The sequence below is a fragment of the Lolium perenne genome, chromosome 7, assembly GCF_019359855.2.
Source record: "Lolium perenne isolate Kyuss_39 chromosome 7, Kyuss_2.0, whole genome shotgun sequence".
In the NCBI taxonomy this organism is placed as follows: Eukaryota; Viridiplantae; Streptophyta; class Magnoliopsida; order Poales; family Poaceae; genus Lolium; species Lolium perenne.
This window is the reverse complement of record NC_067250.2, coordinates 63300473-63371753: the sequence shown is the minus strand read 5'-3', so window position 1 is coordinate 63371753 and position 71281 is coordinate 63300473. Positions and strand designations below refer to the sequence as shown.

At 44.7% G+C, this 71281-nt stretch overlaps 5 protein-coding genes across 8 annotated transcripts; 3 read left to right on the top strand and 2 right to left on the bottom strand.

Annotated features, from left to right (window-relative positions):
- Positions 1-19587: 19587 nt before the first annotated feature.
- On the top strand, positions 19588-24353 carry LOC127317281 (potassium transporter 24). Of its 2 annotated transcripts, XM_051347809.2 has the most exons (9): positions 19617-20395; positions 20531-21011; positions 21103-21156; positions 21346-21606; positions 21709-21761; positions 22218-22341; positions 22451-22705; positions 22874-23280; positions 23443-24353. In XM_051347809.2, exons 1-9 carry the CDS (start codon positions 20345-20347, stop codon positions 24088-24090), a joined length of 2334 nt encoding a protein of 777 aa, XP_051203769.1. In that variant the 5' UTR covers positions 19617-20344; the 3' UTR covers positions 24091-24353. The 2 variants fall into 2 exon arrangements, with proteins under 2 accessions (XP_051203770.1, XP_051203769.1); XM_051347810.2 differs by lacking the exons at positions 22874-23280; positions 23443-24353 and having other exon boundaries at positions 19588-20395; positions 22461-22623.
- A 22922-nt stretch (positions 24354-47275) lies between these two features.
- Positions 47276-48115, top strand: LOC139833164 (calcium-dependent protein kinase 12-like). The gene has a single exon (XM_071823355.1). It carries the CDS (start codon positions 47313-47315, stop codon positions 48045-48047), a length of 735 nt encoding a protein of 244 aa, XP_071679456.1. The 5' UTR covers positions 47276-47312; the 3' UTR covers positions 48048-48115.
- A 155-nt stretch (positions 48116-48270) lies between these two features.
- On the bottom strand, positions 48271-48720 carry LOC139833603 (uncharacterized). Its single transcript, XM_071823921.1, has one exon. It carries the CDS (start codon positions 48718-48720, stop codon positions 48271-48273), a length of 450 nt encoding a protein of 149 aa, XP_071680022.1.
- Positions 48721-48871: 151 nt separating this feature from the next.
- Positions 48872-59263, top strand: LOC127317283 (uncharacterized). Its single transcript, XM_071823920.1, has 8 exons — positions 48872-49007; positions 49518-49661; positions 49739-49891; positions 50009-50121; positions 50207-50365; positions 50434-50502; positions 56321-56379; positions 57997-59263. The coding sequence occupies exons 1-8, from the start codon at positions 48872-48874 to the stop codon at positions 59261-59263; spliced, it is 2100 nt and encodes a 699-aa protein (XP_071680021.1).
- On the bottom strand, positions 50785-54601 carry LOC127317282 (uncharacterized). 3 transcript variants are annotated; one of them, XR_011748370.1, is made up of 5 exons: positions 53875-54281; positions 52755-53778; positions 52303-52613; positions 52137-52212; positions 50785-51104 (listed from the first exon to the last, which is right to left on the bottom strand). XR_011748370.1 is itself a non-coding variant. In XM_051347811.2 (5 exons), the coding sequence occupies exons 2-5, from the start codon at positions 52912-52914 to the stop codon at positions 51013-51015; spliced, it is 639 nt and encodes a 212-aa protein (XP_051203771.1). In that variant the 5' UTR covers positions 52915-52916; positions 54478-54601; the 3' UTR covers positions 50785-51012. The 3 variants fall into 3 exon arrangements, 2 of the variants coding, with proteins under 2 accessions (XP_051203771.1, XP_071679455.1); XM_051347811.2 differs by lacking the exon at positions 53875-54281 and adding an exon at positions 54478-54601 and having other exon boundaries at positions 52755-52916; XM_071823354.1 differs by lacking the exon at positions 53875-54281 and having other exon boundaries at positions 52755-53063.
- Positions 59264-71281: the final 12018 nt, after the last annotated feature.

Sequence of the window (71281 nt, the reverse complement as noted above, 5' to 3'; positions counted from 1 at the left end):
ACATTGTCCTAAGAGCATCCCAGCCGTTGGGGCTCCCCAGGCCGAAATCCGGCGTTATTTAGCGCCGGATGGATGTATTTTGTGGTCTGGAGAGGCCCATTTTCCCAGTCGCGAGCCCATGGTCGTCTTCTGACGCGCACCCACCGCGTGCATAGCGACGGTGCGGTCACCGGGAAGGGCAATCGTCGGAGTGCCCTCGACGCATTGAACCGTCGCGAAGTGGTCTGGAGAGCCCAAACGACTCGTCGGGAACGGTCGAAGTGGCCTCGATGCGAGAACCGCCGTAATGGAGCACGAACTCTGCGGAAGAGCAACCGCCGCTCTCTTCGTCGAGAGACCTACATATACGGTTTCCGACGGCCGACGCCATTCATCTGTTCTCTCCTCACCATCCTCCGTCAACCATGAGCGATCTCTCTTGGCCATCGGACACCGACAGCGAGGGGAAGCCGCCTGGATGGCGCCATTGGTAGGATAAAGTTGCATCGTCCAGCAGCGACGTTTCCCCCCCCCCCCCCCCCCGCCGGCCAGCGAGGACGAATGGGATGACGACGAGGAGGAGGACGAATGGGATGACGACGAGGAGGAGGACGAAGAGGCCGAGGAGCAGGCCGAGGAAGAGGCCGAGGAAGAGGAGGAGGAGGAGCAGCAGGAAGAGGAGGACGAAGAGGCTGAGGACGCTGACGAGGAGGAGGACTCAACTTCCTCCGACGAGGAGGTGACGAGCCGGAAGCGTCGCCGCCACGACGATGAGGCGGGGCCATGTAGGAAGAAGAAGTAGTTTAAGTTTGTTTTAAAGTTTTTATATGTAATTTTTATGTTTATTCGAATTATATTCGAAATATATATAATCTGTCTATGTTGCACCACTTGAGAGTTCAAAGCTTTCGTTCGATGAGGGTATTGCCGTAGATCGGGAAGACGAGGGTATTGCCGTACAAACCCAGACCATTGTCGCCGACAAGTTGGGGCCACCAGACGTGCGGGAAGTTTCCTCGCTGTTTCGCGCGCTTTTGTTTCGTCCGGAGTCCCCGAAAGCTCCCCGGGGGGCCGGGGATGGCGTGGGATCGCCGGATGAATTTAGGCCCAAATCCGGACGAAAACGAGGAACCGGGGGCGCGACTGGGCCGAATTTCGCCGTCCGGATGGAAAAAACGTCGTTCGGGGGCCTCGTCGGGGAGACGAGTGGAGATGCTCTAAGGGCATCTACAACGCCTCCTCTATCCCCCGGCGCTAGGATAAAATTCCGAGCAGTTAGTCCCTAATCCCACTTGATCCAGGGTTTCTTACTTGCATCGGCGCTTAATGATGAGTCGGGCGCTCAAGCCTTTTTTTCCCGCGCACTGCCGTTCTGGCTAGCGCCCCTAAGGCTAGTCATAGTGCTAGTATCATAGCTAGTATCATGTACATTGGTCCCACAAAAATGCTGATGTGGCAGCTAATTAAGGAGGAGAGAGGAGATTAGAGTAACATAGGTAGATACTGTATCATAGCGCATGTCACGAGAAAAGTTAATGCCAAACAAATCTTGTGCACAAATTTGCATTGAGATTCTAAAAAGCAATAAATATAGCATGACTATGATACTACTTCATGATACTAACCACTATAGAGATAGTATCATACACAAGTATCGTATGCATGATACTACTACATGATACTTACCACTATGACCAGCCTAACAAGCAACTTGTGATGGGAGCCTGCGTACTTAGTTAATTGTCAAGAATTGTGGTATTTAAGTTTGATCGTTTAAGCCTCTATCTAAGCGCTTAGCGTTGTACATGTCCTAATGGTGACAAAGAACCTGCCCAGATGCCCATGGGAACACAACTATCATGGGTTTAGGGGTTCATCCTCACCAGTCGTTTACATGCCCAAAGAAACCAACTAACATCATGGCTTGGTGCCGAGGAGGAACTCTTTGGTGACGGTTCATGCGGAAGATGAATGCTACCGCATGTGCCATTGTCTCTGGTACCCATCGACCAATATTGAAAGAAGGATTTTACCAATAACCCTATGCCCATTCCTATTTGAGCTAACTTTATTTCAAAGAAAACAATACTTAATTGCTTTGTTATGATGAAAAAAATAACAACACGGGTTTTTTCTTGCCAATACCGATTCCACAGGTGTCTAATTTTGACACCCGTCTTGGATACCATTTGAAAAATATTTATATTTACAAGGTTTTTAATCTTTCAAATTCTCTCTTTTTGTTGGCATGTCAGTTTTTAATCTTTCAAATTCTCTCTTTTTGTTGCTACGTCCATGCATACTAGCGCCTATATGTAGATTTAACCGACAACATGACATTCTTCTAAAAGAAACTTTGTTTTTTTAAGAAGGCGGGGAACTTAGCTCCAGCATCGATCTACATCAATTAATGTACACCTTTTTTTTATTAACAAAGTTTCATAGTTTACATATTAAGGAGAACATAGGGTGTACACTAAAATCAGCTAGCAAAAAAATATAAGCACAAGTGACCTATGCATCTTGTAAATATTTAGAACGCCGGCGGCCATCCTAGTTGTTTATTGCCCGTACAACCGTCTCTAGACGGGTGCAACCAAAATCCCTATGTACTTGTTGCATACCCATACAGAATCGACAGTCCGTTCTTGTTAAAAATAAATTGTTATACAATTTCACAACAACCAAACTAAAGCACAAGTTCCGCACAAATTTGTGCTTTAGGGCTACTTGGATTCATATGATTTGTATAAGAGAATTATGTAGGATTTAGTTGCTATATGAGTTTTCCTACATTACCTACTTGATTCGTAGTAACATATCGCATAGGAACTAATTTTATAGAATTTTTGTAGTGCAAATCCTATTGAATTTTTTTTAGATCATACCTTATAGAGAATTCTTTTAGTACAATTAAATAGAACTCATCTTTTCATAGATTTAACTAGACCCAATCCTATGTTTTTCCCAATCCTATGAATCGAAAAGAGCCTTAGTTTTCTTATCTACCCAATTTAAGAAATTACTAAATATATTGGTATCATTAGTACCCAAACAGCTTGGTGGGTAGGTTGCATCATCCATTGTCTCGTTTCCCAAGTACCGACGCATGTCTGATGTTTCCGTGGCTTCCTGCTCACCAAGCTATGCTACCTGGATCAACCTCGAGCCGTACGGCGGAAGAGCTGCTACCTGGATCAAGATCGCACGTATCACACATGCTTCTGCGAATCAAACACAGAAAGAGACTCTTCTCATTTCTATATAGAGCTGTCAGCGTTGTCATTACACTAATCAGATCTATTTGCTCTCTTTTTTGGCGAAAAATTCCACTGATCTATTAACTTTTTCGATAAACAACATATATTAATATCACGGAGATACCAATTACACCCAGCCTCTGCAACAACGCATTGCCCTAGCGGCATTACGGAGGCACACAACCAAAAAAGAGAAAGAAGAATTACCAAAAAAGAAAAATCCCGCTATAGTGATCTAATCCTTTAAAACAGTAACTCTAACACCACCACCAAGACAACACCAGAAATTCAGCTTCTCAAAAAGCGATGCCTCCAAGAAGGTAACAGAGCACAATCACTGTCATCGCCCGATCATAGATGTTAGGTTTTCACCCGGAAGAAAGTCCTCACTCTCAAAATAATGGCTTTAACAAGGACATTGCCATGCACAAGCAATTAAGGCCAGACCTTAAATTTTCACCCTGAAAGGTAAGACTTTGAACTTCTCATGTACAGTCGCCCCCCACTCGCAAGCCGCTTTTCGAAGTCACAGATCACCAAGCCGATTCCTCCTTGGCACCAAGACTCGAGTCACCATTACAAGACCACAGATCTCGGCTTGAACGTCATTCTCCGCCAGCACCACGGAACGAGAACGTGCTCCATGATAATAACCACTAGCAGAGCTTCGAAGTGCTCCCTCTGGAATCAAACGGCCAGAGAAAAACATGGGTGCGCACGGCCGAATTCTACCCGATCCGGCAATCTCCAGGCTTGATTCATCCAATGGAGCGTCGGCGGAGCCTTCCGAAACACGACTCATCCGCCAGATCGATGAGGACAGGCACCGGCAAATCTACATCTTGGCGCGAGAAGACGTCTTAGAATCGCCGCTATTATTCGCAAAACTAGCAGGTCGCCACACCACAGGTCGATTCCAAAGCTAAAAAGGCAAAAGAGGAAAAGGGATTCAGTGCAGGCACCGGCCTCCCCACGATCACCGAATCGGGCCACAGCCAACCACCAGATCTCGCGGGTCAGGGTGCCGCCACGAGCGCCTCACCCCTCCTCCTCGACGCCTCCCGCCGGAGACCTCAAGCGCCGGCCAGGAGCAGCCGCGCCGCCCTACGCTCCCGAGCTGATCTCCCACCTCCTCCCGTGAGAAACCTCCAGGATGTGCCTCCCAGCCCACCATCGGGTGGGCGCCGCCACCACCGCCGGTGAGGGCAGCAGCGACGGCCAGGAGGGCGGCCTTGCAGGGTTCAGCGGTGGGGTTCCCCGGAGTCGCTCGGGAGGGGAAACCTCTCATATACCTATTAATAATCATCAACAACAACACAAAGAGACTTAAAAGTAATAAAAACTACAAATAGATCATGGAACCACCTAGCCACGACTACATACACTAGCGCGAGCCGAAGGCGCGTCGCCGTTCTCGCCCCTCCATCACCAGATCCAGACAAAACTTATCGTAGTAGAGCTTGTTGTAGTAGACAGACGAGAAGTCGTCATGCTAAGGCCCCAAAGGACTAGCGCACCAGAGCAGTAACTATCACCAATGATGAGAACCGTAGATCGGAAGAGACTGACCGGAAACCACACCAACGAACAAGAAAACCGACCAGATCCCAGTAGATCCGCCGGACACACAACTCCACGCGTCCTCCGCCGATGCTAGAGGCACCACCGGAGCGAGGATAGGGCGGGGAGAACCTTATTCTGACTTCAGGAAGTAGCCGTCGCCTCACTATCCCAAAGAAGACACTGAAAATAAACTAAACGAAAGAACGGAAAAGTTCTCATCTTCAAATCGGGACACTATTTTCGACGGGTGCCATATTGATTAACATAAAACAGTCAGATCGCCCATACTTCAGCTAGTACCATATTTTCCACAACTACAAACGCAGACTCGACACGACAAGTTGCACACAGAAGTGAATTTTTGGCAAAAAAGACCACCTCAACGAGTGAATTGTCAAAATGAACCACCTCCGAGTGAAATTGACAAAAGGACCACCTGTGCCGTGTCGGCAAGCTCGCTAAGCGACATGTGGCACCTGCCGCCACAGGTTGTGGTGGCACATACTGTTCACCGTGTGAAAGGACACGGATGTCGCCTAGAGGGGGGGGGGGGGTGAATAGGCGATTTAAAACTTTTACGAGATGGGCTTAACAAATGCGGAATAAAACTAGCGTTTACTTTGTCAAGCCCAAAGCCTATATACTATGGTTCACCTATGTGCACCAACAACTTATTCTAAGCAAGAGTTCACCTATGTGCACCAACAACTTATGCTAAGCAATACAAGCAAGTATGTGATAGCAAGATATATATAACTTCAAGCACGATGGCTATCACAAGGTAAGGTGCATAAGTAAAGAGCTCGGGTATAGAGATAACCGAGGCACGCGGGAGACGATGATTTATCCCGGAGTTCACACTCTTGCGAGTGCTAATCTCCGGTGGAGAGGTGCGGTTGCTTAGTGCTCCCGAACGCCACAAGAGGCTCACCTTGAGGTGTGGTTGCTCGATGCACACCAACGCCACAAAGGCCTCACCCCAAGATGCGGTACTCACACCACACACCGAACGCCACGAAGGCGCCTCACCTAAATCTCCGGTGACCCTCGCCACAAAGGCCTAGGTCACGGTTCCACTAAGGGATTTCCTTCGAGGCGGAAACCGGGCCTTACACAAAGATTGGGGCACACATCCACAACTTAATTGGAGGCTCCCAACAAATCGCCACAAAGGCCTAGAATCCGTCTAGGGTTCCAAGAACCCAAGAGTAACAACTTTCTTGCTTTCACCTCCACGAATCACCGTGGAGAACTCAAACCGATGCACCAAATGCAATGGCAAGAACACCACAAAGATGCTCAAGTCCTTCTCTCTCAAATTCCAACAAAGCTACAAAAGCTATTGGGGGAATAAGAGAGGAAGAACAAAGGAATTCACCAAGAACACCAAGATCAAGATCTAGAGAGTTCCACTCACAAAGAGATGGATTTGATTGGTAGAATTGTAGATCTAGATCTCCTCTTCCTTTTCCCTCAAATGGATTCAAGAATCATTGGAGGAGTAGAGGGATGTGGAAAGCTCTCAAGGTCAGCAATGGTGGAGAGCCAAAGGAGGAAGAAGAAGTGGGGAGAAAGAGGAGGAAGAAGGCCTTAAATAGGGGCCTCAGATTTCTGCCCGTTGGAGCAAAAATCGCGACAGGCCGGCAGTGCCGGCCTTGTGCCACCGGCAGTGCCGGGGTGGCCGGCAGTGCTGGCCATTTTCCACCGGCAGTGCCGGGGTGGCCGGCAGTGCAGGCCTTGCGCCACCGGCAGTGCCGGGGTGCTCCCGGCGGCAGTTCCGGCGGCAGTTCCGGCCCCCCAGTTTTTTTTGCCCAAACACCCGATACGAAAACTTTAAGAACTTTTGCATCCGGACTCCGATTTTGATGATCTTGGGCTCGTTTCGAAGCTAGTAACAAGCTCTACAAGATCATGCAGGGAACCATCATAGTCCAGTAAGGTAGGATAGAAATAATAGACGAAAGGTTTAACCTATCTAAAAAAGACATACCGGTAAAACCTCCAACCTCAAAAATGCAACAAGTTGAGTTAGGAAACTCGGATTTATGTGAAACCAATTTTGTTGTAAAGGGGATGACAAGAGCTACCCCACAAAGAGTGAAAAGCTTAAGAACAAGTGGGGTAGGTTTTTCTATGTATTTTAGAGTGAAACCTCTCAATACGAGAAACCGAGAAAAACTCCAATATCGAAAACGCAACAAGTGATTCATGCGGAATCCGTTTTCGATGAACTAGAGCTTGCTATGGAAGTAAGCACAAGCTCTAAAACATCACATGGATAAGATCCAAATAACAACCAAGAAATGTGATGCAAGGATGCAAAGGTTTGAGCTCTCTCCGAATGATACGATCGAGTTACTCACTCGAGAGCCCTCTTGATAGTACGGCAACTAAACTATAAGCCGGTCTCCAACTACACTATGAGACCGGTGAGAAAGAAACCCTATCAAGAGCAAACCTTATACTTGCGCATTCCACTTGAGCTCGATGATGACGATCTTGACCTCAACAAGATGGAACGCCTTTCTTGATTGTGCTTGCTTGACGAAGTCTTGTGGGTTGCTCCCCCATAATCCACCATGGGAGAGCTTCTTCTTCGGCGCAACTTCACATATCCATGATAACCATATGGATGGCAAGAGTCAATCAAAGGATCTCTTCGAGATGGCTCATCTTGAACTTGCACTTCATTTCTTCATTCTTCATCATGTTGATGTCTTGAAGGAACTTGAGGGCTCACTTCATCTTCATCTTCAAGACATACTTGATACTTGATATCTTTCATCAAATTCTTCTTATTGCAACCTTGAAGCCAACATATGGTTCAAGAATTGCCTATGGACAACTCCTACAAATATAACTCAATGCAAACATTAGTCCATAGGGATTGTCATTAATTACCAAAACCACACATGGGGGCTCCATGCACTTTCAATCTCCCCCATTTTGGTAATTGATGACAATCTCTTTGAGAGGGTTTATATAAGGAATTTAAGTAACAAATAAGTTGAATATATAGAGCAAACTCCCCCATAATATATGCATGTGTGAATGATCTTGACTTTCATTGCATATATTGGCATTCAAAGCCTAGTGGAGTTTCCTCTAAATATTCAACTAGGCAAAGCAACAAGATGCAATGCAATAAAGGCACATGCTTAAGCACAAAGCAAAGACATAACCAAATTCCCTTAAACCCTCCAAACTTCTCCCCCATTGGCACCAATTGCCGAAATGGGTGAAAAATTTAGAAGGCCAATATAGTGAGAGTTCCTCCATAGCGTGTGCATTTCTCATAATTTGAGTGGAATCAAATGCACATATCCAATGACGAATATTCGGAAGGAATCACACTATAGATAGGATCAAAGATTGCAAAAAGATAACAAAGTCAAGAAGCTTCAACAAATGAAGCAAGCAACCAAATGAACCCCAAAGAAGATACCAAAATAAAGATAGATATTATGATAAGATCAAGAAGATTGCTCTAAATAATATGAGGAAGCTCCCCAAGGTTTGTGCACAAAACTAGACAATTTGCATTGGAGTATAAGGTGCACAAACATGGAATCATCACTCCCATAATATCATACAAAACAAAAGATACCAAGTGAATCAAACTCTAATGATCACCACAAAATAGTGTCTTTAATAAAATGGGGAAGCTCCCCAAGGTACATGCATAAATTAAAATGTTGCATCTGAATACAATATGCATAACATGGAATCCTAACTCCCTCATTACCATTTAAGACACAAACATTTGCAATAGATCATAGATAGACAATTAAGCTTAACACTTGCATCAAACAAATGGTTGAGCAACAAGTAAGAGGCACCATAATAAAAGGCTCAACCAAGAGGATATGTGAAAGGCATGATAAAGCATATTATAAGACTATTACAAGGATGAGCAAAAAGCATCATCATAGTCTTCAATGAATTATATTGCTTAGCATGACCAATCAACATACAACAACAAAAAATAAGATATCAAATGAAGATGTATCATCTCTTATGTGTATAAGTTTCACTAAGTGGACAAAATCACTAAGATGTTTATCCATAACGAAACATGTACACGCAAAAATAGATATGAAAGAAATATAGCATGATATCCAAAATGAAGTCATGCAATATAGCAATAAGAATTTTTGCTTAATAGCATGGCCAAAGGCTCAATTTTATCTTATTGTACATTCATGAACTTCAACCACAAACACATCAAAGATATCACAAATATCAACAAGGGAAAGAAGATAGTTGAGATACTTTGAGAGGAGCAACAAGTATCACAAGAAAGGATACCACAACAAATAACTCAATTTGCACTTTCATCGATATTGCACATGTGTGAGCCTTGAGGAATTGATATGCAATAAAATTGCTAGATAGGCATAGTTGGGATGGATGAATCATGAGCATGATTTAGTATACTTCCCAACAAATGCACTCATCTCAAATTACTCACATTCACAATAAAGAGGATTCATTAAGACTTTTGCCAAAAAGCACAATATTTGCAAATCAAGAAATTCATGCCAAGATGCAACCATAAGGTTGGATACAAGAAAAGTATGCATGAGAAGATACTTGTTACCGAGATAGCATTGGTGAGGATGTAGTAGATATGTGTTCGTTGACCATCCTAGCTTGCCTCAAGTTACCATTGAGTCACCACTTATTCCCAAGAGGGAGACAAGCATCCAATGCATATCCATTGTACCTAACACAAAGGTAAGTACAAAAAGGTCCCCAAACTAATTGGGTCCGAAGTAGTTAGACACACTACAACATATAGGACAAACTCCACAATTCTATGTGCATATAGATATGAAATTGAATTTCATGCACATCTTAGCCAAATTAGGATTTGATGGAGTTTACCCTATATATTGGATCAAAGAAAGTGACACATGACATAAGATATACATATATTAAATATGCATGCACAATACTTTCAAGAGCCAAAAGGAGATACGATTTGGACAAAACACCAAATAAATCAAGAGACAATGGTTGCCCAAATTGGATCAAAGAATCAAATCAACACAAGATTGACTCCAAAGACTTATCTCATTATAAGAAGCTAATTAACCCTAAACACAAAGGAATGAGATAACCAACTCCCCAAGAGAGCAAGGTTCCAACAAGTAAACCAAACCCTCGAAACTTTTTATGATGGCACAAAGTACCATAAAGAAAATTTTATGTCTCCCAAAACCAAATTTTTGATAAGGATCAAGAGAAGTTTAAGCATTATAACAAATATAGGAGAGCTCCCCCAAGATTAGTGCATTATCTAGGATTTAGAATATGAATACAAAATGCACAAAACTAGGATCATCACGCTACCTATATCTTCTAACAATGCTAAGAAAGTTTGAATAGACAACTTAGATCCATAAGATGCAAGGAAGACACATGGGAGTCAAAGCACAACAAATTCATGGCAATAAAAAAGGCAATATAAATACAAGAGCCAATGTAGATATGATCAATAAATATCTACCTCATAATTGATTACCAATTGTCCTAGGACAAGAGGTATTAGGAAATATTTCCCGGTGGTAGTTTGTAAGTATATGTAAGATCATATTTACACCAAATAAAGCATATGGTAAAAGATAAGAGTTAACCATCATGCAAAGAGAGTTTCTTGATAGCTTCAATTAGTCATACCAACATGCAAAGCAATTAATAGTATTCATACCAACATGCAAAGCAATTAATAGTATTCATACCAACATGCAAAGCAATTAATAGTATTCATACCAACATGCAAAGCAATTAATAGTATGACTTGAAGCATATGGTTTTCCAAAAATGTATTGAGGGACACATTGTGAAAAACCATGCCAAGAAAAACTTTCACAAAAAAGATCCACAAAGATATTAGCAATGAAGCCATTTAAGCAAATTGGAACTTGTTTGAGAAAACATGCCACATATGAGAGATAATTTACAATATCAATACTATGTGACACAACCTCAAATGTTCACATTTTCTAGGCTTGTAATATGCACAAAGCTTATTACTCCCCCATAATGTGATAAGGAATTTATTTTCACAAGAGGCAAATAAGATCCAAGTAGAGATATTAATGGACATTAGAATTTGAATTTCTCATGAAGATGACATACCACATAGCGACTAGATAATCTCGCAATATCAATTCTAAGTGATATCCCTCATGTACACACATTGTTTAGGATCATGAAATTCCCAAAGGAATATCACTCCCCCAAAATGGGATTGTCCATTAATCGCTCATAAGAGCCATATAAGATACAACAAGATGCAAAGAGGCTCCAACACAAACACAAATACATGGTGTGCAACCCAACATGCATAGACTTGATTTCTCAAGAAAAGCAAGTAGGAAGCACAACATATACAAACACATGCTAGGAACAAAACTAACACATGCAAAGGGCGAGTAACTTTCAATATAAGTGAGTTGAGAACATGTTACCGCAAGGAGGAACATTGAATACATGATAGAAGCAAGATAACCAAAAGACTTGGCTTGAGATAATATAAATGATGAAGATCCCTTAATTCTTCATGATGTAGCCAAGTCTCCAATGCCCTCCAACAAGCACCTATTGATCAAATTTTGGATTGTTGGTCCCCAACTAAGTTGGGTCCTAAGAGGTTAGTCACAATAGGCTTGGCAACCCAAATGGTTCTTTTCTTGACACCACTTTGAGCACCAACATATTTGGCAAACACATTGCCACCCTCATCCTTTCGAAGAGAATAAACATCATCAATGGTGATAGAGTTGGATGAGGTACCAATAGTGCACAAGGAGGATATGTGGCCCTTCTCACGGCATATGTAGCAAGTTCTTTTCTTCTCCTTCTTCTCACTAGGTTTCTCCACAATGGGAGCATTGGCTTGTTTCTTCTTGGGAAGTGGTATTTCTTTAACTTGATGTTGAATATGAGTTTGAGCTTGAGGCCGCTTCCCTTTTTGCTTCTTCTTCAAAGGGCAAGATCTAACATGGTGCCCTTCAATATTGCACTTGAAGCAAACAATCTTGGCCGGGTCTTTGACTTGTACTTGGCCCTTCTTGTTGTTGTTGTTGTTGGACTTGTTCTTGTTGTTGGATTTGAATCCAAGTCCACTCTTGTCATTGGGGGATTGTTGCATACTCAACATCGTGTCAAGTTTGCATTTCCCTTCATGACCCTTTACCAAGTCATTCTTCAAAGAAGTGACTTGGGCCTTGAGCTCTTTGATTTCATCTACATGGTTAGTAACAACACAAGTACTAGAGGAAGTAGAATCTTCATTGTTAGAGCAACAAGGCAAGGAAGATAATTCATCACAAGATTTAGCAATATTATGAGTGGACGAATTACTAGGACTAGCACATGGCAATATAGCATTTTGAGTAGTAGTGCTAGTATCCACATGAGGCTCACAAGGTGTTGCCTTAGATATGATAGCCTCATGAGCTAACTTTAGCCTATCATGAGAGGCTAGAAGATCCTCATGGGAGCGAGAAAGCTTTCCATGATTTTCTTCCAATTTCCCATAATTGCAAGTTAGCAATTCAAGTTGAGCCCTTAGCTCAACATTCTCCTTCAAGATAGATGCTTCACAAGAAGTAGAGTTAGTAGCACAAGCATCATCACAAGACATATTAAGAAGAGTGGGTAACATAGCATGCTCTTTTAAATAAGAAGCTTGGAGTTGCTCATGTGACTTGGTGAGGATAGAGTGTTCGCTCTCCAAGGCCTTGTGGGCCTTGTCTAGATCATCTAGATCCTTAACAAGTTTATCATGACCAACGCCAACTTTGGAATTTTCCTTTTTAAGCATTTTTACTTGAGCTTTAGCATGGTCTCTTTCCTTAGTGAGTTTAGAAACTATTTCATTTTGAGACACTTCAAGGGTTTCAAGTTGCTCTTCAAGAGAGGCTACGGTCTCTTGTTCTTCTTCAAGATCATTCTTTAGGGATGCTACATCATTGGCATACTCTCGTTCAAGAGCACCCTTTTTATCAATGGTGTTCTCATGCATCCAAATAAGTTTTTGGCTCTCAATAGCGGTAGTCAAGATTTCAAAGAAGTGAGAGCTAGCAATTTTATCTTTGTAAAGAACCTTGAATACACTCTCACCTTTATCGCGTAGAGAGACAACCCAATCCTCTTCTTCATATTCATCCTCATTCTTATCACCACGAGACATATTAGGTTCCATGGTAGGAGGTACCGTGGAACCCTTGGCCATAAGGCATATATGAGGACCGTGAAATAAAGATGAGGAGTTACTTGAGGCTCCTTTCAAGATCTTGTCTTGACCAATAGAATCTTTGGTTTCCTCTACATTGTTAGACACACAACAACTAGAGGAAATAGAATCATTTTTATCATGGCCACAAGACAATGCAAGCATATCATCATTAGATTTTTTCAAGCAACTTACACATGATATGCAAGGACTATCAACACAAGCATGTAAATCATTTCTAGTGCTAGATGTGTTTAAGTCCAAAGATGAACCATTGCAATGAGATATAGATGAAGGATCATCAATAGTAAGCTCAATACCAACATTGCAATTTCCATCACCACTCACCATATCATTACCTTGTGTCTTGAAACACTTTGGTGAAGTGGATGAAGATGAGAACTCATCACGGCCGGAAGTGGAAGCAATACAATCATCCTCAATAATATTGGACACATCATATTTATCTTGAAGCTTTGTCCATAATTCATGAGCGCTCCCAAAAGGCATGATTGATGAAGTAACTACATTGCTCACAACAATGGAAAACACATGAGAAGCAAGAGCATCGAGACAAGAGTTTTTCTTCTCCTCATAAGATAAATTTTGGGGATCCTTAGGAGAAGAAAAACCCATGTCAAGAAATTGCTCCATGTTCGGGGAAATACCCCTCAAAATATTAAGCACATAAATTTTCCAAAGATCATAATTTGTGCCATCAAATATAAACAAGTTATTGTGATCTAATCCCCTAACCGACATCTTTACTCTCAAGGCGGTGAAGCCTAAGAATGAGAGACCTTGCTCTGATACCAATTGAAAGGACACGGATGTCGCCTAGAGGGGGGGTGAATAGGCGATTTAAAACTTTTACGAGATGGGCTTAACAAATGCGGAATAAAACTAGCGTTTACTTTGTCAAGCCCAAAGCCTATATACTATGGTTCACCTATGTGCACCAACAACTTATTCTAAGCAAGAGTTCACCTATGTGCACCAACAACTTATGCTAAGCAATACAAGCAAGTATGTGATAGCAAGATATATATAACTTCAAGAACGATGGCTATCACAAGGTAAGGTGCATAAGTAAAGAGCTCGGGTATAGAGATAACCGAGGCACGCGGGAGACGATGATTTATCCCGGAGTTCACACTCTTGCGAGTGCTAATCTCCGGTGGAGAGGTGCGGTTGCTTAGTGCTCCCGAACGCCACAAGAGGCTCACCTTGAGGTGTGGTTGCTCGATGCACACCAACGCCACAAAGGCCTCACCCCAAGATGCGGTACTCACACCACACACCGAACGCCACGAAGGCGCCTCACCTAAATCTCCGGTGACCCTCGCCACAAAGGCCTAGGTCACGGTTCCACTAAGGGATTTCCTTCGAGGCGGAAACCGGGCCTTACACAAAGATTGGGGCACACATCCACAACTTAATTGGAGGCTCCCAACAAATCGCCACAAAGGCCTAGAATCCGTCTAGGGTTCCAAGAACCCAAGAGTAACAACTTTCTTGCTTTCACCTCCACGAATCACCGTGGAGAACTCAAACCGATGCACCAAATGCAATGGCAAGAACACCACAAAGATGCTCAAGTCCTTCTCTCTCAAATTCCAACAAAGCTACAAAAGCTATTGGGGGAATAAGAGAGGAAGAACAAAGGAATTCACCAAGAACACCAAGATCAAGATCTAGAGAGTTCCACTCACAAAGAGATGGATTTGATTGGTAGAATTGTAGATCTAGATCTCCTCTTCCTTTTCCCTCAAATGGATTCAAGAATCATTGGAGGAGTAGAGGGATGTGGAAAGCTCTCAAGGTCAGCAATGGTGGAGAGCCAAAGGAGGAAGAAGAAGTGGGGAGAAAGAGGAGGAAGAAGGCCTTAAATAGGGGCCTCAGATTTCTGCCCGTTGGAGCAAAAATCGCGACAGGCCGGCAGTGCCGGCCTTGTGCCACCGGCAGTGCCGGGGTGGCCGGCAGTGCTGGCCATTTTCCACCGGCAGTGCCGGGGTGGCCGGCAGTGCAGGCCTTGCGCCACCGGCAGTGCCGGGGTGCTCCCGGCGGCAGTTCCGGCGGCAGTTCCGGCCCCCCAGTTTTTTTTGCCCAAACACCCGATACGAAAACTTTAAGAACTTTTGCATCCGGACTCCGATTTTGATGATCTTGGGCTCGTTTCGAAGCTAGTAACAAGCTCTACAAGATCATGCAGGGAACCATCATAGTCCAGTAAGGTAGGATAGAAATAATAGACGAAAGGTTTAACCTATCTAAAAAAGACATACCGGTAAAACCTCCAACCTCAAAAATGCAACAAGTTGAGTTAGGAAACTCGGATTTATGTGAAACCAATTTTGTTGTAAAGGGGATGACAAGAGCTACCCCACAAAGAGTGAAAAGCTTAAGAACAAGTGGGGTAGGTTTTTCTATGTATTTTAGAGTGAAACCTCTCAATACGAGAAACCGAGAAAAACTCCAATATCGAAAACGCAACAAGTGATTCATGCGGAATCCGTTTTCGATGAACTAGAGCTTGCTATGGAAGTAAGCACAAGCTCTAAAACATCACATGGATAAGATCCAAATAACAACCAAGAAATGTGATGCAAGGATGCAAAGGTTTGAGCTCTCTCCGAATGATACGATCGAGTTACTCACTCGAGAGCCCTCTTGATAGTACGGCAACTAAACTATAAGCCGGTCTCCAACTACACTATGAGACCGGTGAGAAAGAAACCCTATCAAGAGCAAACCTTATACTTGCGCATTCCACTTGAGCTCGATGATGACGATCTTGACCTCAACAAGATGGAACGCCTTTCTTGATTGTGCTTGCTTGACGAAGTCTTGTGGGTTGCTCCCCCATAATCCACCATGGGAGAGCTTCTTCTTCGGCGCAACTTCACATATCCATGATAACCATATGGATGGCAAGAGTCAATCAAAGGATCTCTTCGAGATGGCTCATCTTGAACTTGCACTTCATTTCTTCATTCTTCATCATGTTGATGTCTTGAAGGAACTTGAGGGCTCACTTCATCTTCATCTTCAAGACATACTTGATACTTGATATCTTTCATCAAATTCTTCTTATTGCAACCTTGAAGCCAACATATGGTTCAAGAATTGCCTATGGACAACTCCTACAAATATAACTCAATGCAAACATTAGTCCATAGGGATTGTCATTAATTACCAAAACCACACATGGGGGCTCCATGCACTTTCACCGTGCCACCACAGCCTTTGGCGGCAGGTGCCAGGTGTCGCTTGGCGAGCTTGCCGCCATGGCATAGGTGATCATTTTTATCAATTTCACTTGAAGGTGGTCCTTTTTGACAATTCACTTGTGCAGGTGGTCTGTTTTGCCAAACATTCCAAAGAAGTAACATTTTACTTTTGAGTATTAGGTCACAAGAGAAGAAGCCGATATCGAAACGGCGGGAGAAATGTGGTGTGGAAAAGCAAGCATATTAGAGCATCTCTAACGGTTGTAAAAGTGCGAACTTAAAACACAAGTTCGGGCTACTAAATTCGTGTTTACAGGTCGAAAAATTGCTGACACGGGTTTTGTGCCAGCAGCATCCGAAACCGTAAACCAGGTTTTTTCACAGATTTCATCTGCAAAATGATAATACACAAACATAAAATACATACAACAGCCGAGCATAAATAAAAAAATGTTTTCCGAACGGTTCCGCTGAATGTAGTTGTGGCCCAACACCGAGCTATGACTCCAATTCAGCAGGCTCTCGTGGTCCTCCAACTCCTTGACAGTGAGGATGAGGATGGTGATCTCGTTGTTGTCCTCCTGGAGCAGATCCTCGACATCGGAATCGTCTGAGGAGGACAAATCGGACAAAGATCAACATCGTCGAGAACTCCTCCGTCGAGTTCATCCTCGAATCGGGCGGCGCGACGGCGTGCAGGCTGCGGAGGTGAGAGAGCAGACGCGGGCGGGATGCGAGGCAACCGAGGGGAGCTCGGCGTCGGCAGACGCGGCCAAATCGGGCTGCGGGTGATGGTGGTGACATAGTCTGGTGGCAGCTCGCAGAACGGGTGAGAGGGCGAGCGGGTGGGGGGTGACACTTTAGCGCGGGATCTCGTTCAGTTCGGTCTCCGAGCCCGTGTATTCACAGACCTACGAGCATTTTTTTGCGCGTCCCTTAAATTTTTTTATGGATCGCCTAACTAATTTGTGCTGTTTTTCGAACCAAACCCGCAAATTAGTGGCTATTTTACAGTTTTTGCACTTTTGAGATGCTCTTACTACTATCTGGTAGTGATAGTCACGGCCAGCGATCTCGACCAATTCCCACCCATGGCGGCAAGGACCTAAAATGAGCAACCACATATCAACTTGCCTCCGCTATACCATCACCTTCCCGATACCTACTCACTCACTCACAATCTGGGCTTGTCCCCTGACCTCTACACACACAAGTAGATAAGGAAAACCCTAACCTCCCTCCGTGGCGCTCCCCAGGGCGCCGCCGGGGGGCCAAGCCCAATCACCGCAACCCCTCCCTCGAGCAGACTCTCACCCACCGCTGCCGCCGGCATCTGCCGCGGTGGCGGTGGCCCCTGGCGCCGAAGGTGCTGGGGTGGAGGAGCGACGGCGTTTCTCCGGTGTGGCTGGGGCGACATCGGTGACTTTTGGCGTTGGCAAAGGCTGGGGCGGCTTCCCCAGCCTGGCGGCAGTGGCACTACTCGCTGGATGGCGGTGGCTTTGCTGCAGGTCTAGGTCCCCCACCTAGGCCCGTCGTCCTGTGGCGGCGCGGAGGGGCGTAGGGTGGTGGATCGATCGGTGGAGGGTTGCGGAGAAGGCGCTACGGCTGGGGCGGTCCTCGGTGGTTGCTGCCGGCGGCGGCCTCAGTGCAGCCGGTGGCGGTGCGACCAAGGCCTGATCGCGGCTATGTAGCCTGCTGGTTCCCGCACCCCAGGGTCGTTCGTCTTGCCGGATCTTCGGTGTGACAGGCGGCGAGGATGGCCGTTTTCTGGTGTAAGTGTGGTGGTCCTAGGGTTCCTCACGCGCCAAGACGAAGACCTTCTGGATGTTGATCTTCTTCATCGAGCCAGAGTGATGAGTTACGGAAGGCCCCGTCGGCGAATGGAACAGTGCACCTTATGTCTGGAGTTCGCTGGATCGGGTGGTATTCGGTCGTGCGCACCCATGCTTTTATTCTGACCGTTTGGTTCTGGAGGGAGCGGCGCGAAGCTCTTTTTCTGTGTTGACATCAAGTGACTATGGATCCATGATGAAAGTCGGAAGAAGAGAATTTCATGAAGGCCGGATGGGAGGACTAGCTAAGGGAGGTTCAAGTGAGGGACTTGCTTGGTGTTCCGGGCTTCACAGCAGCGGTATGAAAGTGGGGGCGACAACACAGGTGAAGTTCAGAGTCCTACCTTTCAGGGTGAAAACCCAAGGTCAGGCCTTAACTGGTTGTGCCTGGCAATGACCTTGTTGGAGGCATTGTTTTGATAGCGGGGACTATCTTCAGGATGAAAACCTAAGATCTTTGATCGGGCGACGACAGTGTTAGATCATTGTTCCCTTCTTGAAGGCGTCGTTTTTGGAGAGTCTGTATTTCAGGTGTTGTCTTGGTGGTGGATGTATTGTTGTTGTTAGGCTCGAGATACTGTAGCGGGACTTTTGTTTCTTAGTTTTCTTTTCTTTTTTTGGTGTGTGTATCCGTAGTGCCATTATGGTGGTGCGTTATTGCAGAAGCTGGGTGTAATTGATATCTTTTAATATTAATATATTTCCTTTATCGAAAATACAAGTAGATACAGATCCCCATTCAAGTAGATACAAGTCTCACTCGCGCCCGTCCTGAGAGATGACAAATGCCTTGTTATTTTATCTGCCTGGGAAAGATTCAGAATTCTGCAAACGCTGAAGCTGCGGAAGCTAGGCCTTCAGGCAGTCAAAGCAGTAGTTGGTACTTTTGTATGTTTCCACTCTACTAATTCCCAGCGAGAATGTTTGCACAAATGAAAATGAGCAGGAATGTCTGATGTCTCCGTGGCTCCTTGCTCACCCTACCGCCCTCTGCCTCAACGAGCCGTACGGCGGAAGAGTTGCTACCTGGAGATCGATCAACATAGCACGTCTCACACAGGCTGCCGCGAATCAAACCCAGAAAGAGACCCTTGTAATTTCTATATAGAGCTGTCGCGTTGTCACGACACAAATCAGATCTTCTGTGTTTGACTTTGATGAAAAGGACAAACTACCTGTAGAGAGTAGAAATTTGGCACGAGTTGTGATCTTCAAATCGGGACCCTATTTTCGACACGGGTACCATATTGTTTCACAAGCTGCCGTATTTTCCACGACTACGTACGAAGACGAAGACAATTTACTTTTGAAAGCATCAAGGAAATGGTAGGAGAAATGTGGTGCGGAAAGGCAAGCATATGTTATCTGGTACTGGTAGTGATAGCCACAGCCAGCGATCTCTCGTCCACTTCCCACCCATATACTGTATGGCTGCAAGGACCTAAAACGAGCAATCACAGATCAACTTGCCTCCGACACGGCTAGCTATACTATACCAGGCACCACCTGACCTAACCGATACCCACTCACAGAAAATTTGGCAAGTCATCAGCATGATGTGGCCTTGTTCCCTGACCTCCGCACACACAGCTACACAAGTAGAGTAGATGCAAGTCTCACTCGACTAATTCCCAGCGAGAATGTTTGCAGCAAATGAAAATGATCAGCAGGGACAATATACAATTGCAGGAATATCTGCAGCAGAATAATAGTTGGAAGGATTAAAATAGTTGTCGGAGAGATCGGTTCAGTTGATTATTGGCCTCTTCTTCGATTCTTGCTTGCTTGTTCCAAATCGTGTCATTTTCTTGTCCTAGTGCGCATCACGCATGCCCCTTCTTTAATGGGAGTTTTTGTTGGCATTTGGATTTCTTGTCCTAGCGTGCCTGCGTGTGATAAGAACGAGCTAGCAAGTACGAGAGTTGGTACTAGCTAGCTAGTTGGTAGTTCTTGCGAGAAGAAGGAAGCTACAAGAAGGGTGTGTGCGTGCGTGGCGTGGCTTGGCTTTGGCTTGCTTCCGCTGCTCGCCCTCTCAACCCAAGCCCAAACCGAGAAATGTTGTTGCCCAGATAAAATCTTCTCTTCCCCGCTCGCGCTCCCGGCTTCGGCAACGGTGCAGCACACTGCGCGTGGGCGGGCGGGCGGGCGCAACGACGAAGGTGGCCAGTTGCACGCCGGGCGGTTGGCGGCAGTTCGGCAACGTGACGCGCGCGTGACCCACCAACGGACAGGAAAATGGACGCGGAGAGCGGCGGAGGCGCGGCGAGGACGCCGGCGCGGAGGAAGGTGAGTCTGGGCCGCTGCTTTATTGGATTCCGCCGTGTGCAAGATTTCGATCTCTGCTGCGGTTCTGGGCTCCACGGCGACTGACGACGGTTTCTTGGTTTCTTTGCCGGACGGCGGTTGCTCGCTCGCTCGCAGCGGCCGTGGAGCGCGGAGCTTCTGCTGGCGTACCAGAGCCTCGGGGTGGTGTACGGCGACGTGGCCACGGCGCCGCTCTACGTCTTCAAGAGCGCCTTCGCCGGCGGGGACATCGAGCATTCCGCGGGGAACGAGGAGATCTACGGCGTGCTCTCCCTCGTCTTCTGGACGTTGACCCTCATCCCGCTCATCAAGTACGTCTTCCTCGTGCTCCGCGCCGACGACCACGGCGAGGGCGGCACCTTCGCGCTCTACTCCCTCATCTGCCGCCGCGTCCGCGCCGGCCTCCTCCCCGGCGGCGGCGGCGGCGACCTTGCGGTGCAACCGCGCGAGGGCGCGGCGCCGGCGCCTGCGCTCCGCCTCTCGAGCGTGCGCGCCGCGCTGGAGCGGCACAGGGTCCTGCAGAGGCTGCTGCTCCTGCTCGCCCTCCTCGGGACCTGCATGGTCATCGGCGACGGCGTCCTCACCCCTGCCGTCTCCGGTCGGCGCCCTCCTCCCCCGCAGATTTAGTTGCCTTCCTGTTATTGCATTGGTACAGCCTGCCTGATGTCCTCTTCTTGCTCTGTTTTCAGTGATCTCGGCGGTGTCTGGGCTCGAGCTCTCGCTGGACAATAAGCAGCACGAATGTAGGTCAATTGCTTGCCCTGCTTGCGTTTGCAATTCCCCGATACCAATGTGTGGTTCCAATACTAGTGGATTCCGATTGAACACATTTTACCAATGGAGTTACCTGTTGCTCTTAGAAAAATTCTGAAACCTGAATATACGATTGTTGAGTAGTGTGTCTGAATCTGTTGTGACATGTTGGTTTTCAGATATACTGCTACCAGTAACGTGCGCTATACTGGTGGGCTTGTTCACCCTGCAGCACTACGGCACGCACAGGGTCGGCTTCATTTTCGCGCCCATCGTCTGCCTGTGGCTTCTCTGCATCAGCGCCATAGGGGTCTACAACATCATCCACTGGAATCCGCATGTGTACCGAGCTCTTTCGCCGTACTACATGTACAAGTTTCTTCAGAAGACTCAAACAGGTGGCTGGATGTCACTGGGTGGGATCCTTCTATGCGTAACCGGTATGGGCAGAATACAGGCTATTGTGCCGCATTTGACTCCACCACTTTGTTGTATGATGATGATAAGTCGACCACATTTAAAACCTTTATTCGAATTCGCAGGCTCTGAAGCTATGTATGCGGACCTTGGACATTTTTCACAGTCTTCGATTAAGGTAAGAGATGAGTGTCTTAGCTTGAAGTTTCATTTCATAGTCCTTTGCCACTAGGCCTGAATTATCATCCCTTTGCCTTTGAGTTAGCGAATTTTAGTTTCTGTACTACTAAGAGGGTGCATATGCATTAAATTCTGCAATGTTCAATAGGAGTACCATTGCACGCATCGTTTAAGTAATCGAAGTCCGCACATAAAACAGTTTCTGTAATACTATATGAAAACCAAGACTTGTGTTAGGACTTGGACTTTAAAGCAGTAAAAGTGAATTATTTGAAAGGAAAAATTATTTGAGGGTGTGCACTGGACTATTGGTCTCTCATGCAAATTTGTACGTTCCTTTTCTTTTTTACCAACAAACATATCTGGTTTTAGCTCCCTTACTGCTATGCTTTACTTCACCTTAAGTTCTTATTTATGTCTAAACTCCCTTGCCGCTGTGCTTTACTTCGAACAGATAGCTTTCACATCTTTAGTTTACCCAGCTCTAATACTGGCATATATGGGACAAGCTGCTTACATTTCGAGACATCACAATTTCGAGAATATTAATCATATTGGATTCTACGTATCCGTCCCAGGTACTCTTTATATTTTCATTTTCACCCTCACGGGTAACCACTTTTGTGAGTATAACTGTATAACAGGTTCTTCCTTTTATTATTTACTTACGAAATAATCTCTTTCTAGAAAAAATCAGATGGCCTGTTCTGGTGATTGCAATTCTCGCAGCCGTTGTCGGGAGCCAAGCAGTTATTACTGGCACATTCTCAATTATCAAACAGTGCTGTTCCTTAAATTGCTTCCCTAGGGTGAAGATTGTGCATACATCCTCTACAGTACATGGCCAGATATACATACCAGAGATCAATTGGATCTTGATGATACTATGCCTTGCTGTTACTATAGGCTTCAGAGATACGAAGCACTTGACAAATGCACAAGGTAACAAGCACATTTACATAATCTTATCATTATAATAACGCATGCATATTTTCCTCTTACCATGAACCACCAAAAGATGCAAACACTTTCTGTTAATCTTGTAATTTTGTATATAAATTTTATGGTCAACTTTAGATGCCAAGCTAACGTGGTTTTTTCATTGTTCAGGTTTGGCGATCATAACTGTTATGCTCGTCACGACTTGCTTGATGTCACTGGTTATAGTCCTTTGCTGGAACAAGAACATAGTGTATTCCCTTGGGTTCCTTTTTTTCTTTGGTGCAATTGAAGTTCTTTACTTCTCAGCATCCCTTGTTAAATTTCGCGAAGGGGCTTGGGTACCCATCACCCTGTCCTTCATTTTCATGATGGTGATGTGCGTGTGGCACTATGGTACCATAAAGAAGTATGATTTTGATGTCCAAAACAAGGTCTCTATAAGTTGGTTCTTGAATCTTGGCCCTTCCTTGGGGATTGTTCGGGTCCGAGGCATTGGGCTCATACATACAGACATCATGTCTGGTATTCCAGCCATTTTCTCTCACTTTGTCACCAATCTGCCTGCATTTCATCAGGTATCTTATCATCGAACTTTTCTTTATCATTTTTCTTTTAAAATACAAAAGAACACATTTCTAATATTCAATATATATTTTATACTAAATAATTTGGCTTAGATCACAAGTGCGTTCATCTAGCTAACTTTTACTACAATGTTCGTACATATTTTTCACCAGGTTCTGGTCTTTCTGTGCATTAAATCAGTACATGTACCACATATCCGACCTGAAGAGCGATTTTGGGTTGGTCGCATTGGCCCCAAACAATATCGTATTTACAGAGTGGTTGTCCGATATGGATACCGCGATGTGCCTAAGGATGATATAGAGTTTGAGAAGGACCTAGTCGGCAGCATTGCAGAATTCATCCGTTGTGGAGACTCTGACGATCAAAATGGCTCTCTAGACGGTGCCGCAGACTACTCCTTGGAGAGACTGTCTTCCATCAGCAAAGGTCTAACATTTCAGGAGGATGGCAGTGAGATTAATGGATCAGATTCGTCGATACTATCCCCAGATAACGAGATATACCAGAACGCGATAGCGCCAAAGGCCAAGAGGGTAAGGTTTGTGCTTCCAAAGGGTGCCCAGATTGACACCGAGGTGCGCAGTGAGCTGCAGGAACTGTCAGATGCTAGAGAGGCAGGCATGTCTTTCATCATGGGACGAGCGCACATGAAGGCAAAAAGTGGGTCTGGTTTGGTAAAGCGGATCGCGATAAACTTCATCTATGAATTCCTGAGAAGGAATAGCCGAGGTTCTGTAACTGCAGCTAACATACCTCATGCTTCGAGTTTAGAAGTAGGGATGGTGTGCCAGGTCTGATATGAGGTCACCACCACGGTTAGTTGTTCATATATCCATGTAAATATGTATATCCTAACAAGAAGAGGTATAGAGGATTCATGAAGCAGGGCACCGTTCGCCGAAAATTGTACATCAGAAGTATGCATAGTTTTCTCTTAGATGTCTTATGTTGAGCTGATCTTTGTTTTGGCTCTTTGATAAGTTGCTGTCACTACTGTCGTTTTCATCATATAAGGGTCGCAAAGCTAAATGATGAATAAGGAAGATATCATTTTTGTGCATGGGTTTGCTGCCTGGGCTGTTTTGGCACCTGAATAAGTTACACTCTTAAATTGTTTGTTGCAGAAACTGAGAGGAAGATGAAAAGTAATAGCTGTCATGCGACAAGGATTTGGCAGAAGTTGGAGTAAGGTTTTGTAAATAGGGTGTGCCTATGTCTCAGTTGACTGAGATTTTCTTAAGTCTCAGTCAACTCAGAAAAGTGCAATTGTAGTTCAAAGAAAAGTGCAACTCGTTTCAGTTGCATATTTCTATCAGAAAAGTACAATTGCACTTTTTTAACAGAAAAGTGCAACTCAAAGCACATTTTTGTAAGTGACCTTGACTTAAGAAAATCTCAGTTGACTGAGACATAGCAAAACCGTTGTAAATATTGATAATTCGTTATGTTATCCTTCGACAATGGAGTCCGGCTCCCAGGGATACGTGTGGGAAAAACATAACCGATTGAATAATGCTACACTTTGTTATTTGCTAGTAGAGAAAGATTTTTCCCATTACTCACAATCAAAACGTATTGTTGAGCAACTTCTAGGATTTAAAGTTTTTTGGTTTGAAAATAGTTGTATACAAGGCCACAAACTCAAATTAGTCGATGGAAATCCGAGTAACCGTCTCCAGCAGCATGCACCTAGTAGCCAAATCCTCATGGTTCTCCATTAGTTGTAGGAAGGATCACATACAAATCCAATAAATTAGCTATGAAATTACCTACATGAAACAGGATGAAACAGGAGGTATACACCATTTCGAAAAAAACCCTACATGAAACAGGATGATTGTGCATTGTTCAAGATATAATCATCTGAATGTTCCAGATGCCCCCCGAAGTAAAGCACGAAACTTCAACTTGGATTTGTACTTTAACTTTTGTTGCATCCCCTGGGCTAACCAATTTTCAAATATATTTGTTATATTAGTCGGGGGGATAATATTAGAAGTCATACGAACAATGCGCCACACCAGTTTTGTGAAAGGACGTGATATGAACTAAGTATTGATTCACCTTGATTACAAAAATAATATTTCTTTACTCATTTGTCAATTTCTTTTACCAAATTATCTTTTGCGACTAATACTTTACGATGCAAGAACCACATAAAGATTCTATCTTTAGTGGTACTTTTATTTTCCAAATTTTATGTACGAAGAAACTTTGTATGATCATCCATGTAATCTCGGTATAGTGAATTTGACCGTAGAAGACCCGATGTTGTACACTTCCAAACAAATACATCGGGTTGCATAGATAAGGGGACATCCATCAAACGGCGACACAAATGGAGCCATCCATCTCCTCGTTATCCGTTAGATCTTGCCTAAAACCTATATTTAATGGTACTCGAGACATAACATTAGCCACAAAAACTTGTTTTCGTTGAACTATATTAAATAAAGATAGATATTGTTGGGATAGAGGCGTCTTCCCTACCCAGGTATCTTGAGAGAACTGAGTTCCCGCACCATTAGCTATGGTGAAAGAGCCTATTAACTAAACAATACATATTTACACTCCAATAGTTTGTCTCAAATAAAGTCAAAGCCTTAAGACTCCTCATTTTGGAAAGGTCTTATAAAGATAAAAGATGAGTTCTTTTTAAACAAGGCTCTTTCACCGCAGGTAATGGCGAGGGAATTCGGTTTTGGGAAGAAACATGGCAAGGGAACACGCCTCTTTACCAAAAATATCCATACTAGTCGATTGAAATCTTTACCGGTGATCCAGAAAGGCGACCGGTCTTCTCATCCTAGATCAAAGATTTTTTTTTACAAGAGACAAGCAATCTATTTCAAGTAGCGCATTGTTACAGCCAACTTTGAGTGGAAGTTTCATTCCTCGTAGACTGCAAATGCTTTAGCCATTTTGGTAGACTTTCAGTATTCGACCTTACCCAATGTTGAAGTAATTGTCCCACCGTCATGATTTTTGATCACCTCTCCCCATGACCCCATGTTCTGATTTGCTAGTATAGTGGCATCCACGTTAACCATGATCCATCCTTCTTCAGGCTTCATCCAACAAACTGGTTGGGTCATTGTGATTCTACTTCTTGTTGTTAAGCTTCATGCACTAGCCACTTGAACCAAAAGTCCGAACTGATGGAAAGGGCTAGGCAATCTACTTGTACACTTCACAACACCCCCACTCGCGTGTGACGGGAGAACAGCGGTGGCTAAAGAGGGGGGCAGCAGCATTTTTTAGGCTTAATTACGAAAACCAGGATTTGAACTCAAGACCTGGGGCTCTGATACCATGTTAAGCTTCATGCACTAGCCACTTGAACCAAAAGTCCGAACTGATGGAAAGGGCTAGGCAATCTACTTGTACACTTCACAACACTTGTATCATATTGGTTATGGGCTTCAGGGTGTCATAGTAGTTTTCTATGACCTTTTAATTACTTAAGTGTCCTCTACCGGAAAATTAGTTTTGTACGACTCTAGGTGAATGTGCCAAAAGTAAAATTGGTTCGATGGTGCCAAGCTCTCCACCATAGAAACATAATTTTAGCCCTCATGTCCTCATCTAAACTACCTAGTAGAACAAGCAGCGAGTCCCTACCACTACCAGTGTATCTTGGAGCATGATCTTGGGGCATGTGCCATGCCTTTCTCAGTTCTTGACTCAACACATGAGCTCTGGTGCAGTCTATAATTGTTTCATACTCGTTTTCTTCATCCGTGCCACATCGTACATGTGTTAGGAAGGGATTCTGCTACGATTTGCTTCAAAATGCCAAGATACAAAATCCTCGTTCTTAGATTCAGGTAATCTGATTTTTAGAACTTAGGCAACATCATTAGGCATGGATATTTTTCTTTCGAGGGTTGCTCCTGTGCTCCCCCCTAAATGTAAGTTGAAGAGTCACAGTTAGTTTTTTTTCGTGTGTTAGGTCCGCCGAAACCCATATCCAACCCTATGTATATTGATACAGACGTCGCGTAAGAAGGAAAAAGAGGCCACAAGACCAGTTAACGGTCTCATCTACCTAAGTACCGCTCCACATCTTGCATGCTTTGTTTTGAAATCGTAGATACGTACAAAAAAGAGGTACGACACGACGCAGGCAATACATGCGAACTGTACGGACGATGGACCTACACTAAAATTATGATCTTACCCCGGTTTACAAACATGTATGAAAAGATCTCCAACGTTGTTGTGTCTGTCTGACGCTCCTAGATTTTTTACAGGGGAGGAGCACCGGAGCAGAAGTGTTTTCTTACAATGTCTTCTTTCCATTCCATCCGATCATGGTCAATGATATTTTTGACCCTTCTCAATATAGATTTAGTTAGGTTTTCGGTTATTTTGAAATCCCCTCTTGGGACCTAGCTGACTTTCCAAATCCTCACTCTTTCGCTGCCACATAATAATAACTTTAGAAGTTCAAGTCCATATGCAATATCCTGCCAACCGGTGAAGATTTTTTTTAGTCTTGCACATAAACTTTTCGGGAAAGCGATCAATCGCCAATATGGTACTGCTAGTAAAACTTGGTTAGATTATGTTAGGTCTCTAAAACCCATACCTAAGTGGTTGAATTATTTTAGGTCTCTAAAACCCATACCTCATTGGGTCTTGCTTTTTGTGAGATCCAATGAACGTGTCTCCGGTTGTGCTCATCACCCACCACAATTGAGTAGTCAGCTGCATTAGATCTGTTAGATGTATATATCTGTATTTTGTAGTTTCCCCATATGTTAGGGGGCTTTCTGCATATGTGCACCTGTACATGTACTATATATTGTGGCCTTTAGCCCCCGGTAATACAACAAGCATATTTCCCTAACATGGTATCAGAGCAAATTTTGGTCCTATTTTTCTTCTAGTCCGTGCGTCGTGCGTCTCAGCTTGTTCCGCCGTTGCACGTCCGTCCTTGATCTGATCGTCAGCTCGCCAAAGCCCGTCCGTCCTTGATCTGATCGTCAGCTCGCCAAAGCCCGTTCGTCCCCGCCCTTCTCCACGCTCCGCCCCGCTTCGCCCGGAGCTTGCAGTGCCGCCCGCCCGCTCTACTCGGCGTGGTGAAGTCCCGATTCGACCCCGTGCGAGGCCGCCTGCTCCGCCCTGCTCTGTGTGGCCGCCCCGACGTCTGCCTCCCCGCCGCCGGCCGCCCACGATCTCGATTCTGCCCTCGCCCGTGGTCTGCTCGCCCGTCGCCGGCTTCCTGCGTCGCCAGATTGGAGCGCCACCCGTGGTCCTCCTCGATTCCGCGCTGGCCTACAATCTCGCTTTGCTTCGATCGGCTCTGCGGACGGATTCCGCCCCGGCCCGTGCTCTGTGTGGACTGCCCCGACGCCCTGCCTCCCACGATCTCGATTCCGCCCCCGCCCGTGGTCTGCTCGCCCGCCGCCGGCTTCCTGCGTCGCCAGTTGGAGTGCCAGGCTCCCGTGCCGCCGGCCCGTTTTGCTGGCCCGTTCTTGCCCAGTTGACTTCGCTCTGAAGTAAAAATAAATAAATAAAAAATTTCGTCGGCTGTTGTTATCCGATGTCTTCTTTCGCTGATCCCGCCTTATCTTTGGGCCTCCCTTCGGTACTTGCTATTTGCCCGCTGCCTCCGTGTCTGATGGCTAGCCATTCTTCGTCGTCGTTTGCAGCCTCTTCACGCGCTCTGCCCGCGCTTCACCGACTCCGTCTACGTCGGCTTGCCGCTCTACATCGACTTTTGCGGCCTCTTCATGCGGCTCTGCCCGCGCTTCGCCGACTTCGTCTACGTCGGCTTGCCGCTCTACATCGACTTTTGCGGCCTCTTCATGCGGCTCTCCCCGCGCTTCGCCGACTTCGTCTACGTCGGCCCGTCGCTCTACATCGACTTTTGCGGCCTCTTCCCGCGGTTATGACCGCGCTTCATCGACTCCGTCTGCGTCGGCCTGCCGCTCTACATCGACTTTCGCGGCCTCTTCACGTGGTTATGACCGCGCTTTGCCGACTCTGTCTTCATCGGCATGTTGCTCTCCGTCGCCCCCTTTGGTGGCCTCTGTGCGTGTGGGTGATAGCTCCTCGTCGGCACCTGATTGTTCGTCGACCTCTCCAGTCGCGCCCCTCTCTGCGCATGAGATAGCGCAGCTTCACTGCCTGCTTGATGCTTGGGATTCCAGTTTATGTCAGCAGCCTCGCGGTCCGAGTCTCCGCCCTCGTCCTCATTGCACCTACTGTGGCAAGGTTGGCCACACTTCCTCCACCTGCTGGACGCGGGATCCCAGTTTACGTCAGCAGTTCCAGGATTGTCAGCAGGCTCGCTCTTCAGGATCTTCTGCAGTTGCACTCTCTGATCAGGACATTCTCAGGGGGTCTTCATGGTCTGCTCGCTAATCCAGACTCTTCCTCGCCGGGCGCTGCTGGTTCTGTGACTGGCTCTTCTGGCACTGCGCGACCACCACTTTCTACACAGTCAGGTACGTCCCCGTGGTATTGAAGAAGATATGCCCAAGAGACAATAATAAAAGTGGTTATTATATATCTTTATGTTTATGATAAATGTTTATATACCATGCTATAATTGTATTAACCGAAACATTGATACATGTGTGATATGTAAACAACAAAGAGTCCCTAATATGCCTCTTAACTAGCTTGTTGATTAATGGATGATTAGTTTATAATCATGAACATTGGATGTTATTAATAACAAGGTTATATCATTGTATGAATGATGTAATGGACACACCCAATTAAGCGCAGCATAAGATCACGTCATTAAGTTATTTGCTATAATCTTTCGATACATAGTTACCTAGTCCTTATGACCATGAGATCATATAAATCACTTATACCGGAAAGGTACTTTGATTACATCAAACGCCACTGCGTAAATGGGTGGTTATAAAGGTGGGATTAAGTATCCGGAAAGTATGAGTTGAGGCATATGGATCAACAGTGGGATTTGTCCATCCCGATGACGGATAGATATACTCTGGGCCCTCTCGGTGGAATGTCGTCTAATGTCTTGCAAGCATATGAATAAGTTCATAAGAGACCACATACCACGGTACGAGTAAAGAGTACTTGTCAGGAGACGAGGTTGAACAAGGTATAGAGTGATACCGATGATCAAACCTCGGACAAGTAAAATATCGCGTGACAAAGGAAATTGGTATCGTATGTGAATGGTTCATTCGATCACTAAAGTCATCGTTGAATATGTGGGAGCCATTATGGATCTCCAGATCCCGCTATTGGTTATTGGTCGGAGAAAGTACTCAACCATGTCCGCATAGTTCACGAACCGTAGGGTGACACACTTAAGGTTTGATGTTGAAATGGTAGAACTTGAATATGGAATGGAGTTCGAATATTTGTTCGGAGTCCCGGATGAGATCCCGGACATCACGAGGAGTTCCGGAATGGTCCGGAGAATAAGATTCATATATAGGAAGTCATTTTATAAGATTTAAAATGATCCGGAAGGTTCTATGGAAGGTTCTAGAAGGTTCTAGAAAAGTCCAGAAGAAACCACTTTGGAAGGCGGAGTCGCAAAGGGACTCCACCACCATGGCCGGCCAACCCTAAGGGGGAGGAGTCCCAAGTGGACTCCCCTAAGGGGGCCGGCCACCCCCTCCCAAGGAAGGGTGGGAATCCCACCTCTAGTGGGAGTCCTAGCTTGGGTAGGTTTCATGTGATATGGAAGGTTTTGGTTTGGGGTCTTATTCAAAGACTTGTAGACCAACTCTTGGGTGTTCCACCTATATAATGAGGGCCAAGGGGAGGGGGCCGGCTGATACGTCCAAAACGTATCTACTTTCCCGAACACTTTTGCTATTGTTTTGCCTCTAATTTGTGTATTTTGGATACAACTAACACGGACTAACGCTGTTTTCAGTAGAACTGTTCTGGTGTCTCGTTTTTGTGCAGAAATCCAACTTTCGGGAAAATCCTCGGAATTTATGCAGAAGGCCCTATTTTCCCAGAATACTGACGGAGCCAGAAGGTCAAGTAAGGTGGAGGCCCGAGGGCCCCACACCATAAGGCGGCGCGGCCTAGGGGGGGCCCGCCCGGCCCTATGGTGTGGCCCCCTCGGCCGGCCTCCGACGCCCTCCTTCGGACTACTTATTGGCCTCGACCTAAAAACGCACGGGGAGAAGTCAAAGTCGCCAGAAACCCTCCAGAACGCCGCCACATCGCGAAACTCCGTCTCGGGAGCCAGAAGTCTCCGTTCTGTCACTCCGCCGGGACGGGGAATTGGAGGAGATCATCGCCATCATCACCGCCAATGCCTCTACATCAACCAGCCATGTTTCCCCCATCCATGTGTGAGTAATTCCCCCGCTGTAGGCCGAAGGGGATGGTAGGGATTGGATGAGATTGGTCATGTAATAGCATAAGATTGTTAGGGCATAGTGCCTAGTGTCCGTAATTGGTACTTTGATGATATTGTTGCAACTTGTTATGCTTAATGCTTGTCACTAGGGCCCGAGTGCCATGATCTCAGATCTGAACATGTTATTGTTTCATCATGATATTCATTGTTTATTGATCTTACCTGCAAGTTGTATACACATGTCGCTATCCGGAACCGTTGGCCCCGAAGTGACAGAAATCGGGACAACCGGAGGGAATGGTAGTGATGTGAGGATCACATGTGTTCACGGAGTGTTAATGCTTTGCTCCGGTACTCTATTAAAAGGAGTACCTTAATATCCAGTAGTTTCCCTTGAGGCCCGGCTGCCACCGGCTGGTAGGACAAAAGATGTTGTGCAAGTTTCTCATTGCGAGCACGTACGACTATAATTGGAACACATGCCTATTGATTGCTTTGTACTTGGACACCGTTTTATTATTATCTGCAAATGCCCTGCTATGATTGTTACATGAGTTTCTCTCATCCATGCAACGCCCGTTCATCCGTCCCCGTGCCTACAGTATTTTAATCCTGCTGTTTACCAAAATCACTACTGCTGTCTTTGTTACTCTGCTGCTGTTATTTCACTACTGCTACTACTATAAAACTGTTACTACTGATAAACTCTTGCGAGCAAGTCTGTTTCCAGGTGCAGCTGAATTGACAACTCCGCTGTTAAGGCTTCCAAGTGTTCTTTGTCTCCCCTTGTGTCGAATCAATAAATTGGGTATTACTTCCCTCGAAGACTGTTGCGATCCCCTATACTTGTGGGTCATCAAGACTATTTTCTGGCGCCGTTGCCGGGTGACATGGGCATACCCTTCGGGTACCCATTATTAGTATACCTGGCTCGGCCCAATATGGAGAAGGCCCAACAAGGCAACCCGAAGAAGTAGTCGACTAGGACTCTTGTAAAACCCTAGGCTGGTTGCATATATAAAGCTAGCCAGGGCACCCGAAATAAGGGACAACAGATAGATAGCATATAGACAACATAGCTCCGCCTACGGCGGCACCCTGTAAACACATCTATGATCATATACTGGATTGCTAGCAGCACGTAGGGATCCTCCACCGAGGGGACCCGAAGCTGGGTACGTCGTGTGCCTAATCTCGTCCCCAGAATCTCCATCGTCGCTCTCTCCCGAAACCCTAGTCTATAATACGTAGGCATTACCGAGGTATTCCCTTGTCACCGGGGAGCATAGCTTTATTTGGAAGTTCACTTGGATTGATATTGTTCGCTGCAAATTCTCCATCATGGGTAAACCTCGCGATTCTAAAGTCGCCATATTACCATCCACTACAAGAAAAGGTACAATTCTGAGTACCTCCGCTACACTTGATTCACCATCTATGATTGATAAACTTGTTTCACCGCCACATGCTTCACATGCGGGTACTTCTGCTGAATCTGAAAACTCTCATAATATTGATAATATTTCTGCTGTGCTTGATGATAGTGGTTCATTGGGATCCTTTCTAGATGCTACGATTGCTAGGTCTAGACAAATTGAAAATACTGAAACTCCTAATGCTACTACACCTGTTAATTCACCTGAACTTGATTATTTTAGTGATGATCCTGATGAAGATTATGTGGAGCTTAATGATGATTTTATTGAAAAATGCAATTCTACTACTGATGCAAGAAAAATTAAAAAGTTGCTTGCAGAACATGCTGTTAGATATAAACTGTCTCCTGATCCTAAGTTTGCCACCTCTCCTATAAACATTAAGGATAAAGATTATGATTTTTCTCTTGATTTATCTCATATAGCTATTGTTGAGAAAACACCCTTTTGTGGTACTGAAAAAGAAAGTGCTGTTGAACACATGATTGAGTTATCTACTCTAAGTAGCTTGTTTTCTGATGATGTCAAGATGCGTACTTACTTTGTTGCTAAAATCTTTCCATTCTCATTAAAGGATGACGCTAAAACTTGGTATAATAGTTTGCCACCTAATTCTATTAAAAGTCCAAAAGAACTGCTTGATGTTTTCTTCCGTAAATACTTTCCTGCTAGTGCTCAACATATTGCTTTGCAGAGAATTTATAATTTTGACCAGGAAGATGGAGAGAAATTGCCTGAGGCTTGGGCGAGATTTTGCTCTCTTATTAGAGCTCGGCCTGATCATGATTTGGAAAAGCATGATTTACTTGATATATTTTATAGTGGACTAACCATTGAGTCTAGGGCATACCTGGATAGTTGTGCTGGTTGTGTTTTCAGGAAAAGAACTCCAGACGACGCTGAAGAATTATTGGCTAAAATAGGCCGGAATCATGATGATTGGACTACGCCTGAACCAACTCCAACGCCAATATTAAAGAAGAGGGGTATGATTAAATTAAATGATGAAGATATGAGGGAAGCCAAGAAGTCTCTCAAGGAGAAAGGTATTAAATCTGAAGATGTGAAGAATCTTCCTCCCATAGAAGATATATGTGAGATAATTCCCCCTTCATCCATGATTGAGGTAAATTCCCTTCAACGCTTTACTAGGGTAGATATTCCGTATTCGAAACCTCCTGCACAATGCTTAGATGAGTTTGATAATTATATTGTTAAGCAAGAAAATTTTAATATGAGAGTAGAGAACCATTTAATGGAAAATTGTCGAGCTATTAGTGAATTGCATGATATTGTAGAGAGAACCTCCAATGATGTTAAGATGTTTGTTAAACATTTTCATATGGTTCAAACTCAAATAGATCAACTCACTAAAGTGCAAAATGACTTGTTGGGGAATAATTCTAAAGAGAAACATGCTTATGAAGTAACAACTAGAGGTGGTGTCTCTACCCAGGATCCTCTATATCCTGAAGGGCATCCCAAAAGAATTGAACAAGATTCTCAACGCATTGAACCTAGTGCTCCTTCTAAGAAGAAAAAGAAGAAGAAACATAAAAATGTTGTAGAATCCTCTGAACCTGCTAATGATCCTAATAGTATTTCTATTTCTGATGCTGAAACTGAAAGTGGTAATGAACATGATAAAGATAATGATAAGAAGGATGCTTCTGATAAAGAAGAGGTAGAAGAAGAACCTGAAAAGCATGCTAAAAATAAAAAGTACACTAAAGAAGATTTTATTGCTGAGAAACATGGTAATGAAAGAGAACCTTGGGTGCAAAAGCAAATGCCTTTTCCTGCTAAGAAAATAAAATCAAAGGAAGAAGAACACTATAATAAATTTTGTGATTGGATGAAACCTTTATTCTTGCAAATCCCTTTGACTGATGATATTAAATTGCCTCCTTATTCAAAGTATATGAAAGATATTGTGTCTAACAAAAGGAAAATCCCCAATGAGGAAATTTCCACTATGCTTGCTAATTACTCTTTCAATGGCAAAGTTCCAAAGAAGTTGGGCGATCCAGGTATACCTACTATTCCTTGTTCTATTAAGAATAATTATGTTAAAACTGCTCTATGTGACTTGGGAGCCGGTGTTAGTGTTATGCCTTTTTCTCTTTATAAGAGACTTTACTTAGACAAGTTGATACCTACTGACATATCTTTGCAAATGGCTGATAAATCTACTGCTATTGCTGTTGGTATATGTGAGGATGTTCCTGTTCAAGTTACTACTAACTGCTTGATATTAACTGATTTTGTTGTGTTGGAAATGCCTGAAGATGATAATATGTCTATTATTCTTGGGAGACCTTTTCTTAACACCGCAGGGGCTGTTATTGATTGCAATAAAGGAAAGGTTACTTTCAATGTTGATGATAAAGAGCATACCGTCTATTTCCCCAAGAAGATTGATAAAGTATGTGGAGTCAATACTATTTCTAATGTGAGAACTATCAAAGTTGGAACTATTGATTGTCCTATATATGAGCCTAAAGAAGAATATCAAACTCTCGTGATTGGATCCATATCAATACAATTCAAGGTAACATGATTGATTTGAGGTTTATGTCTTCTTATGCTATGTAAAATTTATTTGGTGGCAAGACTTGATCAACCTTGTTAACAAATACTTTTTATATGCATAGAGGAGGTAAACAACATCTCTTTCTTCCTCCACTTGCTCTAGTTGCTGTAGCACTTTTAATTTGCAAAGTTCCTTAGTTAATTGGAGATTTCAAAAATTTCCTGGCCAGTAATAATAAACTAAATAACCAGAAATGTGCATTTTTCAAAGTTTTCAAAAATTCACAAAAATTATACCGTTGGTCCTATTTTTCGATGAGGCACCTGGGAGCACCAGAGGATGACCTGTGGGGCACCACAGGGTGCCACACCACAGGCCGGCGCAGCCAAGGAGGGGGGCGCGCCACCCTGTGCTGTGGGCCCCTCCTTGCCCCACTATTTCATCTCTTTCTCCCAGCATCTTCTCTCTCCCGAAAAAACTCGAACCAGCTTCCTCTCACTCGCGTTTTTGCTCAAGAACTCCAGATTTCTCGATCTCTTTGTTCAGCCCAGATTTCTGTCTGAGATTTGGCACATTTGCTCTCCGGTATGTGACTCCTCCACCTATCCAAGTAGAATTTTGTTTGGTTGAGTATATCTTGAATATTTTGCTGCTGTAGGTAACATGTTTAGTGAGCTTGCATGCTTGTTCTAAGTTGTATAAACTAGTTTTGATGCATGATTAGTACTCTAGCAAGTTCCTATAGTAGTTCCCCTTGATTATATGTCACCAAATCAAATTTTATATTGTTTGTTAAAAATTTCAGAGAAGAGATGAAGAAGTTCAACTTTGGAGAGTTGTTCAAGAAAGGAACAACCAGCACCGGGAGGCCTTCTAGGGCCGCCACCCGGCTTAGGCGATCGTACAATGAGGATATCATCGCGCCTAGCTTCGCGCCCGAAGAGGACAACGGGGCTCCTAACGCTTCATCTTTTCCATGCTATGATTTTCTGAGAAATGCAGGGATATTGGATGATTTCTTCACCCTTGTCAATAGGGCGGGCTTAACCACCTACGTGGAAGACGAAAGGGAGCAATACTATATGCTCACCAAAATTTTCGTCGAGAGCTTCAGGTTCAACAACACGCAATACGAGCCGACAGTTGCATTCAAGATCTATGGTAATCCTGTTACTATGGAATTGGAAGATTTTTGTCGTGCATTGGATATTGCCCCTGTAGGTACAGCAAGTAGGATTGATGACAACCCCCGGGACTTGTTGGAGCTCTCTCGAGGGATTACCGATGATGATTGTCGCACCATTCAGCGTGGCAAGATAAGGAACATTCAACTCCCCGCCATTAAGTATTTTGCATATTACATTGCTACTAGCATTCTTGGTAGGGAGAACACTAGCAATATTTCTAGTTACCATCTTGCTTTCTTGAATATTGCACTCACTGGTCGGACATCTTATCACCTTGGTTCTCTTATTTCTCGCCGCCTGACTAATAGGGGGCCTAATTTTGGAGGAACTATTGCACTGCGCGTTTTAACATATTTAAGACTTCCTCTTGATCCTAATGATGTGCCATTGATCCCTAGGAGACTCGATATTGCTGCTATGAAGAGTCATTATTTTGTTACCGCTGATTCTACTTTAGATAATATGGTCTATAGAATGTTGTTTGCTGACGGGGATGAGAAGGAAATCCCTCTTCCCCAACCAGGTTTGTTCAGTATTGACAGGCAATCATGATCGTGCACTAAGGAGGAGGTGGATGAACATATGAAGATACAAGACTTCCACCAGCAGCATGACTCCGAGGACGCCGAGGCCTCCCATGACTACACCGTCACGTATCCGGGTGCTTCTTCTAGCACATGCCCGGAATACGATCCATCTTCGTCGTACTACGGAGATACTACCTCATGGTCTCGATGGGATTGAACTCCACTTAGGCCAAAAGCCTAAGCTTGGGGGGAGGTATACCGACATCACTCATTCTTTACATATTATGATTGCTGGATACTTGCACATACTTGTTTAGTCTCTTTGAGTGGTTTTCTAATGAGAGGGAGATGATATTTGGGGAAGTGCTGCCTGAAAACAGATTCTGGACTGTTACTAGAAAAATTTGTGCGCACAGCCAGAACGTTATTTTGATCTGCCAATTTTTGTGCAGGTTCTCCAGGTTGTTATCTAACTTTCATTAGTTGAACACTTTTCGAGCTGAGCAACGTAAGATTTTTGTAAAAATCGATTTCTGTACTGCTGTCAGGTTTTGGCAGATTTCTGCCATCTCTCTTTTCTGTGTTTCTTTTAGTTTTCATTTTCTTGTTCTTGCTTTGTTCCTTTCCCAAAACACAAAAAGACCAAAAATATTTCTGCTATTTCTCTTCACCATTTGTTTATCTTGGTTTCTTGCATTTGTTTCACTTTATTTGCTATTGCCAGTTTGCTATAAGAAAACCCAAAAAGATTTTGCTTTGTTTGTTTGTTTCCTTTTGTTCTTGTTCTCAAATTCGAAAACACCAAAAATATTTGCTGTTCTTCTTTGATTTTGTAAAGTTCTTTATGAGTTCAATGGTCTTCGGTGGCTGGAGCGTGGTTTTTATTTCATATTATCCAAGCTGCACAAGTGAAAAGGCAATAATGATGATCTACGACAATTGGATTGTGGTGAGTGGCTGGTATGAACTCTATTTGTTTTCATTTTTTTACATATACTCATCCATGTGAGCATGCTTAGTTGGTTCATGTGAGGTATATGTTATTTGAGAAAGTCTAGTAGTTTATGATCTCTAATGTTTAGCTCCAATCTATTAATATGAGTAGCATGTCATGGATGTTTGCTTGCATTGTTTTATTCATAAGTAGGTATGGCATTGTGGTATCCTCCTCTGAATAATTCATTTATATCGACTTGGCACATGCTCACGCATGCATATGACTGTACCAAAGTCAATTAAGCCTCGATGATTTATATTGCTTCAGAGTTCTTGTATTACTTTTATGCCTCCGTTAATTTATTTTGCCGCAAGCATGATTATGACAGTTACTGCTCTCTTGATTTGTCGCTCTCTAGTCTTTTGCTAGCCTTCACTTGTACTGAGCGGGAATGCTGCTCGTGCTTCCAAACACATGAAAACCAAGTTATTCCAGAGTATCCACCATAAATACCTATGCATGGCATTTCAAACCATTCCAAGTAAATTCTCCTGCGCTACCTTTAAAAACCTTCAAAATGCTTCTCAATTTGTGTTTATGTTTCATAGCTCATGAGGAAGTATGTGGTGTTTAGCTTTCAACCTTGTCATTTACTTTTGAGGGACTCTCATATGGACTAGTGGCACATCCGCTTATCCAATAATTTTGCAAAAAGAGCTGGTAACGGGATTCCCAGTCCCAAATTAATTAACCTAAATAGACACTCCTCCATGGTTTGTGATTGTTGGACGGCACCCGAAGGATTCGGTTAGCCATGGCTTGTGTAAGCAAAGGTTGGGGGGAGTGTCATCATCATAATAAAACTAAAATAAAAAGGCACTCCTTCATGGTATGAGATTGTTGGCAGGCACCCGAGGATTCGGTTAGCTATGGTTTGTGTATGAAAGGTTGGAAGGAGTGCCACATAAACATGCAAATAATTCATGGGAGCCGCTCTTGGAAGTCCGGTTGGCAAGGTAGTTAGTGTACCCATTACCATTCGTTGAAAACGACAAACACCTCTCAAAATGATTTTACTCCTGATTTCAAAAATGAAAAGCTCTAGCGCATGTTAATCCCTGCTTCCCTCTGCGAAGGGTCAATCTTTTACTTCTATGTTGTGTCTCCATTATTTCTTTGAGCACTATCTTGAGAGCACAACTGTCATTCTTAGTATAACATGCTTGTCTCAAAATATGATTGATTGTGGTATAACTTTGATGCTTTTATCTTTGACAATCACTACTTCTAGTCTTTCTATGAACTCCAGAGGTGCCTGTGCATTTATGTTTTGCCGATCAAATACGGGGAAGCGAGATACCACTTTATCATATTCTCTTATGAACATTGCAATCCTGCTTACATACATGATTCATGATGCTTATTATTAATTGTTGGTACCTCTTCATGATTGACATAGCTGTTATATGATCTTATTTGCATGTATCTCACTATGAACTACTTAAGTATTAGCCATAGCACGAGAATATATACATCATATGAGCAAATGTGTTCGTGAAAGTTCTTTTATCGCTCAGTTGTTAACTGAATTGCTTGAGGACAAGCAATAAGCTAACCTTGGGGGGAGTTGATACGTCCAAAACGTATCTACTTTCCCGAACACTTTTGCTATAGTTTTGCCTCTAATTTGTGTATTTTGGATACAACTAACACGGACTAACGCTGTTTTCAGCAGAACTGTTCTGGTGTCTCGTTTTTGTGCAGAAATCCAACTTTCGGGAAAATCCTCGGAATTTATGCAAAAGGCCCTATTTTCCCAGAATACTGACGGAGCCAGAAGGTCAAGTAAGGTGGAGGCCCGAGGGCCCCACACCATAAGGCGGCGCAGCCTAGGGGGGGGCCCGCGCGGCCCTATGGTGTGGCCCCCTCGGCCGGCCTCCGACGCCCTCCTTCGGACTACTTATTGGCCTCGACCTAAAAACGCACGGGGAGAAGTCGAAGTCGCCAGAAACCCTCCAGAACGCCGCCACATCGCGAAACTCCGTCTCGGGAGCCAGAAGTCTCCGTTCTGGCACTCCGCCGGGACGGGGAATTGGAGGAGATCATCGCCATCATCACCGCCAACGCCTCTACATCAACCAGCCATGTTTCCCCCATCCATGTGTGAGTAATTCCCCCGCTGTAGGCCGAAGGGGATGGTAGGGATTGGATGAGATTGGTCATGTAATAGCATAAGATTGTTAGGGCATAGTGCCTAGTGTCCGTAATTGGTACTTTGATGATATTGTTGCAACTTGTTATGCTTAATGCTTGTCACTAGGGCCCGAGTGCCATGATCTCAGATCTGAACATGTTATTGTTTCATCATGATATTCATTGTTTATTGATCTTACCTGCAAGTTGTATACACATGTCGCTGTCCGGAACCGATGGCCCCGAAGTGACAGAAATCGGGACAACCGGAGGGAATGGTAGTGATGTGAGGATCACATGTGTTCACGGAGTGTTAATGCTTTGCTCCGGTACTCTATTAAAAGGAGTACCTTAATATCCAGTAGTTTCCCTTGAGGCCCGGCTGCCACCGGCTGGTAGGACAAAAGATGTTGTGCAAGTTTCTCATTGCGAGCACGTACGACTATAATTGGAACACATGCCTATTGATTGCTTTGTACTTGGACACCGTTTTATTATTATCTGCAAATGCCCTGCTATGATTGTTACATGAGTTTCTCTCATCCATGCAACGCCCGGTCGTCCGTCCCCGTGCCTACAGTATTTTAATCCTGCTGTTTACCAAAATCACTACTGCTGTCTTTGTTACTCTGCTGCTGTTATTTCACTACTGCTACTACTATAAAACTGTTACTACTGATAAACTCTTGCGAGCAAGTCTGTTTCCAGGTGCAGCTGAATTGACAACTCCGCTGTTAAGGCTTCCAAGTGTTCTTTGTCTCCCCTTGTGTCGAATCAATAAATTGGGTATTACTTCCCTCGAAGACTGTTGCGATCCCCTATACTTGTGGGTCATCACCGGCCACCCCAAAGATCACAAGGTGGCCGCACCCCTTAGTGGCCGGCGCCCCCTTCTCCCAAACCCTAGCGGCCCTCTCTCCTCCACCACATCCCGCACGCTTAAGCGAAGCTCCGCCGGGTTTCTCCACCACCACCGACACCACGTCGTCGTGCTGCCGGATTCAAGAGGAGCTACTACTTCCGCTGCCCACTGGAACGGGGAGGTGGACGTCGTCTTCATCAACAACCGAACGTGTGACCGAGTACGGAGGTGTTGCCCGTTCGTGGCGCCGTGATCAAGATCTTCTACGCGCTTTTGCAAGCGGCAAGTGAACGTCTACCGCAGCAACAAGAGCCTCATCTTGTAGGCTTTGGAATCTCTTCAAGGGTGAGACTCGATAATCCCCTCATTGCTACCGTCTTCTAGATTGCATCTTGGCTTGGATTGCGTGTTCGCGGTAGGAAATTTTTTGTTTTCTATGCAACGAATCCCTACAGGTATCTGGATTCTGGAGCTTCCTTTCATATGACCTCTGAGTCTTCTATTCTGTCTGCTCTTCGGTCTCTTATTTCTCCTGTCCGTGTTGTCACGGCTGATGGTACCTCTATTCCTGTTTCTAGTACAGGCACTCTTTCTACTCCCTCTTTCTCTGTCCCTGATGTTTCTCATGTTCCTCGCCTTCAGATGAACCTTTTCTCTGCTAGCCAGCTCACCGATTCTGGTTGTCGCGTCATTCTTGACGCTGAGTCTTGTGCGGTTCAGGATAGTCGCACACAGGCCCTGGTTGGAGCTGGCTCTCGTAGCCGTCAGTCTCCGGGGCTTTGGGAGTTAGACTGGCTTCGTGTTCCTTCCGCTGCCACTTCATCCGCCAGTTCTCCTCCGGTTGTTGCCTCTGTCACCGGCTCTTTTCAACAGTGGCATCATCGTCTTGGTCACCTTTGTGACTCTCACCTGTCGTCTTTGGTTCATCGTGGCCTTCTGGGGTCTGTCTCTGGAGATGGGTCATTACACTGTCAGGGTTGTAGGTTAGGCAAACAGATTCAGCTTCCCTATCCTACTAGTGTGTCTGTCTCTCAGCGACCGTTCAATTTAGTCCATTCAGATGTTTGTGATCCGGCTCCCTTCGCTTCGAAAGGGGGCCATCGATACTATATCTTATTCATTAATGATTTTTCACGGTACACCTGGGTGTTTTACATGCACTCTCGCAGTGAGGTGCTCTCTATTTATCAGCGTTTTGCAGCCATGGTCCGCACTCAGTATTCCTCACCCATTCGCGTGTTCCGTGCTGATTCTGCTGGTGAGTATATCTCTCAGCACCTTCGTGGTGTCCTTGCTGAGGAGGGCACCCTCGCTCAGTTTTCTTGTCCCGGCGCGCATGCTCAAAATGGCGTCGCCGAGCGTAAGCATCGTCATCTTCTTGAGACCACCCGTGCTATGATGATTGCCTCTTCTCTTCCGCCACATTTCTGGGCTGAGGCTGTCGCTACGTCGGCCCACCTCATTAACATTCAGCCTTCCGCTGCTCTACAGGGTGGCATTCCTCTCGAGCGTCTCTCTGGTGTTTCTCCAGACTACTCGACTCTCCGTTCATTTGGTTGTGTCTGCTATGTCCTTCTGCCTCCTCGCGAACGCACCAAACTGACCGCTCAGTCTGTTGAGTGTGCTTTTCTTGGATACAGTGATGAGCATAAGGGCTATCGCTGTTGGGACCCCGTTGGTCGTCGGATGCGCATCTCTCGTGACGTCACATTTGATGAGAAGCGTCCCTTCTATCCTCGCCCCACCTCGGGTACTTACCCGGTGGATGATATCGCTTTTCTTCTTTTTCTGGATGCACCCCCTGCTGTCCCTCCTCCCCTCCCTCCTACTTCTGATGCGCCCCCTTCGGCGCCCTCCTCTCGTTCGTCTAGTCCACCTAGTACTCCTCGTTCTCCGGCTTCGGCTCCTTCCGATGATGTCCCTTCTTCCTCTTCTCCTGATGACTTGTCTTCTGCAGATGAGCTTCCCCCTTCCCGGCCTATTCGTCAGCGTCGTGCTCCACTTCGTTACTCTCCTAGTCAGTATGGTCTCTCTGTCGTTTCCGAGCCGACTTCTTATCGGGATGCCGTGCGTCATCCTGAATGGCAGCTTGCCATGGCTGAGGAGATCGCTGCGCTTGAGCGCACTGGCACTTGGGATCTTGTTTCTCCCCCTTATGGTGTTCGTCCCATCACGTGTAAGTGGGTCTATAAAATTAAGATTCGCTCTGATGGATCTCTTGAGCGCTATAAAGCGCGTCTTGTGGCTCGTGGTTTTCAGCAGGAGCACGGCAGTGACTATGATGAGACTTTTGCCCCTGTGGCTCATATGACTACTGTGCGTACCCTTCTTGATGTTGCTTCTGTTCGCCGCTGGTCTGTCTCCCAGCTTGATGTTCAGAATGTTTTTCTTAATGGCGAGTTGAGTGAGGAGGTTTACATGCAGCCTCCTCCTGGGTATTCTGTTCCCGATGGGATGGTTTGTCGTCTTCGACGTTCTCTCTATGGTCTCAAACAAGCCCCTCGTGCCTGGTTTGAGCGCTTCGCCTCTGTCGTGACTGCTGCTGGTTTCTCTCCTAGTCTTCATGATCCAGCATTTTTCGTTCACACTTCTCCTCGTGGACGTACTCTTCTTCTTCTCTATGTTGATGATATGATCATTACTGGTGATGATCCTGAGTATATTGCCTTCGTCAAGGCTCGTCTTCGTGATCAGTTTCTTATGACTGATCTTGGTCCTCTTCGCTATTTTCTTGGCATTGAGGTTTCCTCCACTTCTGATGGCTTTTCTATCTCTCAGGAAAAGTACATTCAGGATCTGCTTGCTCGTGCTGCTCTTGGGGATGAGCGCACAGTCGATACTCCTATGGAGCTTAATGTTAAGCTTCGTCCTACTGATGGTGATCCTCTTCCTGATCCCACCCGTTATCGCCATCTTGTTGGGAGTCTTGTTTATCTTGCTGTTACTCGTCCTGATATTTCTTATCCTGTTCATATTCTGAGTCAGTTTGTCTCCTCTCCTACCACTGTTCACTATAGTCATCTCCTCCGTGTTCTTCGTTATCTTCGTGGCACGATCACTCGTCGCCTTTTCTTTCCCCGTTCCAGCTCTCTCCAGCTCCAGTGCTATTTGGATGCTACGTGGGCGAGTGATCCTACGGATCGTCGTTCGCTTTCTGCTTACTGTGTGTTTCTTGGTGGTTCGCTTGTTGCTTGGAAGACGAAGAAACAGGTCGCAGTTTTCCGTTCGAGTGTTGAGGCTGAGTTGCGGGCTATGGCTTTGTTGATTGCTGAGGTGACTTGGTTACGGTGGTTGCTTGCAGATTTTGGGGTCTTTGTTACGACACTGACTCCACTTTTGTCTGACAGTACAGGTGCTATCAGTATTGCACATGATCCGGTCAAGCATGAGCTGACCAAGCATATCGGTGTTGATGCTTTTTACACACGTGCACATGTACATGATGGTGTTGTTGCGGTTCATTATGTGCCTTCAGATTTGCAGTTGGCGGATTTCTTTACGAAGGCACAGACTCGAGCGCAGCATGATTTCTTACTCTCCAAACTCAGTGTTGTGGATCCACCATGAGTTTGAGGGGGGGTGTTAGATGTATATATCTGTATTTTGTAGTTTCCCCATATGTTAGGGGGCTTTCTGCATATGTGCACATGTACATGTACTATATATTGTGGCCTTTGGCCCCCTGGTAATGCAACAAGCATATTTCCCTAACAAGATCTTCACATAGACCATTTTAGAATTTTAGAACACTCATTGGATAAGTGGATAAAGCTTGCACCTCCTTTTCCGCAACTGAAAGATATTTATCCGACAAATCAGACATCTTATTTTTATAATTATTTTTTATCGAGGAGAACTTACCATTCTTCATCCGTCTATCTGGTATAGGAAGATCCATGTATTTTTCTTCAAAGCTTGCGTTCGGAACATTCAAGAGTTCCATTGCTCGTTTCCCTACATCATCTGTACATTTGTATCCCAGCAACAAAGAGTATTTTCCTGGGCGTAACATCTCATCTGCAGCCTCTTCATCTCACAGTAAATACTTTTTATCTTCAGCTCCTAAAAGTTGCGAACTATGGTCTGTGAACAACAAGTGTGAAGTTCCATGACTTTGGCGACATATTTTCAAAAGAGTGAACTAATCAATTTTGGAAAAGTAAAAGAAATGGAATACACTCTCTCTTCCAATGAATAAGGCTTGTATTTTTTTTCCAAAAGTCAATCCAAGTAAAGTTTGACCATATTTTTAGAAAAATCTATCAATAAATATGATATTCTACACATATCACATGAATACATATATCATGATGTATCTAATGATGTTAATTTTGTATTTTTCATATTAATGATTTTTTTTTGTAAAAACTTAGTCAAATTTTACATGATTGATTTTTCAGAAATAATATAACCCTTATTCATTTGGATCAATTAAAGGTAGTATCAATTAAAAGAATTTCTGGGTTGTGAATTTGGATCACTCCCTTTAAGATATTTGGAAATTCCAATTCACTTTATAGAAGATTTACAAATGGAGAATGAATGTCTCTTAAACACCGCTTTTGTGTCTCCTTGCGAACCGTTTCATGTTATTAGCTTTGTTTAGATGGTATATACATGTCTCTGCCCTATGTGAATATGTGATCCATGTGATATAAGTAATAACCATTGGATAACACAATCATACAATTAAGGCGATATGCATCATTCGATGCAGAGGCTAGGTTCATACCACTTTTCACAAAAAAAAATGGAACATGATTTTGCAACATTGTAAAGAGTTTTTATGTAACCCGTTTGTATTCTGATTTTTCTTTGTTTAACTAGTGTTTCCGATAACAAGCAAACAGCACACATGTACATCTTGGGATGGTACCTCAGGTATACCTTGGGAGGCAATTGGGTGTAGCCCTGTATGGCATATCTTGGGCTAGAAGAGGCTTCGGTCGCAGGTTTGCAAAGGTCAGACTAAAAATAAAATGGTTTCCCACTTAGTGTTTCATGCGGCGGGTTTGAGTTGGAGCTCCTCCCTTATAGAGAGCACATCCGATGCATGCCATCTCATCGCATTAATTACGAATTAAAAATTTACAATGATGTATGTCCGAAAGCACTAATCGGATTAGTGATTCATCTTCACAAATGTGTTCCTATCAAAGAGAGCGAAAAAACAAGATCACCTATTTTGACCAATTCTTTGTTAGCGCAACAGTTATTATTTTTATACACAATGGTTGTTAAATTAACATCAGTCTATAACCAAGATAATAATACATAATTTTCAAATAATATGTACATTGTTTTAAGCACTGCAATTTTTATGTTGTGCTTGAGAGTGAGTATTTCTATTTATATAGCTATAATATTATATCATTTCACTGACAATTGTATCATGCATCCTTGCATTGATTTATAATGATGTACTTACTACAAGTTGGAAATAGTCCAGCAATAAGTGTTAATTTTTTTTAAACTACTCACAAAAATATAGATATGAAAACATGTCAACACACAATCTATTTTTGAACATCTCGCCATGACTAAGCCACCGTGTCCAGTGCACGGGACATTCCAGACTCATGTCACAATTAAGTTCTCTAGAGAAATGTATATGTCCACTGCACGGGACATTCCTTCATCTCTGTGTCGTTGGATCCACAATGTTTACTGCTTTAAGATTTGTGCTATCTGATTCCATTGAGTTTCGGAAAGTTGAAACACATTGGTATGCAACCAAACACAATGATTTCATGCATTGGCAAGTTGTATACTCATCTACAAGAATCTCGAAATGAAATTCTACACACGCCTAAAAGAAGAAAGTTCTGATCGATAAATCAAAGCCGAGGCTTGAATCATTACCACCTCCTTTGAATCTTTATTTTCCCTCGCAGGAGAAGCAAACAAGGCATAAAGCCCAAACCCCGGACCAGAAGCAAACAGAGGCATATATGAGCCTCATCGATCACCCGCAAAACATCTCTCGAAGAAAGACAGAGGCCACCGGAGAAGAGGGAGACATAGAGAATGGGGAACTGCTTCACCAACACCGAGTACACGATAATCCAGCCTTCGCCGCCGTCGGGCCGCCAGCCGTCGGCGAACGCCGAGCACGTTAAGCCGCCACCAAAATGCCCTGAGCATGCGGCCCCGATCGCGAAGCCCCTGCCGTGGTCGACGCCGGCCTGCGGGGTGGTCCTCGTCTGGCCGGCGCTGCAGCGGCCGATGTTGGACGTGCACTCGCTGTACATCCTGGAGCAAGAGCTACGGAACGGGCAGTTCGAAACGACGTACCGGTGCATGGAGCGCGCCACCGGTCTCAGGTACGCCTGCAGGTCCGTGTCGAAGCAGAGGCTGCTGCGGCCGGCCGACGTGGAGGGCGTGCGCCGGGAGGTCACCGTCCTTCAGCACCTCCGCGCGCAGCCCAACATCGCCGAGTTCAGGGCTGCCTTCGAGGACGCCGACAGCGTGCACCTCGTCATGGAGCTGTGCTCCGGCGGGGAGCTCTTGGACCGCGTCGCCGCCAGGGGGAGCTACTCCGAGCGCCAGGCCGCCGCCGCGTGCCGGGACGTCCTCACCGTCGTGCACGTCTGCCACTCCATGGGGGTCATGCACCGGGACATCAGGCCGGAGAACTTCCTGCTCGCCAGCTCCGCCGAGGACGCCCCACTAAAGGCCGTTCACTTCGGGCTCTCCATCTTCATCGAACCTGGTCAGCAGTTCAGCACCATGCCACAAACTTTTGCATCATATGCAAAATAGCCGGCTATCTCATTTAGCCGCGATTTTTTTTGGAGGCTATAAAAGCTATAGCCGGGTTATAGCGGGCTATTTCATTTAGCCTTTTTTTTCAAAAATATTGAAATATTTTTTTTTCGAGGTAGACGGGGGAAAACCCCACCGCTTGTTATTTCATTTCTCGAAAACAGCCAAGAAGCCAGTCAAACATACAGATAGGGGTAACAGGGTGGGGGGAAGAGAAAAATCACATCACAGCCCTAGCGAGTACAAAGGCGCGAAGCGAGTCGAGCGGAGCACGGTCTGCAGGGCGAAGCCGCCACAGCCAAACAGCGATGTAACCCCCTGCTCTTCGTAACGTCGAGCCGGTGGAGTGGCTCACTCCGTTAAAGACGAGGTCGTTCCTCGACTTCCAGATGGACCACAAGATCGCCGCGAGGACGAAACGCCAGGTGTCGAGGGGAGTGGAAGCAGGAGCAGCGAGGTCCCAAAGAGAGAAGCTACCATCAGGGATTGGGACATCCAGCCGGTTCCAAACCGCCGCAGCACGGGGGCAGTCGAAGAAGAGGTGGCCCCCGGTCTCAGGGAGGGAGCAGGCGGCACAGCCACTAGAAGGGGCGCAGTGCTTGTAGAAGAGGTTCGCCCTAGTGCTCAGGCGGTCAATGTCAGCAAGGTACATGAAGATCTTCACCTTCATCGGGATCTTGAGGGACCACGCAACGCAGGTGGAGGGGTCGAGGGGGCGGACCGGCGAGAGGGCCCTATAAGTCTCCCGAGAGCAGAAGCGGGGCGCCGAGGGGGAGTCGATGGCCCGGCCATCGTGGCCCACACCAAGGTGGGTACAGTCGATGAAGCGGCGGATCGAGGCGAGCTCGGCCTCGGCCACGGCGGAGAGGCGCGGCTGGAGGTCCAGCCCCTGGGCCACCACGGTGGCGACGGAAGCATGCTGTCGGGTGCAGTGGGAGAAGAGGGCGGGGAGAAGAGGTGCTCGAAAAAAAAATTGAAATATTTTGTTCAATTATCTTACCAAAAGAAGAGGAAAACTATGACTCGAACACGATTCGCGGTATAACTTATTCAACTATTCAAAGAAAGCAAGTATTTAATTATTTAACTCACAAGTTTTATCTAATTATATTGAACGCAAATTCAGAAAACAAGAAATAGAAAGAAAAGAGAAGAGAAATTCAAATTGCAGGAGGTTTAGCGGCTATATTAGAGGCTAAATAGGGCTATGGCCAGCTATTAGCGGGTTTTTTTTTTCATTTAGGCTATAAATAGCATAGTCGCAGGGGCATGTCTCTTGAAAGGCTATAGCCAGGCTATAGCCGGCTATTTAAAACTTTGTCATATGCCACATTATTTAGACCTTAGTGACTTATTATCAGCGAATTTAGCATAGTTTTTGAACTTTTTGACAGAAGAGTTCATCTCATCATCTCAACGTTGCATATAAATCATATACTACTATACCATTTTTTCCAACAAATGCAGGGAAAGTGTACAAGGACTTTGTAGGAAGTGCAATCTATGTTGCGCCAGAAGTTCTGCATAGAAATTACGGGAGAGAAATTGATGTCTGGAGCGCCGGAGTGATCTTGTATATTCTCTTATGTGGATCACCACCTTTCTGGGCAGGTAAGATTTTCATACATCTTCTGCTCAACATATATACTATCACAAAAGTAAATGCTGCAATTTGCAAATCTGAGCAGAAACGGAGAAGGGCATATTTGATGCTATACTGGTGGGCAAAGTTGATTTCTATACCAGCCCGTGGCCGGCGATATCTGGAAGTGCAAAAGATCTTATCAGACAAATGCTAAACAGAGATCCCAAGAAGCGTATTACGGCAGTGCAGGCCCTAGGTACTTAATAGTACACCATCTGTGGTTATGAATGTAGACCAGCTTTTGTGCATTTGTATATATAGTTTATATATATATATGGCATCCCAATAAATCGACGTCTTCATCCATGTGCAGAACACCCATGGCTCAAAGAAGGTGGGGCATCTCACGGACCTATGGATGGTGCGGCCATATTGAAAGCAAAGCAATTCAAGGAGACGAACAAGCTAAAACAACTAGCTGCTAAGGTGAATCCTCCTTGACAAAGATGACATCTACTTTGTCTTTCGGTGTAATTGAGCTGACGTACTGCTCCTTTCATTTCAACCCAAGTCAACTGCAGAGAAGATATCGCCAGAGGAAATCGAGGGCCTGAAACAGATGTTCCGTAACATGGATACAGACAAGAGCGGGAAAATCACACTTGAAGAGCTGAGGATTGGTTTGACATCAAAGATTAGCGAACCAGAGGTTCAGAAGCTTATGGAAGCGGTAAGATCATCACTTGTATTTTGTTTCAGCATAAGATAAGTATATATGAAGATTTCACTATGATTCAGGTTGATGTAGACAAGAGCGGCAACGTGGATTACACGGAGTTCCTGGCCACCATGATGAATAAACATAAGGCCTCGTTCGGCAGCAGTGTTTTTGTGAGTTTTAAGGGGGGTTTTGAGAGGTGTTTTGGGTGAAAATAACAACCACCCAAAACACTACCCAAAACACTACAAAACCCCTATCATCAAAAACGCTTGTCAAAACACTTGTTTGACACACTTGTTTTACAAACCAGTGTATTTAAGTGTTTTCAACACAAATGGATAAAAATTCGATCTTTTTTTGACAGTTTAAACTATATTTGTATCACAAATAAAAATCTGATCTTTTTAGCACACTATGATAGATAGAAATTCAATAAACCATGATTGTATTGAACAATAAAAATACGAGCTTGTCAACAACGGGACATAACTGATCTGTGGGCACACTAAAACAAGACAAAACTCAAGAAATATGACACTTTGACATGATGTTAAACTCTGTCTACCAAACGCACATGCCATGTCCTGAAGCTAAAGATTTGCTAAACAATAAATTATCTTTCTTGTTTCAGCTGAGTTTTAACAACAAATATCTTATCAGCAAATGACATGAATCCACACTTCAAGAACTGCAAAAGGCCAGCTAGCATGAACAGAAGTCTTCTCTAAGTTGCTCATCGATCCGTAGCCTGCAGCAATGAACAAGTAAAATCATTGAGCATCTGCCATCCACACACAGATTCAAAACAAGCATCGAGGAAAATAATATGATCTGCTAGCTGGCACGAATTCTAGAAACTGTGGCTTTGTATGAAAGATCATTCAGTATGACAGATCAGAGTGTGCAATTTACTGATATGAACAGTCAAGCTAGCATGACATCAATGATCAGAGAGTGCAATTTACTGATATACTACGTATAGGATAAGCTAATGTTCATATATCTCTAGAAAAATGAAAGGTTTTGTGTGCTATATTCTGTATGACAAACGATAATTAGGAACTGGACTGAAGCTTAGTACACTAGGGTTCAACTCGTGCCAAGAGGGCATAAATTAAAAACATTCGCCTGTTGAACTGCAACAAGGGGGGTTGAGTTTGAGTACAAACTTTCGCCTGTCCAACTGTAACGAACATATGTGCGGAAGTACCGAACCAGGCAGCCGCATGCCAAGATAACAGCATGTAATGACCTCTAGACGCTGTGCTAGGAACTGAAACAAACTACAGACACCATCCAGGTTCACACATAATAGCCAGTGACACTAACAGAACAAACAGCAGCAACCGGGTGGACCTAGGCACGGCATTGCGCGACCAACAGAACCAACTGCAGGAACCAGCCACTTACTCTAGCTAATATCATTTCTGTTTCGTTCAGATGAGTACAGCCACTACCTAGGTAATGAAGCATGCAAGTAGTAAGCACAACAACCACCAGATGTTTATACAGGACCGAATGTTACTAGGAGCATACTTCAGTCTATTTTCTTTCCACCCAGGAAATGAAAAGTTTCTATCAGTGTAACTCTGCGGCTATTTTAGAAAACTGAATAGGAAGTTTACTAGAGCCTTTCTTTCAGTGTAACTCTGCGGCTATTTTGGAAACAGATGTGGGTCGGTAGAACTGACTATTATATGAACTTGTCAGCAGTGTAAATTATTACTGGTTAGTACAATGGATGACAATATGTTCACTGCAAGCATAGTACATATATTACCTTCATAAAGTTGTCCAAGTGAATCATAGAGAGGAAAAGCTTTTGTTTTGAATCTCTTGATTCTTGTACCAAATGACTGCAAGAGTTAAAAAATATGTGACTACAATAGTTGAATAAATAATGACTACAGAAAGTTTAGTTTAATGGGTCAAAATTGAAGGCTTACAATTTCCAGATTTTCCCAAAGATGGGGCTCAGCCTGTAGCTTGAATTGGCTTTCATCCCACCCAACCCCACTTTGCATTCTTGCTTCTTTTAGCATCCTGTAGTCTCTCTTTAAATCTTTCTCCTTATCTTGTATTTGAGACTTCTCCATTCTGAGATATGGGTGTCGAGATAGGAAAAGCTTCACCATTACATTCCACGTTTCACTACTCCACCCATTTTGTCCTCTATGGAATGTATTGTTATGCTCAAGAAGAATATCCACTAGAGACTTCTCCATTCCTATGTTCCATGAGGCTCTAGGTTTCCCAGCTACAAAATACAAGAGCTACAAATAAAATTCCAGTACATTTTGCAAATCATGTTGTCCATTCCAGAAACAATAAGCATGGAAAATCTTGCATATATCAAGCAAATATCCAGGTATCAATATAGTACAATAGTATTGGGTACCTTTTGGAGAAGCTTTTTTCTTAAATTTAGGTGAAGTCTTCTTTGTGCAATTTGGAGACGCCCTTTTCTTATTTCTTTTCCCACCTGAGAAGGCCTTCTGCACATTATGCTTAGGAGAGCCTGTGGCATACACCACCTGAGATGCTTTCTTAGGAATCATATCTGCTTACATTATAAAACACCACAAAAGATTATGACAATTATCAAAGATAAACACAATGCCATTAGAAATAGTTCTTTATTACATAGTTAAACACCACGAAACAGTTCCTTTGTTACATGAATAAACACCACAAAATAGTTCCCAGTTACATGATAAAACACTACAAATCTTTTAGGCAATGTAGTCATTCCACATTTGAAAAGCAATGTGATCTCTCAATTGATTGCCTAGCACATGGTTCTCGTGGAGCTGGTTTTCTTGGATATTTTCTCCATCACCATTTGGCAGATCCACAAACACAGCAGGGTCTATGTTATCCTCTTGATCCTCAAGCCACTCTTCATCTCCATCTTGCAATTTTATTATATTATGGAACACCGCTGCAGCAGCTGGGATCTTCACTTGATTTGTTATAGAATGGAAAGTACCAACATTTAGGATTGGGAACCGTTTCTTCAGAATTCCTATAAGCCTTTCAATGTGATTTCTTGCAATGGCATGTCGGTAATTAAATAACTCCATATGGTTCTGCGGCGCATGGTGACCATGGCCCCACTCTTTCAAATGATACCTTACACCTCTGTATGGTGCAAGGAAGTGCTGGGTGTTTGCGTAACCGCCATCCACTAAATAAAATTTTCCATTTGGTACATTAAAACCATTGAGTAGCGCAGAACTAAGTACACGGGCGTCAGTAGCGGAACCTTCCCATCCACACGATATGAATGTCACATTCAGGTCAAAATCACAGGCTAGCATAAGATTCTGGCTTAGTGACCCTTTCCTATTCCTCCACGGAGCTTGAAGTTGAGGAGACCTAGTGACAGGAACATGTGACCCGTCTATGGCACCTAAACAATTCTGCAAATGGGAAAGGGAATGGTAGTCATTGTTCTTTAGATTATCGGAATAAGATAAGAAAAGAAACTTTTGAAGTGACAAAGAAAAAAATGAAACCTCAAAATATGGGAAGAAGCGGTCATCATTTGCGATTTTGGAATGTGGCCCGTCAATGTGTCGAGGCCTCAGAAAACGACTTGCTAGGATGGGAACAACATCAAAAAACTCGTTGATGTAATCATGGAATGTTGAGGCGCTATGCTGAAACGCCACCTGTAGATCCTCATACGATGCGTTGTGTGATAGCATATACAGGAAAAAGGCCAACTTTTCTTCGACCTTTATGGTGTCGCTATCTGATATAAGACCTTCAGTTCTAAGATAAGATGCAATCCATCTAAAGATTTCTGGTTCCATCCTAAAAGCAGTCAAGCAATCTTTAAGATGACCATTAAGAAGTCTCCTAACTTTCCTTCTGCCATAAGTGATGGAGGAATGACGTTTAGTCTTTTCTGTATTTTTCAGGTAGAGGTACAGTGCTGGTAGAATGGAGAAAAATAGCTCATCATCATCATCCCTCTTCCTCTTCCTAATCCGTTCTAGGCTTTGTTGATCCATTTAAGACTAACGGAAAGCAATAAGCAGTCACAAACATGCATAAAGCTCTAACAAACATCCATAAAGCAGTAATGAAAAGCAATAAGTAGGTTGTGGACTTACCGAAGTCCGGCGTGCTCACAGGGTCCCAGGAGGGCGGCGGCTCGTCAATTCCCGCAAGAATCCGTGAATAGAGACCCTGCAAGAAGATTCAAAACAAACATGCTATGACTTCTGACGCCTTCTTGCTATCGCGAGCATGCAAGTACAAACACTATAAACTAAGCTATACCACCAACAAGAAATTACAATCACTGTAAACAGGCTGCGGGGGTTTCACCAAGGATTGTACCTATGGTTGTTTGCTTAGTTACCAGTGAACTAAGCTTAGTATTCTATGCACTTGATCTGCACAACTAAGTAAAGTAACCCAGGCAAGTTAGGAACGAAATAATATAACAGCTATACAAAAACGAAACTACAATCTGGTCATTTTGAAACCACCACCCAATGGCAACAGAGAGCTGCCCCACCACAAGCATGTAAATATATACAGATAATACTGGGACACCACGAATTTTTAGTGGCAACACACTTGAGTCCCCATGTAAACATATACAGATAATAAAACAAGAAGTAGTCGTACATATGATTTGAGTCAAACATAGTGCATAGTTGCTAGCTACTAGTTAGCAAATTAAATAGATTATATTCATGGCACGATTATCTCTGAAGTCTGAACTGTAGTATGCATTGAGGAACTAAGCTACTATGAAGATAGAACTCAATGCTGAATCAAAAACAAATCTCCAGATCAAGAAATTATTGACTACACATCAGAACTAAGCTACTCTTTCTTGAAACCATGTCCATGATGTACTTTTCAACTGCATTGAAATATATTTTGTAACAAGTCACAGCCAAGGAGATTTAAAAAATGCAGGACACTTCCTAAAAATGCTCCTCTGCTTGTTCTCTCATTTTTTTACAGAGCCAGAATACTAAGATATATTATCACTGTATATACCACAGCAGGTTACTATAACCAAGTTTATACAAAACCTCGTAGAAAATAACATTCATATTTTCACAAAGACAACAAAATAAAACCAGATATAAAGAAACAAGCAACCCTCGCATGACTTGTAGGTTTACTAGCATCTCCTACTGCTTAACCTTCAGATTTCTTATTCTTAGATACACAAACAGGTTGGTTGTGCAAGACAATTGTGGTCAATCCAGGGCATCATAAGATCCTAGCACCATATATAAAGAAACAAGCAGCCCTCGCATGACTTGTAGGTTTACTAGCATCTCCTACTGCTTATCTTTAGCCAGTCAAATGTCACAAGCAGCACAAATCTACAAGGTTCATCATCACTACAGGGATCAAGAACCTAGAATTCAAGAACAAACCTAGAAATCAAGAACCCTAGAAATCAAGTACCCTAGAGTCTTCACTACAGGGAGAGGAGGTGGATGGAACTCACAAACGACTCCAGCTTCGCACGAGAGGAGGGGGCAGCGGCAGGATCTCCCGGTCGGCGGCGGCAGGAACGCGTCGGCGGCGCCGTCAGCGGGAGCGTCGGCGTGAGGGAGCGGCGGCGGGACAGTGTGAGGGAGCGGCGGCGAGACAGCGTGAGGGAGCGGCGGCGTGGCCTTGGAGTGTCGGCGGCGGCTGCGGCGCCGGCGTGGTCTTGGAGCGTCGGTGGCGGCGACCGGACAGCGTCGCCTCTTCGTCCCTCGCCGCCAGCGACGAAAACGCGAGGGGGGTGGAGCGTTTCGATTCCACCCCGACCCGACGTGTCTTCGGGTGTTTTCTGGGCCCTAACCTAGCCAAATCCGGTCCACCGAACGGCCCACGAGTGTTTTGAAGTGTTTTGGAGTGTTTTAATCTGGCCCGAAAAAAACACCCCAAAACCGGCCCAAACACTTCTAATTACACTGGCACCGAACGAGGCCTAAGGTGGAAAAGGAGGAGGATTTGTTGCTTCCATTTCAACACTTTGACAAAGACAACAACGGGTGGCTTGGCAACCCCCGGGGGATCGGACGTTTCATCGTCCGCCTGCAGGGAGCGACACGCGTCCTTCTTCGTGGCAAGACCCAACCGACCAAAGCAGGGTCCACCCAAACCTTATCTCTTTCCCTTTCTTCTTCCTCCGCTTCTCCACACGGAAATCCTCCACGTTTTTTTTCTGTCGAAGCAACTCCCTCCGTACCACCGCCCGGTGCCCCGCACCTCCTTCCGCCGCCGCGCTCGCCTTCCTACCTCCCCGATGACCTACACCTCCTTCCGCCACCGCGCTGCATCTCCTCCCCTCGCTGAGGTCGCGGCCGCGACCGTCGACGGCTGCGTAGACGGGCAGGACAACAAGGCGGCGGAGTTCGGAGGAGATCATGTGGACAGTGGACTTCATGGCCAGAAGCGTCGTCGGCGGTGGAGGCGCAGAGGGCAACATGGAGGTGTGGTTTTAAGCAGCACCTTCGTCTCCACTAGGCATCACTGCTACAAGAACCTACCGCCGGAGCAGCAAGCGGTCGCCGGCATTGCTTCCGCTTCGAGCCGTTGCCGACGGTGCTGCGAGGAGATGGTACCGTACTTGGTCGGTGCTACAAATGTCAGCCGCAGTTGCTTCCTTCGGTGGTCAGTGATGCTACCGTACATGGTCGACGGCGCTACAAATGTCGGCCGTCTGCTACAATAGTTGGTCGCCGCTGCTACAAATGCTGGCCGCAGATGCTACAATGGCTAGTCGCCGGTGCTACATCGTAGGCTATCGCCGCTTGTTTGGCTGCAAATGTCAGCGGCAGGTGCTACAAATGTCCGCCACCGTTGCTAAAAACGCCCGCCGCCTTTGCTACAAGGGCAGGCCGAACGACCATCTCTGCAGCAACCATGGCGGGGAGCTACGACCAATGGAGATGATGCTGCAAACGATGATGACTTTTTGCTACCAACCGGAGGTACTTCTGCTCTGGGCCGGGAGAGGCGCTGGCGACACGAGTTTCTCTGCGCGGCCAGGCTAGGGTGCTGCAAGCTGGCCTCGACGTCACCGGCGTTGCTGCAGGCGGAGCTCGGCGGCGCGTGCTGCCGGCGGGGATAGGGTGCTGCAAGCTGGCCTCGACGTCGCCGGCGTTGCTGCATGCGGAACTCGGCGGCGTGATGCCGGCGGGGCTGGGTTCTACAAGCTGGCCTCGACGTTGCCGGCATTGCTGCCGGCGGAACTCGGCGGCGCGTGCTGCAGGCGGGGCTGGGCTGCTGCAAGCTGGCCTGGATGTCGCCGGCGTTGCTGCAGGCGAGAGTCAGCGGCGCTACCCAAATTCCTTTTTTAGTGTGTGCGTGACTGCGTGAGGGGTGGGAGGAGCAGGGGCGATGGAGTTTTGGTTTCTCTTCTTTGATTTTCTTCACGAGGCCGTTGACCAGATCAGACGGCTGTATCGTTTCAATGGGGTGGCTGCGGGACCCGGGGGATCGGGGGATTTGATCCCCCGGGAGACGCTCAGCTCTTTCCCTAACCAAAAAATAGTATACTTTATCTTGCATGATTAAACATAGATTAAGAGTGATAAACTTAACCAATGCTAAACTTCTGAAGCTAATTACCTACAAATCGTTATTTTAATGTGTAAAAAGAACAGACATGCAACACATGGCGAGAAAGATGGAACGAGAGTCATCGAGACAAGCAAAAGCAGTGGCATGAAGAATGAAAAGAAAGAAGCAGAACCAGAACTGAATAAACCTGAGAATGCTAATGTGATAATGGAAGATGTGCCTTCAAGTCAAGCAGAATTTGAGAAAAAACTTGAAGAAGAGTTGAGAAAGAAGTTGCTTGGACAGAAATTAGCAGGTGGGACTGGGGTTAGCATTAGTGGAAACGATGAGCAACATGTACTTCAAGACAACAACATGCATGATACGGGTGATGATGGAGGACTGGGGAAGACTGAAAAAGAAGTGAATAACTATGAATACCAGGATAAAAACCATGGGGGGATAGCAGATATTACTGATGATAAGATAAAAGGTGGGACTGTGGTTAGCATTAGTGGAAACAATGAGCAACATGTACTTCAAGACAACAACATGCATGATACGGGTGATGATGGAGGACTGGGGAAGACTGAAAAAGAAGTGAATAACTATGAATACCAGGATAAAAACCATGGGGGGATAGCAGATACTACTGATGATAAGATAAAAGGTGGGACTGGGGTTAGCATTAGTGGAAACAATGAGCAACATGTACTTCAAGACAACAACATGCATGATACGGGTGATGATGGAGAACTGGGGAAGACTGAAAAAGAAGTGAATAACTATGAATACCAGGATAAAAACCATGGGGGGGTAGCAGATATTACTGATGATAAGATAAAAGGTGGGACTGGGGTTAGCATTAGTGGAAACAATGAGCAACATGTACTTCAAGACAACAACATACATGATACGGGTGTTGATGGAGGACTGGAAAAGACTGAAAAAGAAGTGAATAACTATGAATACCAGGATAAAAACCATGCGGGGATGGAAGATATTACTGATGATAAGATAAATTCTGATGCCTTTTCTAGAAAACATGAGTATAGTGCACAACAGATCCAAGAGAGTAACCAGGATGGAGGGACCGATACAGATGAATCTGATAGTGGGACCTTAGCAGGTGAAAAATACATAGAGGATGTCAACAGTTCTCAAGTGACTACTGGGGTAGATAAAGAAAATTTTGTAGAAATAGGGAGGAGGATAAGTGGGAGAACAAACACATATCATATGATGGACAATGCAGTGGAGAGGTCAGCAAAAAACCTGGAAACAGTGCCTGGTGAGAATGCTTTGCCTACATTCTTCAATTCTAGTTATGAACTAATTATAGCATTGCTGATAAGATTGGTGTTAATATAGTAAATAATGATGTAGAAATTAATAATTCCATTAATTTTATTCAGTCTTAAGAGGGAGCGAGATGTAAAGTTAATTTAGCAAAAGTTCAGACCTGATACACTTCCTTTGGATGGTGAGGCAAAACTACCTGGTTTGGTCCAAGACCACAAAGGTGTTTTTAGATTCCGTGGATACTTATGAAACTTAGATGGTTTTTAGATACATATACTTATGAAACTAGCTAGTTAGAGAAAGTAGATAAATGTGTAAGAAGTTTAGCTGGTTTAAGTAGAAGTGTAGGATACAAAGTAGGTGGTAGAATTAGAGGCGGAGATGGATACAGATGAAAAATAGGAGATAGTTTGCTAGGAAGACTAATTTGATTATTACATTTATTATGTCCCTGAATTTTTACGAATTCCAAGGCTTCGAGTGAACCTGCAAAAAAAGAACTGTATATTTTGAAGTCATTAGAGATTACAATTTATAGGTTGTAGGGATTCATGGAACTAAAAAATACCGAGTGAGTGGGAGTGGTGTTTTGGCACATGGGAGCATACGCTTCCATTACTTCGCAATACATCTTAGACGTATTTTAAAATGTCAAAAAGATTGAAACAAAAAATCCACACGAACATCTCCCCATGCTACGCGTCCACAAAGGTGTTTCATGAAAAATTGACTTATCATGTAACGTGTGTAAAAAAGACAAAATTTGTTGCTAAAAATAGGTTTTTTACGAGACAAGTTTTCTCTTTTTTACACATACCACAAAAAATATCGTTTTTTCTCGAAACTTGACGAACACACATATATTGTGGAGATGTGCATGTTGAATTTTTTGTCAAATTTTTTGAAATTTCAAAAAAAAAATTGGTAGAAGGAACATACGCACTCGAGAGCCAAATTGAATTTCCGTGGGTTAATTTCATACAAAATTTGAGTGTTAATATAAGTTTTACTTGTATTTTTGTTCCAGCAAAAGGTCAGTATTTTTGGATGTTATTAGGAGAAAATGATAATTTTTTTGATATAATTGAACAAGGAGGCGATTTTCGTAGTAGAATTCAAATAAAAAGGAAGGTCTCGGGTGAGACTTTAGTGAAAGTATATGGTGCTGCTCATAGTAGAGACAAAGATAATTTCTTGTTGAATTGTTACATATTTAGGAGGAAAATGATAAACCTTTTGTGGCAGGTGGAGACTTTAATACTATTAATTAGAAGACTTCTGATGTAATAAGCACTGCAAATCATATAAATGGTCAAGAATTTTCAACTCAACTATAGAACACGATAAAATAAAAGAGTAAGTGTTTATTGTGAGAAATTTTACTTGGTCAAATAATGAAGAAGAGCCTACTTTTGAAAAACTAGATAAAATGGTACTGATTGGGATAGTTGGTTTCCGTTAAATTTTCTTACAGCCCTGCCTTGTGCTATTTCTTAACATACTCCTCTTTGAATTGTAGCAAACACTGGCTGGAAGAATGACAAGAATGAAGAACAAAAAGAACTCAAAAAACTAGAGAATGATAATGCGGAAATGGAAGAAGTGCCTTCAAGTCAAGGAACTTGACGACCAAGAGCTGAGTAAGAAGATGCTTGGTAAAAAATTAGCACCTGGGACTGGAGTGAACATTAGTGGAAATAATGAACAAGATTTTCAAAGCAACAACCTGCTGGAGATGGGTGTTGATAGAAGAGTGGTGAACACTGAAAGAGAACTATAAATACCAGGATGGAAACCATGTGGAGATGGAAAGATTTCACTATGCTAATCAAGCGGCTTGAGTTGAGTGACCCTGCGAAAAATAATTGTATTTATTCTAAACGTAATTAGCGAATGTTTTTTAATGCACAAAAATAAAGATAACTCAAGCAATATTATCTTCTTGGACTTAACACCTCAGGGGCTGGTGAGTGATGGTGGTTAACTGGTTTGTTTCTTTGTGCAAGGAGGCTAGCAAGTTTCAAGAACATTGCATATACGGTAGACATCTGGTCATACTATTTAGCATTCTCAGTATTTTTGCTTCATTTTTTGAGCTAGCAATATTTTTTAACAATACCAAAAATCTTTTTTTCTTTCTATTTTAGCATGCATGTTCTTTTTTTTGTTGTAAAGGGTCTCGATTAATTCTTCTTTCCGCTTCCTCGGATGGGCCTGCATATAGTTCAAGTGGTCACTTCCCCTTGGGCCCAACAAAGAGCAAACTAGGGATTTTTAGTCTGTGTATCTGTCCTGGGCCCGCCCATCGAACAAATGGTTTCCACATAAAAAATAATAAAAACTAGGGCAAACATGTAATAGCTTATTAGGAATTGTAGACAAGAGCAAACTTGATAGGAGCAAGTGCTTTTTAAAGGAAGACGAATTAACAACACACATTTTGGTCTTAGATGGACACCAAAGCTTGGTCAAGATCCCATCAAGACCAGCAGCCCTACTTTGAAGTTTCAATACCACATGTGGGCCAAGCTATAGCTTAAGCACACATATAATACTCCGTAACTAACAGAAGGATGGGTGCATGAATGCATGGCCTTAAGATCTCTTGGTGTCGTCTTTGCAGATGAGCTGGTGTGATGGTGAAGACACCAGCAAAGCAAGTCACTAGACTTCTTTGCCCGTCCAGTAAAGAAGCTGTCACATGCATGTCTACACTCCACGCTATAGCAAACATATAGGAGTCTCCAACATATAGTGTCCTAGAGAAATAAAAAGGAAAAGGGAAAAAAGTGAAAGGAAGACAAGTAAAGAGATGCATATGGAGACACACATGGTGTGGTGTGACCGTATGAGTCGATCTTGGGATGTTTGCATTTACGTTACTATCATGGGAGAAATTGTTGCCCGGATTGGATGGATATATGAACCGAGGCCGATCGAGCTAGATGTCCAACAACTTAACGTGGTACGGTTTTGCCGTGGTGCCAAGCAAGGGCGGACCCAGGAAAATTTACGAGTGGGGACAAATCAAGTGAGTGGGAGCATTGCTTGCTAAAACTTTGCTGAATTTGAACTTTTTTCTCTCGAATATGAACAAATACAATAAAAAATTAAAATTTTGAGTGGGTGTTAAGGGTGTCTCTAGCAGCTCGACGCAAACAGACCAAAAGTGTCCGTTTGAGTCTGGCTGGTCAAAATTTGGGTAAAACCCCAATCCACATGCCCGACGCAAACTGATAGGCGTATCCGAGGCCGACGCATTGGTGGCCCAAATTTGGGCTTGGAATGCATCGGCGGGGACAATAAGTGAGTCCGCTCGCGTCCACCTCTAGTTGGCCCGGAGCCCGTCTGCCAAGAACATCATACCCACCTCAGACATTCATGGCCCTACGTCCCCTTTGCAACCGTAGAGTGACGCCGTCGTGTGCCCTTCTGCTCGCCATCGTCTGTTCGGCCCGCAGCTCGTCGGAGGACATTATTGGTGCCGGTGTTGTGGAGTGCCCTTGTCGGCCTCATTGCAGCCACTACCTTGCCACTTGTCCACATGGAACCACCCACCGGAATTAATGCCCACGACCTGTTTGGCCAATTGCTTGGTACGAAAATCTGGACTGTTTTGGGGGATTTGTGACAAATACCCAACCCATTGATCCATTATTGTTGCCCGCGGATGGAGCTAAGGCAATCAATCGACTTCTCCATCAACGAAATCCTCGATAGCTCGTTGAACGATGCGCCAGATGGCTCTTCGAAACTCATGGTTGCCGCGACCTCTTTCATCCACGAGCACACTGAGACGAAGAGGCCGGTGTAAAGGGGCTTGGCAAGGCCTCGCATGGGAAACTTGTTGCGCGACCGAGAGGGTGGCCACTACGGGTTTTATCGAGACTACTTCCACACCACCAAGCCGGTCTTCACGGAGATACTATTTCGGAAGGGCTATCGGACTCCAAGAGACTTATTCTTGACTATTCTACGAGGCGTGAGAGACTACGACCCCTGCTTATGATGCAGGCCCGACGCCACTGGTAAGCTAGGCTTCACATCTCATCAGAAGTGTTCCGCAACATTCGTAGTCTTTCGTATGGAAGGTCTGGTGATCTCCTTGATGAGTACTTGCCAATGAGAGAGACCACCTGCCTTAATTCAAGGTACAAACATAGTTGTCAGAATTATGATTCGACTATACGATTCTATAACTTTACGACCCAAATTGAGTGGAACAATTCAATGATTTCTGCTAAGTAGAACCTAAGATTTTACGATTCTAAAAGTTAAGATCCTACGGTTTACGCTCCTACCATAGAGGTTCCGATCCGATTCAGAATCACGATTTTGAATCTTTGGGTACAAGTTTTGCCGAATTATGATAGCGGTGTTAAGATATCTTTACTTGAGAGAGCCAACTATTGCCGACACTTCCCGACTGTTTTCGCTCAACGAGGCAAGATGGTGTCCAGGGAGAAGCATATATTGCATGCACTAGGAGTAGAAGAAATGTCCACTTGCATGGCATGGGTAGTATAGCGGTCATGCCAATGGGTGTGTTGTCATTCTTGAGGCAGTGGCATCACATCATTTGTGGATTTGGCGCTCTTTATTTAACATGATCGGTTTCCACAATGACATCAACGTGCTCGATCGCTCTCCGGTGTTCTCCATGCTTGTAGAAGGCAATGCTCCAGTGGTCAGCTATAAGATCAATGACACTGGATACGAAAAACCATACTATCTTATTGATGGCATCTATCCAGACTGGGTCACACTAGTGAAGACAATCCTTAATCCTACACCAGAGAAAGTGAAGAGGTTTGCCCAGAGGGCAAGAGGCTTGCAGGAAAGATGTGGAGCGGGCATTTGGTGTGGTGGCTATCGTTTGTCACCCTGCTAGAACGTAGAATGTTCAAACCATGCATGAGGTGATGACTGCTTGTGTGATCATGCACAACATTATATCGTTGAGAAATACTATGATGACAGCCTCCATGACAAAGGATGGAAATTTGAGTGTGAGTTGGTTGATCCGCAGTCAGGATCAATAATGTTCGAGGATTTTCTCCATATGCACACTGATAACCCACAAGTATAGGGGATCGCAATAGTCTTCGAGGGAAGTAAAACCCAAATTTATTGATTCGACACAAGGGGAAGCAAAGAATACTTATAAGTCTTAACAACTGAGTTGTCAATTCAGCTGCACCTGGAAAAGCACTACTAACAGGGGTGATGTGAAAGCAGCAGTAATATGAGAGCAGTAGTAACAGTAACACAACAGCAGTAATAGTAACACAGAGGCAATGGCACCAGAAAATAGTTGATACTACTTCTAATGACATGTAGGAACGAGTATATGATGATGAGAGATGGACCGGGGTTCCCAGCTATCTACACTAGTGGTAACTCGCCAATAACAAGTGTTGGGTGAACAAATTACACTTGGGCAATTGATAGGATTGAAATAGCATTAAGACAGAACATCAAGATTATTAATCATGTAGGCATGTTTTCCATATTTAGTCATACGTGCTCGCAATGAGAAACTTGCATAACATCTTTTGTCCTACCAGCCGGTGGCAGCCGGGCCTCTAGGGAATCTACTGGCAATTAAGGTACTCCTTTTAATAGAGCACCGGAGCAAAGCATTAACACTTGGTGAAAACATGTGATCCTCATACCTACGCCTTCCCCTCTAGTTATCCCAGTTGCTGTCACTCTGGGGCCTCGGGTTCCGGATATAGACATGTGCAAACAACTTCTAGATACAATCTAAGCAATAAGTATAGAGCTTAAATCTAAGATCATGCCACTCGGGCCCTAGTGACAAGCATTAAACACAACAAGATTGCATCAACAATAACTTCACAAACTTTATAGATAGACTAATCATAATGTAACAATCCATCGGATCCCAACAAACACAACACCGATTACATCAGATGAATCTCAATCATGTAAGGCAGCTCATGAGATCATTGTATTGAAGTACATGGGAGAGAGAGTACCAACTAGCTACTGCTAGAACCCGTAGTCCATGGGGGAACTACTCACGGAGCATGATGGAGGCGATGGCGTCGATGGAGATGGCTTCCGGGGGCACTTCCCCGTCCCGGCGGAGTGCCGGAACAGAGATTCTGTCCCCTGAATTGGAGTTTCGCGATGGCGGCGGTGCCCCTGGAGTCTTTCTGGAGTTTCGTCAATTGGTATCGCATTTTTAGGTCGAAAGGGGTCTTTTAGGCGAAGAGGCGGCGCGGGAAGGTGCCTGGGGCCTCCTCACCATAGGCTGGCGCGCCCAGACCTAGGGCCGCGCCGCCTTATGGTGTGGTGGCCCTCTGGCCCGCCTCCGACTCTCCTTCGGTGTTCTGGGGTCTTCCGGGAAAAATAAGATACTGGGTCTTCGTTTCGTCGAATTCCGAGAATATTGCCCGAACAACCTTTCTGGAACCAAAAACAGCAGAAAACAGGAACTGGCACTTCGGCATCTTGTTAATAGGTTAGTTCCGGAAAACGCATAAAAACATTATAAAGTGCGAGCAAAACATATAGGTATTGTCATAAAACAAGCATGGAACATCAGAAATTATAGATACGTTGGAGACGTATCAAGCATCCCCAAGCTTAGTTCCTGCTCGCCCTCGAGTAGGTAAACGATAAAAAGAATAATTTCTGTAGTGACATGCTACTTACATAATCTTGATCATACTATTGTAAAGCATAAGAGATGAATGCAGTGACTCAAGGCAATGATCTATAGTTTGCTAACAAATAGATAACATATAGCAAAACTTTTCATGAATAGTACTTTCAAGACAAGCATCAAAAAGTCTTCATAGGAGTTAACTCATAAAGCAATAAATTCAAAGTAAAAGCATTGAAGCAACACAGAGGAAGATTTAAGTTTCAGCAGTTGCTTTCAACTTTCAACATGCATATCTCATGGATAATTGTCAACACAAAGTAATATGATGAATGCAAATAAGTAAGTATGTAAGAGTCAATGCACAGTTGACACAAGTGTTTGCTTCTAAGATGGAAGGAAGTAGGTAAACTGACTCAATATAAAAGTAAAAGAATGGCCCTTCACTACAAGAAAAGTTCTGATAGACAACGTCTCAAAATCGTCTGCTAAGGGGTATTTTTCGTCGCCTATGGGCCTAACCCGACGATATGGGTTCTGTTGTGGAAACTGCGTCAGGCAAAGTCCTACGACAATTTTTTCGGTCCGTCGCGCTTGGGCGCCCTTCCGCCACGGAAAATCGGACCGTTGCCCAAGTGTTTCCGGGAGCCCGTTGACTGCTGACGTCATGCAAACTGACACGTGGCAGATGCCATTAACTGGCAGTTAACGGCGTTAACCGGCTGAAACCCCGTGGTAGATGGTAGGCCCACACGAGGCCTGCCACGTCTTAAGCGGGCCGGCCCATTAAGTTTGCGGGCCGGGCCAGCTGACTTAGTTTGACCGGTCAACTATATAGCTGGGCTGGTCCATTAGTTACGTGGGCCGGGCCTAACCTCTAAGGTTGACTGGTCAAAACTTTAATGGGCCGGCCCACTAAGTATGTGGGCCGGGCCGAATGTACTCGTTTGACCGGTCAACAGGCAAAAGGGCCGGCCCACAAGACATGTGGGACCCACTTTCCTGGTATCGGGCCGACCCATTTACAAAGTGGGGTCCACATTAAAGCAACTGGGCCGGTCCAAGAAGTTATTGGGCCGGCCCAATTAGCATGTGGGTCCCACTTTCCTGCTATCGGGCCGGCCCATTTAGTACGTGGGGTCCACATTTGATCAAATGGGCTGGCCCAACAAGCCAGTGGGCCGGGCCAAAAGCACCGGTGGGTCCCACTGTCGTGTTAAAGGGCCGACCCATTTAGTATGTGGGGTCCATCATATAGCAAGTGGGTGGCCCAACAAGATAGTGGGCGGGCCAAAAACACGAGTGGGTCCCACTTTCCAGGTTAAAGGGCTGGCCCATTTAGTATGTGGGGTCCACCATATAGCAAGTGGGCCGGCCCAACAAGATAGTGGGCCGGGCCAAAACACTGGTGGGTCCCACTTTCCTGTTAAAGGGCCGGCCCATTTAGTATGTGGGGTCCACCATATAGCAAGTGGGCCGGCCCAACATGCTAGTGGGCCAGGCCAAAAACACAGGTGGGTCCCACTTTCCTGTTAAAGGGCCGGCCCATTTAGTATGTGGGGTTCACCATATAGCAAGTGGGCCGGCCCAACACGCTAGTGGGCCGGGCCAAAACACAGGTGGGTCCCACTTTCGTCTTAAAGGGCCGGCCCATTTAGTATGTGGGGTCCACCACAAAAGCTATTGGGCTGGCCCAACTAGTTAGTGGGCCGGCCCAGTAGTGGGTGGGGTCCACCTTAAAGCAAGTGGGCCGGCCCAATAAAAGTGTGGGGTCCACAGTAAATCAAGTGGGCTGGCCCAATAAGTAAGTGGGCCAGCCCGTTTAGTTCTTGGTTATATATGCGGCGTAATAGGCGCTTTAGGATTTTGCGGGCCGGCACATATGTGATTTCGCTTAATTGGGCCGTTTAAGGGATGGGAATTCGTGATTTAGATACTGAGAATATTTACGCAGCATTGATTTCTGTCGGATAGCCTCACTTACCACAAGCACCAAAGAAAAAATGCGCGAAAGAACTATAAAAACTAACTAAATATTACATCAGCTGCAAGGCATTGAAAAAATATTATAGAACCTAGAGAAATTGAATGGTAATTAAACCTAGCAATACAATGAAGGGATCCGGCAATCTTTTAAGTTGTCCATGCAACACCTATATCCGAAACAAAGACATTACAAGTTAAGACAACAACAATGGAAAGGCAAAGACACTACAATATTGTTTGCCAAAGAATTTGGAACTCATCATTTCGTCGTTATAACAAGATCATTGTAATGCGCACAATAAGCAAACAAAGAGTGCATGCCGCATACCAACGACCAATATAACAGAGCATGTTAGAATGAAACAATGAGACTTACTACTGTCGAGTCCCATGCAAACCAACATGTTCGGGGAGTACAAAATTGGCATGAACAACATAGTAGCAAGGCTATAAATTTTGTAACAACGGCGAGCAAGATGAAGTTATGATGGCTACATCTACGAAGCGAGGGAATGTAAACCAAAAATAGAAGTTACGATGGCAAAAGCTAAAGAGGAGGGAATGTGAACCAACATGTGCCAAGTGCAATTACTTCATTTTGGCCGTGAACTAAATAATACTCCTGAACTTATAGTGAAGGGGATGCAAATCAAGATGTTTCGGGATATAAACTTGTAATGAGCAACACATAGAGGATAGTTAATCTTTGGAGCTTAGGATGGACCAGGATACGAATATAGTGGGATCACCTGTGAACTTGTATAAGAGGGAATGCAAACCAATATGTTCAGCTTTCCATATGTGAGCGTCATGCCAAGTCAGAGAAACAAGTCAATAATGCAGCTTTTGAAGAACAAGATGGAACGCAAAATTATTATCTAGTAGTATGACAAGTTTATTTGTACTACAGGCTAGATAAGCAGTGATAGCATGCCAAACTAAGTCCTTACTTTGTTAGCTTACAATGAACTAGATACAAAACAATGGCATCACCTGTAGTACAAGGAATGCAAGCCAACATGTTCATGGAGTAAAAAATTGGCACAAACAACATAGTAGCAGGCCATAATTTTTGTAACAACGACTGAGCACGATAAAGTTATGATGGCTAGATCTACAGAGCAGGGAATGTAAACCAAATATAGAAGTTACGATGCCAAAAGCTATAGAGCAGGGAATGCGAACCAACATGTGCAATTACTTAAAATTGGCCATGAACTAAATAATAGCAGGATGTTACTATAATACCTATAATTTTTGTAACAACGATGCAAGATAGAAGTTATGATGGCTACATCTACAGAGCAGGGAATGCAAACCAAAATGTTCAATCGCTTAAAGTTAGCAATGAAGTAGAAAATAGCAACGTGTTACGGTCATAGCTAGGAATGAACTAAAAGAGCTTCAGACAAACAAGCATCTGAACCCAGAACATGGCGCTAAAACAAGGGACTTACATTAGGAGAAGCACTCTGTGGGAGTCACAACAGATCTTCCTGGGGTTGATAGATCCGGTGATGAAGTACGCTACATGTGCTACTTGGGGTTGGAGAGACGGACATTACACTTCATGGTTACTCATCTCATCTGCAAAAAAGTAACGGCGCGTCGTTAGCACAAACAGGTTCCCCCAAGATTAAACAAGAACTTGCAGGCAAGCAATAGAAAAGCGACAGTAGAAGAGTTTAGATCATGCACGGCGCCGGTGAAGCAGATCCGGTTCATGCACAGCGGTGTCGGTGAGCAAGATCCGATGCGGTGGAAGACGGATCCGGCGAAGCGGCTAAGCTGAAGCGACTGCGGTAGACTGCTGGATGAGCATATGGTTTCGAGGTACGGCGGGGATGATCCGGTCCGGTTGATGACGGCGTCGATGAAGCGGCTCCAGCAGGCAGCCGGATGACGAGGATCGCGAGGGCTCGGGTAGGCCAGGGAAGTCCGGCGGGGATGTTCCGGTGCGGTGGTCGCTGAGGTGGGAGAGAGGGACTTGGGAAGTTCCAGTGGGTGGTCTGAGGGAAATGAATTTTTTCTGGGAGGGTTTCCGGGCTAGGGAGGTGGTGATCCAAAAAATGACGGGCATACCCCCCACCCCCCTCCCCACCAACCGACCTTTCTGTCATCTCCGCAGGGGTAGAATGGGAATTTGGAAGCGTGTCAAATTTTTGTATTTTGTGGGCAGGAAGTTTTGCCGCTATGAGATTTTGAATTTGGCTAAGGTCCAACTATAATGATTAAAAAATGTGAGACCGTACTAGTACCTCTGTTCAAGGCCGAGTGCAAAATCAAATCATCATCACATTAAATACCGGTTACTACCATGATCATCATCTATCTCTGAAATTGCCTCATCCGCTAGATCTTGCAAATTATAGTGATAAAAAATTGTGAGACCGTACTAGTATTTCAGTTCAAGGCCGAGTGCAACATCAAAACATCATCACGTTGAAAATTTGTTACCCTGATCATGATCTATCTTTGAAATTGGTGCATCCATTGCAAAGTATAATGCTAAAATTTTGAGTGACCGTACTAGTACTTCTGTTCAAGCCCGAGTGCAACATCAAATCATCATCATGCTGAAAATTTGTTACCATGATCATGATCTATGTCTGAATTTGGTGCATCTGCTAAATGTTGCAAAGTATAATGATTAAAAAAATTGTGAGACCGTACTAGTACTTATGTTCAAGGTCGAGTGCAACATCAAATCATCATCACGTTGACGATTTTTTCTGTTACCATGATCATTATCTATCTATAAGAGCATCTCCACCGGCACAGCATCCTCTATTTGGGGACGCTGCTCCCACACCGGCGGCCCCAAAACGGCAGCCCCGATAGATTTTAAAATTTAAATTGACATCTAAAAACCCAAATTCATACGAAATTTATACCAAAGTGGCTCGAATTTAAACATAACTAAACATAAACTTAATCCTGGTCTACTGGCCGTCGGTAGGGGCGCTCGACGGCCCTGCCTCGTTGTTGTTCTTCGCCATTGCCGCCTGCTTCCGTGCCCGCTTCTCCTCCGTTGCTTCGCGCATCTGGCGGTGGAGCATGGCGGCCGACGTCGCAGGGGCTTGCCGGCGGCGCTGTCCCCGCGCTTCCAGCCTTTCCCGAGAAGCTTCGATCTCGGCGCGCCTCGCCTGCTGGCGAGCGAACGCGTCCTGGTGGCGATGAGCGTTGAGCTCTGCGAGCTTCTGTCGCTCCGCCTCCTTGAGGCGGCATCCCGCCTCCTCCGTGACCGCTCGCTGGCGTGATATCTCGAGGACGTGCTCGAGGTTCGCGTCGTTGAAGAACTCGCGCTCCTCCTCCCTCAACTGCTGGTATCGTTGTGCGTTCAGCGACGCGAGGATCGTCGCCTGCTCCGGGTCGGCGGGGGCCTGCGGCGGCTCGCCCGACTGCGCTGACTCCTCGATCCGCCGCCTCTGCTTCCGCTTCTGCTACGTAGACATCGTGCCAGGACT

Bases quoted from the DNA above. Each gene is read 5' to 3' on its own strand.
- LOC127317282 (XM_051347811.2), bottom strand. From the start codon at position 52,914: ATGATTCCTAAGAAAGCATCTCAGGTGGTGTATGCCACAGGCTCTCCT. The intron at 52,614-52,754 runs GTACCCAATACT...TGTATTTTGTAG, and splicing joins GAAAAAAGCTTCTCCAAAAG to CTGGGAAACCTAGAGCCTCA. The intron at 52,213-52,302 runs GTAAGCCTTCAA...TAACTCTTGCAG, and splicing joins TTTGGGAAAATCTGGAAATT to TCATTTGGTACAAGAATCAA.
- LOC127317283 (XM_071823920.1), top strand. From the start codon at position 48,872: ATGAAGCGGCGGATCGAGGCGAGCTCGGCCTCGGCCACGGCGGAGAGG. The intron at 49,892-50,008 runs GTACTTAATAGT...ATCCATGTGCAG, and splicing joins TACGGCAGTGCAGGCCCTAG to AACACCCATGGCTCAAAGAA. The intron at 50,366-50,433 runs GTAAGATCATCA...ACTATGATTCAG, and splicing joins TTCAGAAGCTTATGGAAGCG to GTTGATGTAGACAAGAGCGG.
- LOC127317281 (XM_051347809.2), top strand. From the start codon at position 20,345: ATGGACGCGGAGAGCGGCGGAGGCGCGGCGAGGACGCCGGCGCGGAGG. The intron at 21,607-21,708 runs GTATGGGCAGAA...TCGAATTCGCAG, and splicing joins GATCCTTCTATGCGTAACCG to GCTCTGAAGCTATGTATGCG. The intron at 23,281-23,442 runs GTATCTTATCAT...ATTTTTCACCAG, and splicing joins ATCTGCCTGCATTTCATCAG to GTTCTGGTCTTTCTGTGCAT.
- LOC139833603 (XM_071823921.1), bottom strand. From the start codon at position 48,720: ATGAAGGTGAAGATCTTCATGTACCTTGCTGACATTGACCGCCTGAGC.
- LOC139833164 (XM_071823355.1), top strand. From the start codon at position 47,313: ATGGGGAACTGCTTCACCAACACCGAGTACACGATAATCCAGCCTTCG.